Source organism: Malania oleifera, chromosome 1 (genome assembly GCF_029873635.1).
Source record: "Malania oleifera isolate guangnan ecotype guangnan chromosome 1, ASM2987363v1, whole genome shotgun sequence".
Classification (NCBI taxonomy): domain Eukaryota; kingdom Viridiplantae; phylum Streptophyta; class Magnoliopsida; order Santalales; family Ximeniaceae; genus Malania; species Malania oleifera.
Genome location: NC_080417.1, coordinates 68554776 through 68626864, shown reverse-complemented (window position 1 = coordinate 68626864; position 72089 = coordinate 68554776). Strand labels below are relative to the sequence as shown.

At 34.8% G+C, this 72089-nt stretch overlaps 1 protein-coding gene across 1 annotated transcript; it reads right to left on the bottom strand.

Moving 5' to 3' along the window:
* Nucleotides 1-20032: 20032 nt before the first annotated feature.
* On the bottom strand, nt 20033-65725 carry LOC131165521 (uncharacterized). The gene is made up of 8 exons (XM_058123415.1): nt 65583-65725; nt 65289-65425; nt 49949-49978; nt 39299-39397; nt 38466-38562; nt 21510-21819; nt 21296-21350; nt 20033-20335 (listed from the first exon to the last, which is right to left on the bottom strand). Exons 1-8 carry the CDS (start codon nt 65710-65712, stop codon nt 20261-20263), a joined length of 933 nt encoding a protein of 310 aa, XP_057979398.1. The 5' UTR covers nt 65713-65725; the 3' UTR covers nt 20033-20260.
* Between the last annotated feature and the right edge of the window lie 6364 nt (nt 65726-72089).

Below are 72089 nucleotides of genomic sequence, written 5' to 3'. Positions count from 1 at the left end.
GTTTCTAGCTGATTCTTTAGCTTTCCATTTTGTTCTTTCAAAGTTATGATTCTTTTGGTTACTCTTATGAACCTACTATGTAAAAAAAATAACTTAGCCTGCATTTCTCTATATAAGGCATGCTGTCACATGTGTCACTACATGATTCATCACTAGATTCTTCTTTTTGTGAGCTAGAGTAGGAATTTATCTCATCATCTTTTGCCATAAAGCAGAGGTTTGCCACATCTTGATCACTTGATTCATTTTATGATTCACTTGAACTTGTGTCATCCCACGTGGTAGCTTTCATTGCCTCCTTTTTCTTCTTCTTGGAGTCTTTCTTAAGCTATGGACAATCAGGTTTAATGTGTCCAACCTTCCTACAATTATAGCATGTAGGAGGTTCATTCTTAGTTTCCTTTTTGCTAGTTTCTCCTTTATGAATTTTGAGCCTCTGAGTTTTGTGGTAAATTTCTTGTTCTTTTTAAAGAACTTTCCAAGTCTTCTAGTGATTAAGGCTACATCATCGTCATCTAATTCATTGTCTTCTCCTTCACTAGAACTTTCTTTTGCAACCTTAAGGGCTATTGATTTTTTGTTTGTGTTACCTTCAAAATTTCTTTCATTGATTTCCATCTCGTATGTGAGGAGTGATCCTATTAGTTCATCTGGGGAGGTGTTTTTCAAATTTCTTGCTTCCGTTATTACAATGGCCTTAAGTTCCCAAATTGGCTGAAGTCCTCGAAGGATTTTTTGAATCATCTCATATGTGGTGTAGTTTTTCTCTAATGCATTTAAAGAGTTTATAATATGGGTGAACCTAGTGTATATACTAGTGATGGTTTCATCAGGGTTCATCCTAAATGCCTCATACTCACTGGTGAGCATGTCAATCCTACTATCCCTTACGACAACCGTTCCTTCATAGGTTACTTCAAGCTTATCCCAAATTTCTTTAATTGATTTACATCCCATAATCCTATTAAGCTCATTGACATCTAAAGCGCAATATAGTGCATTCATTGCACTAGAATTTGTTTGCAGCATCTTTAGATCATTATCAGTCATCTCTTTTTCTTCCTTTTAGTAGGGATGAGGTCACCATGTGTGACTACTTTCCAAACTTTCCAATCCATGGTTTGAAAATAGATTCTCATTCGCTATTTCTAGAAGGTGTAATTAACATAGCAAAAGATAGGTGGTCTAGAAGAGGATTGACCCTCATCAAAAGGAGATACACATAGGTGTGCTATAGGAGTCTTTATGTAGTTTCTAGATTAAGATTTACTACAACCTTGCTCTGGTACTAATTGGGAATCTAGGTATACTCCCGAGAAGGGTGTGAATTGGGATTTTAAAATTTCTTTGCTACTTTGTTTTACAAGTTCCTTTTGTTGAGTATTAACACCAACAAATTTATTTTCAGCAATCAATCAACCTTCAACAATCACTCAAATAAAATAATATTGATAACAATCAAGTATAGCCAACAATCAATCCAAGTTCAATTCTTTTATGATGTTCAAAATCAACTTGTAAATTATAAGTACCAATATAAGATAAAAAAAATCTCAAGACCTTTTATTTTCAAAATCAAATTTTATTCCTTGAGATATAATTTTAGAGATTTGATTTAATAAAGCCTGAAACTTTCCTTTAATTAGCTAAGCAAGATTAACTTCAGTAGTGAAATAAAAATCAAAATATTAACTTCGAACTTGTTAACCCAATCAATGATCACCAATATGTTCTTTGATTTTCGATATGAAACAAAATCAGTAATTTCAGCAACTTCCAAAATTCAACAAGCATTTAATGATCATACATATAGGTTATATACTTGCAGTAAATTAGAGAAAGGAGAAGAGCTAAGAACCAAATTTTTTACAAGGTTCGGCCAACACCCTACATCCTTACCCCAAGCAAAAACTGTGAGGATTTTCCTTTCCAACTTTCTTTACTAGGTAAAGTTACAACCTCTCTCCTTATAAGGTGGAGATCCCTCTCTAACAAGAATACCCCTTCTTGCTAGGCAACAATCCAAACAACCCTAAATCATCAAGAAAACAAGAAACAAGAACAACTTTGGTTCATACAAGAGAAACTGTTAGACCAAATAGTTAAAGGTCTTTCATTCCTACTATGTTTTGATGTTATCAACCCATTAGCTGCTCTCAAGGTCACTAATGTTTCTCTAAGATATGTTTCAGGTATACAGAATGGCATTTGAACCAACAAACAGTCAAAGCAACTCATGTCATGACCAGAAGCACAAGTCTCTCAAAGCATTCATGAACAATACAAATGTACAAAAGTCATCTGAAAAATGAGTGTGTAAAATAAGAGAGATATCATCTTGTAAATATCTTGTACATAAAGTGAAACTCAATACTAAGAGCAAGAAAGGGGAGTATCACACACACATAACAAAATACTAGTAAAGTCATTTTAAAGTATATAAAGAAACCCCCAAACGGACAAGAACCTTCTTAGAAACTTAAAAGGACAAAAATTTAAGAAGGAGGATCTCATTGACGAACACAGGGCTTCGTCGACGAGTTTAGTGAAAACTTTGTCGACGAACACAGGGTTCTTGTCGATGAAAAGATACCGAGGGGCATCTGAATTCAGATCCACAACTCATCGACGAACACAGGGCGTCGTCGACGAATTACATGAAGGACTCGTCGACGAACACAGGGTCTCGTCGACAAAAATATACCGAGAGGTACCTGAATTTAGAACTAGCAACTCGTCAATGAACACAGGGCTTCGTCGACGAAATTGCTGAAGAGCTCGTTGACGAACACAGGGCTTCGTCGACAAACGTCGGGTAGCAGCGAACATTAAATGCTGCGAACGACTATTTTTGAATTTTGTCTTACATTCATAAATGCCCAACGGCTCTCCAGCGTTGCTCTCGCCTATTTAATGTATAAATAAGAGTAAATGGCATTTACTTCATATCTAGAGAAAACATATTGAAAGAAGATCATTCATTTGTGTTGTTATCTCTAGGGTTTACTCACAAACTCACTTGCCCTCTTCTTGCTACTCTTAGTCTTGTATTCACTCTATTGACAGAGGATATTGAGTAAGGATTTTATTGGTTTAACTACCTCAAGGGAGTATTCAAGCTTACATTTAATCTTCATCTACCTTTTTGTAAACAAAGGCTCTTTGTGAGCTATTTTTGGGTTTCTCTAAGTGAGCACCTTGTTGATGCTCTTTGTGAGCTGGTGTATATTGGCTTTTCCGCCCGAAGGAGGATTTCAGTGGATTTTGGGAATCCTTGAGTTGGTCTCAAGGCGTGGACGTAGGCGGGGTGCCGAACCACGTAAATACCAATGCTTTAAGCTTTTCTTCTCTCTTATCTCATTTATATTGTTATTGTGATTTTCTACATTTCCTTTTACACGACAATTTTATGCACTTGCTCTTGGTAAGATTTTTGTGTTTGTAGAAAGTAAGCACATCACTGAAGAAAGTCTATTCACCCCCCCCCCCCCCTCTAGACATACTACCAGGCCAATAGAAACTTTTAGTTAGAGCAGATTTGTACAATTTAAGAACAATATGCTTCAGCAAAAAATCAATATAAAGAATGAACACAGCAAGAACACGACAAGCTTTTTAGAAAAACTTTTAGCAAGATGGCTTTGAACGTGTAGTATGAATTTGCTTGATTGCTGATTACTGGTTTTTTTTTTTTTTTAATTCTTGAAATCAACATGTATTTGTAGAGTTCAAAATATATATGTTTGGAGTCCAAGAAATCAATTTTGGAAACTTTCCCTCGTTGTTTAAGAATTTAATAGGTTTGTCGACTATGACCTGATGGTCACTCGCCTAAGCCTTTATAGTTCAGCAAATATTTTAAACACATTGCTGAGTCAGACGCCTGTTCCTAAGTGGTCGGTCGCATGTCTCGGTTCTGTTTGCCTAATTTTGTCAGCATAGAAAGGTCAGTTGCCTTATCAAAACACATTAGTCGCCTGAGCTTACAACTTTTCTAAATTTTCAAAAGCTTTGATTTCAACATTTTAATCTTTGATCTTGGAAAACTTAAATGAGACTTTTAAAAAGGTATTTTCCATGATTTTCAAAATCAGGTCTCTAAGTCAAATATAGATCCTAAGAGTTTCAAACAATTATATTGAAATCGTGAAGTACTTACATGAGACTTCTTATAAACTATAGATTTCTAATCACTAAGTCTTATTGCATTTTGCTTCCATTCTTTGTGTCTATCTTGACTTCTCTCTTCAATAGACTTTAGCTTCAATAGATATTCTATATTTAAGTCCAGGCTTTTAATAAACTTGATCTTGATCTCTATGAAAGCATTTAAGCCCTGAAACTTTACTTAACTAAATATGTTAAGTACCCTTGATTTGTTATCATAAAAATAAGATTCAAAGCCTTGTTAGGCCAACACAAAGTACTTTGATCATATTGTAAACCATTAGGCTAACTAATATTATTCATTGTAGAATAGTAGAATTCAAATCTGATTTAAAAAATAATAAACTCAACTTGAACTTGAGTATTTTTATTTGAATATAATTTAACTAGTCTAAATTCAATGTCGAAACTATTTTATTGTTTTTATAATATGTTTATCATTCCTACATAACTATACAAACCTACCCTAGATAACTAATTTATAATATTTGGATTTAAAACAACATAATCAACCTGTTGTAATGGGAAATATTATTTGAAAGAAAGTTCATACTTATTACAAGTCCATAGGATAACAAGATCATGCATGTCTTTCAATAGAAATAGTTAACTAATACTGTATAGAGTGAAAACATGCCTTTGTAATCCATTGGCCATGTTATGTTAACATCTATCTTAGAGATAATATTTCTACAATATATTAGGGTGTTTCAAATAAATATAATTATAGTTTAGCCACAGGGAACAGAAATTAAAGTGTTGCAAGGCATCACGTGAAATGCACATGCACTAGACTAGTGTGTGCGTGTGCGTGTGTCTGTGTCTGTGTGTGTGTGTACATAAATATACTTCCACATGCATGCTCGCATACACCTACATGCATTCATAATGCATAAAGACATATATACTCGCTCATCACATGCATACAATCTCGCACAAGTATACACATATTCATACATTAAATCGTGCATGCAACGACTGTAACGACCTGAAAATTCACACTAATTAATTCAATTTTTTTTCTATATAATCGTATTACTCTGATACCCTTGATAACATCTACTATAACATCTCACTCCCAAAGTGGGCACCGAGGAATACCTATTCATAAGATAACACACCTATGCAGCGGAAAACATAAAATCATAATACCTTAAATACAATACTAGAATTTCAATATTTTTCCCCCAAAATATACATACACATCACTCCAGAAATATCCACCATACCTTTTAAGATCTACCCAAAAATACATCTCCTTGAAACACTTACCCTACAGACATGACAGTACAAACTTCCCCTCTATCTCTGGTCCTAATCTGCTCGTCTAGCTGGGTCACCTGAAATATGTTAAATTACGAGGATGAGACAATTCTCAGTAAGAAAAAATAGGCTATTACAACTGAAACTGAAATAGCATGTAAAATAATATATAGTATAACTCACACCTATGTGGCTTAAAATACAACTGTTTCTGAACATTCTATTTAATCATACTTTTAGTAATTATAAATATATCTGCTGTTTTTCTGTAAATCTATATATATAGATAACTGTGAAAACTTCCCTAGATGGTTGTATGTCATGATTTAACCCCTCATGACAAGGTTGTGTGACCCGTAGGCGGGACTTAACACTAGTTGGCCTATCAAGATAAGTCAACTAAAAACTTTGTCGTCAGATCGGCCACCTCAACCCAGACTACTGGTGTGATGACCCAAAAATATATATACGATTAAAGCACAATAATAATAAAATAATAAAAATGGTCATTAAGTCAATATCAATATAGAAGTGTTATTCTGTAGGATTCTTGATTCCATGTTTGATGCCTAAGAAAGACCTTGTCTTAGCGAGTGCTCGGAGACCATTGCGGCTCAGTCGCTCCCTGGAGGTCAACCTGGTCAAAATGGAATTTCATAAGATAAATAGGATAGACACTGTTTGTACACGTAAATAAGTACATTAAATAATGTTTTGATTGACATAAATTGTAGAAATATATAATAAAATAATAATAATTTAAGTATACTATGCGGGGCCCACAAAACTGTGTGGGGCCCACATGAGTCCCGAAACCGTGTGGAGGTTTACACAAGTCTTGAAGCTATGTAGGACTCATAAAATCGTATGAAGATTATTGGAGTTACGTAAGATCCATTTGGGTCTCGAAGTTGTGTGGGGCCCACATGAGTTTTCAAAATTTAAATTTAATTCTTTTTTTTTAAATAAATAATAAAATAAATAAATACTAAAATAGTTTAAAAGTAATAATAATGATTAAGAAAAATAATAAAAGAATAAAATAATTAATTAATTAATTGATTAATTAATTAGGTAAGTAATTAATTAAAAATTTATTTAATGGGAATGGTAACAAGCACTCCCACATGGCCTCCATCCCCATCCCATACTCAACTCATACCTTGCACACCTCTTGCCCATTCTTTAATTTTAAAAAAATTATAATTTCACCCATCTCCCCATACTTTTATAAATTCAATTTCTTCCCCAAAATTTTCCTATAAATAGGAAGCTCTCAACCTTCATTTTTCACAACAATTTTCCAAGGAAGAGAAGGATTAGTGAGTAAAAGAATTTGTAGTGGAGAGAGAATTTTTGAATAAGTTCTCAATCACCCACTCTTTCCGATCTCATTTCTTAAAGATAGTTACAGTGTTCGTAAGGAAGAAGGTAAGTAAATTTTGATTATGTTAGTTTTTTTAATTTAAAATTCATACCCGAGTTTATTTTATAAGTAAATTTCAATTATGTTAATTAGTTCCACAAAATTTTCATGAGTTTATTTTTATGCATATTTAATTATACCAGTTCTATCTTTAATATACTTGCATCTATTTTTGGGTTAAGACATGCTCTAATCCCCTCGGGTAAATTTTCAGCATTTCTTTCTATTCAAAAATAAAATTATATATATTTTTAACAAAAAAATTGTGTGGCATGAGTTTATTTCTACATTGCATTTTTAATAAAAATATGAGTAAAGATGAGATTTTCACGATATTATTTTAAATTGCATAAACTATAATAAGATGATTTTAAAACCCCTTATGGCAACGAAAGTTCAAAGTTACAGATGCTCGGTACCGCAGCTTAAAATTTAAACGGATCAGAGTGCACCCACACTGTTTACAGAGTAGTTATTTATGTTAGTGGATTTCTCCTGAGTGCACATCTGGTTTCGGATCAGGACTTAATAAGGAAATTCTTACTTAAAGTTTACATACGTTGATTTAGTTTGGTCGGCCAGCCAGCTAAGTCCAGTCTTCGAACCACACAACCCAGTCATGGGGGTAAACATGACTTACGGCAAACAAGCCTAAGGGTAGTTTTTACAATATATGTTTATACATATTTAATTACGTGTATAAGGTTACTGATGATTTGAAGGAAAAGTGTAAGTTTACATGAAAATGATCATTATGATGCTTAAATGACGATATAAGGAAAACGTATAAGGAAAAGTATTTGTATGTTTATCATTAAATGTTTATATAGTTTTAAAGTTAAAAGTTTAATTTAATAATTATAGTATATGATTATAAAATTTTACTGTTGTAATTAATGACAAAAGTTTTATGTATAAATTTTTAAATTATATTTATTCTAGAAGCAGTTTTGAAGTTATAGTATTAAATATTATTTGACAAAGTTTTTAAAAAGCTCATTTTGGCCACACACTAATAATAATCTTATTTACTTACTGAGCGTCGTCTCACTCCAAACATATTTTTATTTCAGATAACTCTGAAGGGCATGTTGGAAATCAGGCTTAGCAAGCATGCGGGTGGGGATTAGAAAAATAAAGATTGATTAGAAATATTAGTATGATTTCAGATATTTATGTTTATGTAATTTTCTTCTTTTGAAATAAATGATTGTAATATGGATAATTAGCGCTCTGGTTTAATAATAATTGAGTTTATTTGCTTCTACTATAAATCAATAGCAAAAAGTTAATATCTCAGACCCCTCGAGGTTGGAATGTTACAACTGGAGAGCCTGCAATCCATCCCAAGGCACGATCGACTACTCATAAAATCAACACACTATTTGAGATATGTGGTTGCATTCTAATCTGAATAGTTACGGTACCGTACTCTATAATTTGAATTGTCCCATTAGGGTCTGATAATATATAATACTATTCAATATATCTTACTGTTTTACCATGATTCTGTTTCAACTGCAATAACCATAACACTGTAAAAGCTGATCTGAAAAACTGTAATATCTTATCTAAGTAAACTGTAATATCTGAACGTTATGGTTCTATAATCTGTATATCATGGTGTTCTGAAAAATGCTATAAAATATTTTTTTGTATATATATTGCAAATCATAATTCTGTAAATTCTGTATAACGTATCTATATACATATAAACTGTAAATCATGATACTATGCAAACTGTGCAAATTCTGTACTGAACTGTTATTTACTTATGTCACACAATTAAATAAGTAAAACCCATGTACTATAATTTGTAAAACTATATAATATTTATTATGGAAAAATCCCTATTCTACTACTATATTTCACTGGTAAAAATCTCTAATTTAGCTAGCATAACATATTTCCCTTACCTCACTGACTGGGAAGCCTAACTACAACTTTATCCTCACGCCCCCGGTGTACCAAACTCAAAATCCTGGAATATAAATATATATTTCCAAATTCAATCAATCCAAACTCAAAATAATAACTATATTCGCCTCTTCCCTAGGCTCACATATTTCTTTTATCCATAAACTTCTAAACTACTAAGTAATTATCAATATTACCTGAGTTCCTGAGAAAACACCTGCTGGAATCCTCAACCCATGTCTGTGATGTTTGGAAACCAACACCCTAGTTTAATGAACTCCAACTTCAGTATATTTTCATCTAACACAAGATTTGGGTTCGGAAAAGCCTGATAACTATAAAAAAAACCTAAAATAACCTACTTACCCTGATTTTGGAATGGTACCTGAACTTCTCAAACCAAAATTCTGCTCTGGCTAAGTTGTAGAGAATATCCCCAACATCATTGTCGTAACTTTTGATTGTCAAACCGGGGAAAAATGGGGCCGAAATCTTAGATAGAAGTGAGGAAAATCGAATTTCTAGAGAGAGAAATAGGAAAATGAGGTCTTTCTCACCAAAATATGATTTTTTGTGTATTTATAGATGGCTGGCCATGTGGCTTCGTCGACGAGACACGTGGACTCGTCGATGAACCGAAGAACGGAGTTTGTCGACAAGGATGATGAGTTCGTCGACAAACCAAAGGGTCTAAATGTCCCCCTCTCAGTATCTCTTCGTTGACAAGGCACTGAAGCTCATCCACAAACCGTATATGAACGCTCATCGACGAATCCTGCTTTTATTCCTTTTTAATTTTCCTTTCTCTCTATTATTTAATTGTTATTATTTTCCAGGTCTCTACATTCTCCCCTCCTTATAAAATTTCATCCTCAAAATTTGCTATCTAAGCTATACACCATCCTTTATGGAAAATTTGCTACTTATTTTATTAATTACCCTCACTTATGGTAGAGGAATATCGTGGTTACATTTATGGCTCTCAGAGATTACAAGTATACAAAAAAAATAAAATTTTCCCAAAACCAAAAATACTACCTATTATATAATCTAAAATACAACTTATACATTCATTATCCTGCTCTGCATATAATAAAACGAAACTATATTTACTTTACTTGAATTATTATTGTTCCTTTTCCTATCTAATGTTGATCGCCACTGAACAGATGTGGGTGTTTCTGTTGTATCTCCTCCCCTATCTCCCACGAGGCTTCTTCCACTATATGATTTCTTACAGTACTTTTACTAGTGGCATTTTCTTGGTGCGCAACTCTTGTTCTTTTCTATTTAGAATCTGCATTGGTATTTCCTCTTATGCTAAAGTATCTTTGAATTCTACCTCTTTATAGCTGATCACGTGAAAAGGATTTAGGACATATTTCTTTAGCATAGAGACATGAAATATGTCATGAATACTGGATAGAGCTGGTGGTAAAGCTAGTCTATAGGCGACTAAACCCACTCTCTCAAGTATCTCGAATGGATCAATAAACCTAGGGCTCAACTTACCCTTCTTCCTAAACCTCATAGTTCCTCTCAGTGGTGCCACTCCCAAAATACCTGATCTCCCATATCAAACTCCAACTTCCGACGACAAGTATCTGCATAGCTTTTCTGACGACTCTGAGCTGCACTGTTCTATCTTTAATAAGTCAAACTTCATCATACGCCTAATGCACCAATTCTGGTCCTATTTTCGCCTCTCACCCATTTCATCAATTCTGGTCCTATTTTCGCCTCTCACCCATTTCATCCTAGTATAATGGAGAACGACACCTCCTACCATACAATGCCTCGTAAGGTGCCATCCCAATGCTGGCTGGTAACTGTTATTATACGCGAATTCAATCAGCGGCATATACTGAGCCCAACTACCTCCGAAATCCACCCCACATGATCGTAGAATATCCTCAACTATCTAGATTGTCCTCTCTATCTGCCCATCTGTCTGAGGATGAAAAGTTGTGCTGAATGATAACTGATACCCCAAAGCTTCTTGCAAACTCCTCCAAAACCGTGACGTGAAACGTGAGTCTTAGCTTGAAACTATAGATACTGGCACACCATAGGGTCGAACTAAACCATAGATATTGGCACACCATGGGGTCAAACTATCTCCTGAATATATAACTCTACTAGTCTATTCATAGAGCAATTGACTTTAATCGGAAGAAAATGAGCGGTCTTCGTCAATCGATCAACGACCACCCAAAAGCATTTTGTCCATGCAACACCCGTGTTAACCCTATAATGAAATCCATGGATATATGATCCCACTTTCACTCAGGGATGTGGAGTAGTTGCAACTGTCCCGCCGGTCTCTGGTGCTTAGCCTTTATCTGCTGGCACATCAAACACTACTCCATGAACTCAACTATTTCCCTCTTTATGCCGCTCCACTAGAAGGATTTCCGAAGGTCCCGATACATTTTAGTGTCTTTAGGATGCACTATGTAAAGGGATCTGTGTGCCTCCTCTAGGATAGCCCTCCTAATCTTAACATTTGTAGGTACACACATCTTGGTACGGAACCTCAGAGCTTCATCATCTGAAATATTGAACTCCTCCCCTTATCCGTCCTGCACTTTATCTAACAGCTATACCAATTCGGCGTCATTCCTCTGACCAACTTTGATCCTTTCCTACAAGGTAGGCTATAACACTAGGTTAGCAATAAATTCATGGTGATCATCCTCTACTAGCTCCACACCGAGCCTTTCTAGATCCATTTGAATTGGATGTTGAATCTCCTCTGCTGTTAATTCTGCTTCCACTGATTTCCAGCTCAGAGCATCAGCCACCATGTTTGCTTGGTGTTAATGCTTTAGGCATATTGGACCAAAAAGTCACAATGAAAATTCATTAAGATGATAAGCCTATGTTTGCCTCTTTTCTTATGAATCTAATACATGTGAGGGCACAAGTTCGAATGGTTTCCAATTTAAAAATGGATATGCATATGTCTACTTGAATTTTTTATATATTCATCTAGATTAAGATCTAGTGCAACCAACTTAGCCATTCAACTCATTTCAAAGGATATAAAGCTCTAAAGGATATGACTTAACGTTTTGAGAGCTACGCGTGTGAAGTAGATTAAATACTCTTAAGGATTATAATTTCTGTTAAGTTCGAAGAGTATTCAATATAAGTGGACATGATTCAAGATATTTTCATGCAAGGGGATATGTCCAACCGCTTAGGCAAAGAGTATTTATGAGTATTTGAATTTTCTGGACCAATGCTCTTCGTAGAATGGTAAGTAACCCATAAATATAACTACAATCTAAAGCAAGGATACAAGTAGATAGGTGAAACCTTACCGAATATGATCATGGTTTGGTAAGGATTTCTTATGAAGGGGATAGGTGAATCAAGATTAGAAGATTTAAATATTAACCTCAAGAAAATAATTTGATTTATCAATAAAATACAAATCCCCTAGTGGATGCCTCTAATTTTGATTGTGAGAGGGATGTCTTATTATTAGCACAAGATAGATGTGGAATTTATTATCATTGCTTATACCTAGAGTGATGACCAGGTTTTGACTAATGAAATTAGGGTAAAGTGATACAAGGCAAGACCAATTCCCAAAACTCAATTCTGTGCAATGGACAAAAGTATGCTTAAACTTGTGATTTTCATGTTAGCATGGGTTAAGCATTTTGAATTAAATACCATGTCCAATTGGAAGTGGATGCTAATGCTAGATTTATACATATTATCCCCAAATCACTCCCTAAGCCTACAGTCATCACAATCCCCTAAACCTAAGAACTAAGGGAAGATTAAAATATTAATATAATTTCTATTGGAATCTGATCTTTCTTAGATCCTACAAGATTTGCTTTTATAGTTACCACGCCTTCTCCTTATCTAAGCCTCTGGCACTTCTAGATGGACAAGTAGATTGAAAGTGCCATTTCATTTTTCGAAATAAGCAAATTTTATATGCTCATGAAAGATTATGCTTATTTATTCGTCTTTTACTCATTAAGGCATTTTTATGACTGTGGGACTTGAAGTATGAACCCTTTTCAAAGATTTATTTCTTTTAATTCCTAAGGGTTTGTCATCCTTTATTTCTTTCTTTAGGCAGATAATTTCCAATATCTTCTTAACCTTTTTCTTCTCTAAGGTGGCATGATATTTTTTTAGATCTTTTAATTGATTAGCCACTTTCTTATTTTTATTCTTCAAAATTATTTTCTGTTTAGACATTTGAACTAGAAGCTTATGCAGCTTAGATAAAGTACATTGTAGTTCTTTATTTGAAGGCATGCTTTCAACAGCAAATTCAATGCATGATTCATCACAAGAATTCTTATAATCAATATTACATGAATCATTGCATGCAGTAATATCATCAGAAACAACAGATGATTCATCATAAGTTATATCACAACATTTTTCATATGAATCATCATATGCATTATCAACAGAACTATCACGAAATTCAACAAATGATTCATCATTTGACATATCATAACATTCAACAACAGAATCATCTACAGAGGCTGAGATAGGTACACATACCTCTGTGTCTATTAATGAAATTGCCCTATTATTTACCCCTTCCTGAGTGGTGGTCTCATTCTCCTAGGACTCTTCATATCTCTTTTCCAGCTCAACCCAGATCTCCTGTGCACTACTACATGCCATAATCTCATGTAGAATATCAGTATCTAAAACACAGTACAGTAAGTCCATGGCATGTGAATTTGCATGCATTAAATTGATATTATTTTCTACGGGCATACAAATTCCCTTAACAATCACCTGCCAGGCCCTCCAGTCCATATATTTTATAAAAATGCTCATGCAAATTTTTCAGTAGGTGTAATCGTCACCACAAAATAATGGAGGACTGGAAGGTGATCGTCCCTCTCCGAATGGGGATAAACCAAATTGAGTCATTGCGATCTTTTTACAAAAGTTGTTAAACCTAGTGCAACAAGGCTCTGATACCAATTGTTAGCTTTGGTGTATTCCCAAAAGGGGGCTGAATTGGAATTTTAAAACTTATTCCTAGGTTAAACCAGATGTTAGCAGTATTTCACAAACTAGGGTCTTTTTATGCAATTCCAAATGCGAAGATAAATAAAATGTTCAAAAATTAAATCATGTGCAGCATTCACAGAATAACATACATGTGCAGGAATGTAAATTGCGCAAATGTAAACAGTACACGCACGATATGTTATCGGGGTTCGACCAATACTGCCTACGTCCCCGCCTTTAGCTCGTAAGCCCGAGAATTCCACTAAAGCTCACTTAACGGGTGGAGCGGCACCGTTTACAACCAAGTCAATTAGCAAGGCCGACCTCAACCTATAACTTACTAGCATAGTGCACCTAACTTTCCTAATCGGGTCTAAGTTAGTCCGGGACTATTCCACAAAGCTAGTCTCCCTCTTCAGGCCCCTGCCTAGAATACAATCAATATGAAATAAAATTTACGTACAAACAAATGCTTCTTACACAAGCTAATATGTACTACAATATGCACAGTATAATCAATGCACCTCAAGAATGTATGAACTATAATCTCAGTGTTCTACGTGTGCAATCAACACTTAGTATAGTCATTATCTCAAGTCAAGCACATAAGTGTTTATACAAGCTAATCTTTGAAACTAAGCAATGATAAACTCTCAATCTTAGTTTAGGGTTTCAAAGATTCAAACTAATAGAAATCTAAAAATATTTCCAAAATAATTTTCTCAATAACAATGCACAATGAGATATTCAAATTTGAGCTTATAAAATATTTTTGCAAACCAAAAATTATAAGCCCTAATGAGTCTTGCAATGACAATACAAAGACCCACTTAGCTATAAGATTTTTCCTACACAAAGATTTATCAAATAAAATCGAGGGAAAAATCAAACTAAACCCTCGATATGAAAATCAGAAGCAAAGCAAGTGAGGGTATCTTAGCAATTTAAAAACGATTAATAAAACACTCACAAAAGTAAGATTTCTCAAAAGAATGAAGGTATTTGAGTGTTATGGACTTAGTAGGAGAAAATAGGATTTGAAATTTTTTAGAGAATTTTGGCTTAATCCTATTTGTTAATCTTGCCTTAATTTTGCAAATAAAGAGATATATATAGGCATAGACAAAATTATGACCGTTGGGGACACCAAGGGTATTATTAAATTTGTTCTAAAAACCTTTAAGAAAATTAACCCTGTTAATTTAATTTTAACCTCAGTAAAAATTAATTTAACCCGAGAGATTCGGATGCCCAGTCTGAGATTCGAGTGCCCGAATAGACTCAGCTAAAAAATCAATTTTTAAAGGTTCAGGTACCTGAAATTAGGGTCGATTGGTTAAACCAAAGTCAGTAGCATTCTGTCTGAGATTTGGGTGCCCGGTCATATGTTCGGTAGCCCAAACTTGCCAATTCGGTCGCCCGAGGGTATTTTGAACGCGAAAATTCGGGCGCCTAGGTTGGTGAAAAGGTGTCAGGTCAGGGATTCAGTCGCCCGTGGACGATGCAGTCAAATATGTTCGGCCTCCCGAATCCAAGTCAACATGTTGACTTGTCCACAGTTCGGGAGCTCGAGGCATTTTGAACACCACAAGTTGGTCACTCGACCTCTCTCAAGATTTTCAATTAAGTGCAATTTTTGCTTCAATTAATTTACCTGATATTATAAGTGATATTGGGGATTGTTTGTGCATTTGTTTAGGGACCTAAGGTCTTTCTATCCTACTAGAAAAATCTAGCATCGGTCAACTGGTGTTCCCTAAGGTGTCTCTAAGGCCTTGAGCTTATAAGTTCCTACATGCATGCAATGTAGATTATTACAAACCTTTGCCCTATGTTACTAATACAGACCTGAATAAGGCAATAATATAAAGTACAATAAAGAGAAAGCTTTAGGGTCTTTGCTTTCTTCAAGTCTTCATGTGCCATCAACTGATTTCGCCAATATGAACCTACACACAAACTTGAAAAACATTAAATAACAAAAGTATTTGTCATTATCAAAACCGAGTATGACCCTATAAGGTCAACACACCTACAAATACTATCAGGATATTGTTCTTTCTAGAAAAACATCAAAAGCATTTACAAAAGGTGTTTTATAGGCTAAAGGAGAATAGAGTTATATGTGAAGCAGGAACACTTTTTTCTTGGACTAGTCAATTATGATGGCAATTTTATTAAGGGGTACTTGAGGACTACCTCATTAAACAAATTTCTAAAAAAAAGGCGGATAAAAATGGATGCAAGAGTGTCGAGAAGCCTTTGACAACTTAAAGCCAAAATGGAGGATCCACTATTTAATCTCCTAAATATCATGAAATTCTTCAAGGTACAAATAAATGCATCCTATTATATCCCCCATTGGAGTCTTGTTAAAGAAAGGATATCCTATTGTGTATGAGAGTTGTAAGCTCAATAAAGCTAAGAGAGAGTACAAAACTCAAAAGAAGGATAAGTTAACAGTGATTAATTATCTTTAACTATGATGCAATTACTTACTTTGATCAAAGTTTGTGGTGAAAATGAATAAATTAATTATTAGATTATTAGCCTTTTTTTACACTGCATAAATTATACTTCAAACAGGCCCATTTTTAAAAATTCCAAGCTAAATTTGATTTCTTATTTGAGCACAAGATATGACAATTAAACCAAGTTTGAATTACGCTATTGCAAGAGTGTCATAATGCCATGTAGGCAAGCAATCCAGGTGGGAACCAAACATTGCATTGTTGAAGCAAAAGTCTTATTGGTTGCACATGTTGGACAAGCTTGTTAAGAATACCTAGACTTGTATGACCTGCCAGCAAGAAAAGTCAAGCGAAAGAAGATTACATAGCTGCATCTTCAAGTACCAAGGAGAAATTGGAATAATGTCTCACTTAACATCAGACATGGGGTCTATATATGTGATTAAAAAGAGATTTTTGAAGTACTACTTGATGGACTAAATAGCATAATTTTTCTATAAGCATATGGTGAAGTATTTGGGTGTTTCCAAAGACATTATCAGTGATCAAGATGTAAGATTCGTAGGAACCTTCTAGTTATAACTTCATAAAATCCTTGGTTCACACCTTGACATTTCCTTAATTAATCGCTTGTGAATTGATGGTCAAATGAAGAGATTCAACGAGCTATTAGAGGTACTTTCACCACAAGAAGAATTGAAGGCACCTACTCAACATGGCTTTATATTGTTTCAATGCTCAGAAGAGCACAATCAACAATAGTCCTTTTGAGCTTATTAGAGGCCAATAGCTACTATTATCTCACACAGTGGATGAGTCATATAAAAGAAAGAATCTAAGAGCATAATCATCAACAAAGAATGGAGATAAAATGCAAAAATTGCCCAAGCCTACTTGGAGAAAGCTAACAGATGAAAAAAAAAACAAAACAAGTGGGGGTGGGGGTAAACTAAAGGAGTAGATATTGCACTTCAATTTGGGAGCCTTGGTGCTTGTTGAAGTCCATCCAAAATAGATCAAATCACTACAGGGTTAGGATAGGATATACTACTTTGCAAAATATAAAGAACTAATCATGTGTTGGCTAATGTCGAAAAAGCTTCATACAAAGTTGATCCTTCAACTAAGAAAAAAATGTACGGTTTCATGTCGGTCACCTAAAACTATTCAACATTGAAGATCCAATTAAAAACCTCGTGACTTGATCAACAATAAAGAGCCTTAGAAATGAAGAAATTAGTTCCTATATTGATAAAATTAAAGAGTACTTAATATTCAAGTCTATGAGACTGTCGATTGTGTAAGTGGTAGAGAATATCATAAGTCTAATTTGCTTAGGGCCTTATGTTGACCTACAACTACTTGTCTTGTGCACATTAGATAGGTTACAACCATGTAAATACTAGTGCAAATTTTATTCTTGAAGTGGAGTAATATTAAATAGATAAAGGGAGAATTGACTCATCGGCCATAGTCATGTTTGTTAGTGTTGAAGAATCACATTGAAAATTCTAAGGGTGACTTTTCATCAATCATTTTAAAACTCACTAGAATTGCAACGAGAATCGCAAAAACATTAACTTACTTGCCTTGGTTTAACTCGATTTACTTCATGCTCACTTTGTATTTGGCACTATTGAAATTGTTCATGTGTTGAATTCTTAATTGACTTTGACTAACTGAACTTGTATGGTAGAACTATTGTGAAACATCTCTTCAATGTGAAGTGTTTGCCCAATTGTCCATTGCATGTTATGAATTCATAAAATTTTTTAAACAATCATTTATTTAATAACATATCTTTTTTCTATAAGTTATTAAATTCTTATATTAAAATATAATTATTCTATTCTAAAATTGACAGTATTTTTTATGAATATTGAGTTATTAGAAGGTCCTCTATGGAACCAAATTAATACTAGTACAACTACATTAACTTAACCAGCCCCCAAAAAAGTACTCATCAAACTCAATTTAACAATCTCCACCCATTTATGATTTTTTTTTTTTTTTTTTTTTTTTGGAAACAACACAAGAAGAAGATAAAAATAATAAGCAACTGTCACATCTTTCTTTTTAAGTAGGATACCTATTTTTTCTTAGTGATAATGTGTTGATTTTTGGAATCTAATCCTTATTTTGATGCTGACAAAACATATGTATCTTACTTGTACACTGAGCTTATGAACAGGGTTAATTCTTTGCATGCATGGATGGTAAAGATACAGTTGATGTCATAAAGATACAATTGATGTCATAAGGAACTCAATGCTCACACTGTATAATGGCGTTTGGAGAAGCAAAAGGAATGAAGACCACTATTGTCAATTGTATTGGCATTTAATTTTATTGGTCTGTAATAATTTTATTTCAAATGGGTCTGTAATAATCATGGCATGTCATGCATATAGGTTTTGTAAGCCCAACATGACCATAGACTAACCATAGGGAATCGAATGTCATTAGGGCACCCATCAGTCAACCAACACTAGGTTTTTTAGGCTAAATTAAAATAGTCTTGACCTTAGAAAAGACCTTAGGTTCCTACACATTTGCACTAATAAGTCCCCATAATATCTTGACATTCAGGGGATCAAATTGAAATGGATTGAACATAATAGGTATAAAATGAGAGAGGTCGCCCAGGAGTTCAAAACACCTCGGGCGCCCGAACTACTGGAAAGTCAGCAGTTTGACCAGATTTCGAGCGACTGAACCTAAAATGACCCTATCGCCCTCGGGCGACTGAACTCTTAGAAGGTTACTTTTCACCAACTCGGGCTGCCAAATCTTTTAGTTCAAAACAGGCCTCGAGCGACCGAATCCTTCAGTTCGATTAACCGAACGTATTTTCAAGCACCCGAATCGCGCACTAAATCTTTCTGACTTTTTTTCAGCCAACCGAGTTTGAACTTGGGCACCCGAACCTTTTAAAATGTCTTTTAGAGCTGAGTCTATTTGGGCGACCAAACCATAGTTCAGCCACCCGAATCATCTTGGGTTACTTAATATTTTACCGAAGTTAAAAGGGTTAAACAGGGTTAATTTTTATAAATTGATTTTTAAAAAAATCTAATAATCTCCTACATATCTTAAATGGTCATAATTAGGCCTTGGTCTACATATATGAGCTCATTTGTGAGGATTAGACAGAGATTAGTAAAAATCCTTAACAAAAATTCTCTCTATTTCCAAAAGTTTATATTGCCCATTTTACTTCAAAACACTCTCAAATTTTCATTCCCTTTATATGTCTTAACTTTATGAGAGTTCTATATTAGGTTATTGATTAGTATAGGTTGCTCATACTCTCATTTGCTTGACTTGATTGTTTGATATTATTTTGGAGAGTTTAGCAAAGTTTATCCGATTTGAATATAGTAAATCTTGTATTAGGACAAACTCATAGGCTTGAGGATCTTTACATTGTCATTGCAAGATTCCTACAACTTGATTTTGTTGTACAAAATATTTTTTACAAACTACAATATTTTCAAACTATTTTTGTGCTCATTTCATTGAAGGAAATCTTTTGAGATAGTTTAATTATCTGATTAGCATCTTTGAAACTCTGAATTATTATTGAGATTTAATATTTACTGTTTTAACGAAATAGCTTGATTAGAACACTCTTGAGCATATTAGTGATAATATCTTGTTGAGTGTTACTTGCACAAAATCACATCACTGAGCTTACATTTTCTATATTGTTGTGCATTTGATTGATTGTACCAGAGCTAACATAATGTTCTGTAAATAAAATAAAAATGTCAAAAAAAAATTTCATTAGAATACCAACCTGTTCTTTTATTAGTAATAATGCTATGCAGGTAAAATTCGAATGACAAGCATGTTGACTACAAGTGACATATTTTGCACTAAGTTATGACAAAATATAAATACATTTACAAAATAAATTTAACTCTAAACCTATCCTCTTATTCTAGCATGACTCCAAAAAGGTAAACCTACTGGAAAGCTATTTGTACTTGGATAAAAACCCTAACGATCAAACAGTTGAGAGAGCATTGCAGAGTGATTTGTATGCATCAACGCAAAGTTTGAACTTCTCTTCAGCCATAGCCTGCATGAATGCGGAATGACATATAAGAACCTCAAAAGTGATAGCACAATCACAAACCTAGAATTATAACAAGGTCGAATAAAATGCTGAAATGATTTCCCATAAAAAATAAAGAGTACAAATATAGTCCAACAAAAACAGCCATACAATGATGTGGGCCCTTCTTCAACTCTTATAAGGCTATAGGTCCATCAAATTAATTGCTCAAATTCTGTTTAAAACATGATTTAACATTCTGTCCAGGTTGCTGAGAAAACAAAACAAGAACCCAAAAAAACCTCCATTCCAATTTTGGTCAAACAAAACAAGAACCCAAAAAAACCTCCATTCCAACTTTGAATTGACCAAAATTACATTTCAGACTTGGGACAATTTGACCTTGCTCCAAGTTAAATATATGCTTGGTAGATGACTTCTTCATGACCCGAGGCAAACCGGAAGTGATAACACCTCATGAAGGAGACTAGTCCAGAAGTCCTATGCCTCCTAATTTATTTTTTCATTTATTTGTTTTAAGCAAGTAGGCCTTCTTGATTTTAGGATAGTATTCTCTATTTATAAGGGTGTAAAAAAATTAGGATTGGTTTTGTTTTGGAATTGAATTATTGAACTTGAGCCTGGGGGATGAGTTTGTGTGGTGCATGTGCATCAATGGTCTAAAGAAAATATTTTCAATCAGATTTGGTCATTGACCGGCAGCCAGCATTAATCCTAACATTCTACAAGCAACATTCCACATTGACCAAATGAAAAAGGAGATTCTGCAATGGGTAAATAGTTGGCTGGAATCAGCTGACATGTTAGTCTGGATTCCTCATTTGACAGCAATCTGAAGGATGGGTTGTGGCTCAAAAGTTGCAGGATAATATGGTCAACAAAATTATAAGATTACTGTACTTTTCAATAGTAACCAAAGAAAATTAAGCAATTTTAATGGGTTTAAAAAATCTTCAAACTAACCTGTGAAGTCCCTTGATGCTTATCAGGATGCCACTTTAAAGCTGATAAGCGGAAACTGCAAACAGACAAAAATAATATAAAGGTCATCTGGCAAGTTGGCAGCATGTAGTCCATCAAAAGAAAAGGTTGAAAGAGGAAAATGATAGAAAAATTTTTGCTGCCTATATATATATAATGTACATCCACAGGTACGTTGAGGCATAGAAGCACTTACGCCTTTTTGATATCCTCAACTTTTAAAGGACCTTTAGGAGGCAGACCAAGTATACTTCTATCTGAAAATGAGCCCACAGTACATGGTTCATCATAAGACTCATTCTCACTCGAAGTCTCCCATTCTTTATGCCTGCTTTTTTTCGAGTATGATTCCTCCCTCCTCTCAAATCCAGTCGTTGAACTTTGGAAAAAAGGCTCCTCAGATGAATAGAAAGACCAAGTAAAGCGTCTACTCCCAAATGTTGATTGGAAGACGGTCTCAGAATGATCATCGAAGTCTTCAAAGATACTCTCCCTTCTTAACTGTCCTGAACTTGTAAGGAATTTATAAATATAGGCATGCAAGATAGCATTCATAAACTAAAATGCATGCACCTGCCATATGATACAATATGATATGACGTTTTTTATATTTTATTTTTTATACTAAAAAGCTTTGACAGAAATTTCCCAGTGCAAGATTGGTATAGCAAGAGCAGAAATTTACGTCTCAGCAAACCAAGAAAGCTTTTAACCGATATTTTCATAGTTTTACCAGGCCCACTAGAACTGTATGCATTCTTTAATAACAAGATAAATAAAGTTAATAATCAATATGGCATTAACAGAGAGCAGAAATTAAATTTCATCAAATCAAGAAAGCCCCGATTGATACACAGTTCTACAAGGCCTGCCTTAGAAATGCATATTCTTTATCATTGCACAATGAATTTTATGTTCCAGTTTTGAAATGTTACGGTGAAAAAACTTTACCAAACTTCATTGGCTTGAATCATCTTTCTCGCTCCCTCCCCCAGCCTCAAAAACAAAAATCAGTTGTTGGATCACAAACTTCAACTAATTTTCAGTCAAAAATAGAAAGATCATATAATTCTCTAATTCAAAATACAAACAACTACACCCAATCTAAGGAAAATTTTGATGACACTAGTTTTTTCAGAGATCCTTCAAAATTTATTTTACGACTTCTTTTATTTTTCCTCGTTATTTTCATTATAATCACTAGAAATGACATTATTCAGCCTAAGTTAGATTAAATTATTGTATAAAAGGATCACAAAAGCTTCTTTTTTGAAATAACACAAGCATTTGTACTCTTAGATATTGGACATCTCAATACGGTGGCCCAAAAAACCAATAATGAAAGAAACATTTTCTTTATGAAACAAGACTCACTTCTATATTGTGTTCAACAGCTTAGGGGAAAAAAATACTCTTCAATAATTTTAATTCCAAACTCCCAACTTGATAATGTAGTTGTGCCACTGCCAGCAAATGATGACAAAACTAGAGCAAAAGCTCAGTCAAAGCTAGAACTACAAGAAGATGCTTGAGATTTAAAAATAATTGATTGTCAATTAGGATTTTGGTGGATGATTGAGTCAACTTTTAAATGGGAGATTTTAAAATCTCTCATGTAAGGGTTGGCCACAATCATTAAAGCCCTGATTGTCAGTTAAGAAATTTTTAAACCTTCACCAATGATTGACTTCAATCACATTTAAACCCCGATTGTCAATTAAGAGGTTTTTCGAATTCATTAATAATTTATTGACTTCAATTATTCATTAAAACTTTACATCAGTAAGGAGATTCAACCCTTTTAGCATTGACCTCTCAAACTTCAATCATGGGATTGGGACCATGATCTCTATTAATTCAAAACTTAGTCAATGATCCCATACATCTCATCCAGCCCTTGATTAAAGGTCATCTTTGAATTTACTCATGGAAATCAAACAAAACCATTTTTTTTTTTTTCCCATCATTTCTCTTGTTTACTTTATCTTAGGCTATCAAAGGTCAAACTCCCTTTTTCAAACAAGAGCAGGTTAGGATTTTCAACCCTACTATTTGGGCTCTTGGATAGCGAGTTTCATTGAATGATTCAAAAGTGGAACTTACCTTCTTTTCTTATCTTTTCTTTTCTTTATTCACGGTTAGGACACACACAAACAAAAGTAAGTGTTCTTGAATGGATGTTAGTAGGGTGCTTGTTGGCCAATTCCCCTTAGAATGGTTAGTATACCACCTTCCCTACGCACAAATCTACTCTTGAACCCTTATTCTCTACATCGTAGACCTCATAAGGTTTTTTCCTTTGTTTTCCCCAAGTGTCCCCAGCGGAGTCGCCAAGCTATCGATATTGGATTCCGATCCATCAAATGTGCTAACGAATGGAAGTAGCATGGCAATCCTCCAAACAAGAAAGTTAAACAAGAAAGGATAGACTCTGAGAAAGTAAAAAGATTAAGAGGGCGGGGTCATCACCTTTATTTATTTATTTATTTATTAGGGAAAACAAAGGAAAAAAACCCTATGAAGTCGACGACACAGAGAATAAGGGTTCGGGAGCACATTTATGCGTACGAAAGGTAGTAGACGAACTGTTCTAAAGGGAATTAGCCAACTAGCACCCTACCAACGCGCATTCAAAGAACGGTTTCTACTATGTGTGTCCTAACCATGGTCTTAAGTTTCCACGAAATTGTCAAAATTTCTGTCAAAATTTCCGCTCTCCGTCACCCTCGAAATCAAAATGACAGTCGATTTACGCCTTGCATAATTTACATCAAAATCTCAACGAATAATCCAACATTTTTCGAAACCTCAAAATTTTAGCGAAACTTGTCACAATTTTAACTATACGATGAAATTTCGTCAAAATTCAAATGAGAAATTTAGGAGTGAAGTGAAATTTCTATCTTAATTTATTTTATTTATTTTATCGAATAAAAAGATTATTACAAGTGCTTTTGAAATTATATGAAAAAATAAACATAGAGTAACATTTTATTTTACCATTTATGTCTAAATTATCATTATTTGTATAATAAATAATATTTAAATGATTTATGTATTTCATTTGAATTAACTGAATATGCTTAATATACATTATCTCACAAATATGCTTGACACACATACTATTTTACAACTTTTCCACCTCATACAAAACATAGATGTATTTAATTTGTAATATATTAATCCTAAAACTTATATTATTATGTTTGTTAACCATTTCTAAAGTTTCACAAAGAATTCTATGCTTTACTACTAATATCTGTTATTTTTTCAAATTGAAATCGAAACTTCCGTCGAAATTTCTATACTTTTGGAGCTTCGAAATTTGAGTCAAAATCGAAATTTAAGACCTTGGTCCTAACTAAAAATAAGGAAAGGAAAAGAAAGAAGGTTCCCTTTCGAACCATTTAGTGAAGTATCACTGTCCAAGAGCCCAAACATTAGGGTAGAAAACCTTGATATGCTCTTGTTGGAAAAAAGGGGTTGGCCTCAGATAATCCTAAATTTGGAAAACATAAAGTAAAAGAGGAAAAGTTTTGATTAATTGCCATGAGTAAATTCAAAGATGGCCCTTTCATTTGAAGAATTAAGATTGGAGGGAGTCAACATAAAAATATCTTATTTCAATCAAAAGCAAGATGAGGTGCATGGGAGTATTGATTGAGTTTTGAATTAATGGAAATTGCAGTCTTAGTCTCATGATTGAAGTTAGAGAGTTCAATGCTGATAAGGTTGAAAATCTCTTGACTGACATTCGGTCTTAATGGAGGGTTTCAGTCAATCAATTATTAATGAATTTGAAAAGTCTTTTAATTGGCAATCAGGGTTTAAATGGGGTTGAAGTCAATTACTGATGAAGGTTTAAAAATCTCCTGATTGACAATCAAACCTTCAATGAGCTATTGAGTCAACTCTTTAATGGATTTTTGAGTCGACTCTTTAATGGGATTTGAAAATCATTAATTGTCATCAAGAGATTTTTGAACCTTCATTAATGATTGACTATCACATTTAAACCCTGATTGTCAATTGAGAGATTTTTCAAATTCATTAATAATTGATTGACTTCAACCTCCATTAAGACCAAATGTCAATCAAGAGATTTTCAACCCTCCATTAAAATTGGACGTTAGTTAGGAGATTTTCAACCCTCCATTAAAATTGGATGTTAGTTAGGAGATTTTCAACCCTCCATTAAGACTGAATGTCAGTTAGGAGATTTTCAACCCCGTTAGCATTGAACTCTTTAACTTCAAGCTGCCGACACCGGATTTTGGTCCTAGGGTGTGCCGACAAATGGGAGTTGTAGCATAGCGATACTTGTAAACAAGAAAGTTAAATAGGGGTGGATAAGACACTGAAAAAATGCAAAGATCAAAAATACAGAGTTGCCACATTTATTTATTGTTTAGGAAAAACAAAGGAAAAAAACCTATAAGGTTTATGATATAGAGAATAAAGGTTCAAGAATACATTTGTGCATAGGGAAGGTGGTAAACTAACCATTCTAAAGGAAATTAGCCAACCAGCACCCTATTGTGCATTTGTCCTAACTGTGAATAAAGAAAAGAAAATAAGGAAAGTTCCCTTTTTGGATCATTCAATGAAATTCATTGTCCAAGATTTCAAACAATGAAGTTGAAAACCCTGACATGCTCTTGTTTGAAAAGGGGAGTTTGACCTCAAATAACCTAAAATTTTAAAAACGTAAAGTAAAAAGAAGACAACAACAACAACAAAACTAAGCCTTAAATCCCATTAGGTGGGGTCGGTTATAAAGTAAAAAGAAGAAATGATGGAAAAAGGTTTTGTATGATTGTCATAAGTAAATTTGAAGATGACCCTTTCATTTGAAAATTAAGATTTGGGGAAAAGTCAAGATCAAAATATCTTTCTTCAATGAGGGGTTGGATGCGATGTATATATTGACTGAGATTTGAATTAATGGAGATTGTGGTCCCAATCCCATTATTGAAGTTAAGAAGTTCAATGCTAACAGGGTTGAAAACCTTTTGATTAATATCAGGTTTTAATGGAGGGTTGAAGTCAATCAATTATTAATGAATTTGAGAAACCTCTTAATTAGAAATCGAGGTTTAAATGTGATTGAAGTCGATCATTGATGAAGGTTTAAAAATTTCTGACTGATAATCAAGGTTTTAATGACTGAGGTCAACCCTTAAATGGGAGATTTGAAAATCTCCTGATTGTCAATCAAGGTTTTAATGATTTATTGAGTCAACTTTTAATGGGATTTGAAAATCATTAATTGTCAATCAGGATTTCAATGGTTGATCACGTCAACCTTTAAATGGGAGATTTGAAAATATCCTAATTTTCAATTAAGGTCTTAATGGTTGATTGAGTCAACTAATTAATGAGGGATTTGAAAATCATTGATTGTCAATTAGGATTTTAATGACTGGTTGGAGTCAACAATTTAATCGAAGATTTGAAAATCGTTGATTGCTAATTAGGATTTTAATGACGGGGTCAACCCTTTAATAAGAGATTTTAAAATCCTTTAATTGTCAATTAGGGTTTTAAGGACTAATTGGAGTTAACACTTCAATGGAAAATTTGAAAATCTCTTGATTGCTAATTAGGGTTTTAATGACCGAGCCTCTTTGATTGGGCAATCTATTATTATGAGAGAGATTTGATTTTTGAAAAAAAAAAAAAAAAAAAAGAAGTTTATCTTTGAGGAGAGAGGTTTGACAAAAACAAAGAAGATATTTGAAAACTTTCTAGATTCATTATCGGCCCAAAAAAGTAACAATTTGAATCTATGAAAGAAAGGATGTTTTGGAGAAGGAATTCCACATTTCCCCTTAGAATCTCAATCCTGTGGTGCAAGCGCTAGCTTCCATTCACCTATTTGGGCTTAAAGGAGAACACTTGTCCCCGCCTAGGGTTGAGAAGGAAGAGGTCACCATACGGTGAGATCTCCCTTATCATCATATCATTAGCCGAGTTGAAATATTTAGAAGCTGGAGGTGACTACCTCATAGTGACATTCTCCATCAAATGGACTCTACCAAATACTAATCAGGCAAGAAGAGAGCATTATTTAAAATTTCAAGTGCAAAATACAACAATTACATACCCAAGTAAAATTATATTGATTCTTTCTCACTAAAATAAAGCATTACACAGAAAGAGCATCCAAGAAGAGAGTATTCATGTCAAGATAGCATCAATCACGATACGAAACATAATGCCATAAGCTAGTAATTAGATCTTCAACCAACAAGACACCAAACCCCTATGTGATTTAGAACCCTAAACACAGTTCAATCATTTTAATGAACCAAATTCTTTTTCAAAGTTTCTTATTTTCTTTTAAAGGTCAGTCCCTTTTTCTCTTTACGTTTAAGGCATCCAATTGAGTCGAATAAATAAATAAAAAAAAAAGGATTAGCTAAACTAATTGGCAAGCTTATTGAACGAAACTGCCGGTGAAAACTTTGCATGGGGGTGTGCAAGGCGTGCTCCTCCTAATTAGCCATTTAGGTTTATCATGTACCATCTCAACATATTCACTCAATAGAAACTCCAATTCACACACAAACAGCATCCAAAAACCCAACCAACCCATCGATTGACCAAAACAAATTTTGAGATTTGAGATCAGCACTTGAACATGTCTACGGAAGCCAATAGGGGCTGATTCATCAGGTACGCAGAAAAATTAGTCCATAGGTCTAGGAAGCAACCTTCGACAAAGATCTTCATCTAAACATCCTCTGTTTCGAACAGGCCACCGCTTGCATTCAAGAGGCTAGCAACTTTGTCCAATGACCACAACCTCTGGCTCAGCTTTACCATATGAGCTCTCATAACAAAGTTCTCTGCCTCAATCTTTAGGTAAAGCTTGCGTGGTTACATGGGTGTTCATGAAGATTTGATTGTTTTCCTCTTGAGTTGACCCACTTCGGCCATCAGATCATCCATGCTTCTGTTTTCACATCCTTGAAGAGAGGTGCAATTCTTAGCTTCTTCTCTGATATTGATTTGCAAGCAAACAGTTCCCCATAAGACTTATTGGTGTATAGATACATAGTCCTAAACTCACCTCGCCCAAGCTCACAAATCCTATGCACAACGTGCTTCGCCATTGACCCAATCCCTAAACCCAAAACCATACCTGATTCCACGAACTCAATTACCTTGTGCACGACAATTTTCTTCAACTCATCTTGAGTTAGAATCACCGATGGGTGAGCGAATATGGATGATGACAGTGAAGATTGAGGGACCTTAACATTAGTTTCTGTTGACTTTTTGAGTCCTATCCCTGTTTTGATAATGACAAATCACAGCATCTCACTTGTGTGCTAAGTGTATGAACAGGTTTATAATTCTGTAAGCATAAGTGACAGATGTAAAATGGAAGCCTTGAAGTACCTAATCGAACATATCTTAGGGCGTATTCCATGGAGTTTTAGAGAGCAAAAGCTTGAAGACTTTACATTTTTCAGTTGTAATATTATTAGGTTTTAAATTGTGCATGCATGATCATTTGGTTTGACTTGAAGCTTTCTCAAAAGACCATGACCTTAGATTGACCTTAGGAACCCAAGAATTTCATAAAAACCTTTTATACTCAAAGTTAATCAATCACAAAAGGTTTCAAATGCTTTTAAAAACAAAACAAGGGCAAAACTTAAAAATATATAAAGGTTAGTCAACTGGCTGCAAAGCCCAATCGACCGGATAGTGCAAACTGGCCAAAATCTCATTTTTATCAAAGGGCCAGTCGACCGGATGGCTCATCCTAGTCGACCAGACTAAAGTCTTGGGCAAAATGTAAAGGGCCCAGTTGACCGGCCTTCATGCAAATGAAGATCCAGCAGACCGGATCATGTCAGGCCAACCGAACCGCGCGAAATGGAAAATCGCCTTAGGGCCGGTCGACCAGACCCTGGGCTAGTCGATTGGAACTCTCAGGTTGAGGCTATTTTGAGCCTCCTACGGTCATAAAAATTTGAATTAAATTATTATTTTAATCCCCAACGGCCATATAATGTCTATAATTTGTTTTTGCCTATAAATACCAAGCTAAAACACTTGGAAAATGTTACAAAAATTATTGGGAGCATACTTGCATATTCTTCAATTCCCAAACAATTTTGCATACTCATTTTGAGCATCAAATTCCTATTTCTCCTACTCCTTCATTTTGAAAACATTTTTGGGAGAAAATATTTTGAGTTTTATTGAAAGGCTTGAGCTTATATTCAACTCATATATTTCTTCATGGCCTTCTTTTTTTGTGATATTTTTCAAAGCATCAAATTCCTACTTCTTTGTCATTCATTTTGAAAATATTTTTTTTGGAGAAAATTTTTGAGTAATACAAGAGAGCTTAGAGCATATATTCAACTAATATATACTTGCTTGATAAGCTTCTCATTCTTGATATTTCAAAGGTCAATCATTTGAGAAAAGTCATTTTCCAATCTCTCATTTTTACTTGCAAAATAATTTTTGAGAGAAAAACCCTAACTCTACTGAGCTTCAAAATTTAAAATCATTTGAGAGTGCATATAGATTTTCATTTGTACAAATCAACTTATTGAAGAAGCAATTCGTTGTATGAAAAATTTATTTTCATTTATTTCCCTGCAGTTCGGGTAGTGAACTGTGCCAGGCGTTGGGTATCGCATGGAGAGGTAGCTCTGCCTAGAAGGAGTGGACCAAGCGTAGGATATCGCTTGGAGAGGGGGGGCTCCACCCTATTTGAAAGAGTGTGTAAAGTGGGGCTCCATCCTATTGAAGGAGTGTGTAAATGGTAGCTCCGCCTTATTTGAAGGAGCAGATAGTGGAATCCTCAAGCGAGTTGTCTTGAGGCGAGGACGTAGGCAAGCATAGCTGAACCTCGTTAAAAAATTGTTGTGTTTGCTCTCTCTCTCCCTGCACTCATTTTTTTTCCGCACGTGTATGATTGTTTACATTTATTGTGGCTACTATTTTGCATACACGCCTTTATATTTTGATTGGGATATGATTTGGTGAATCGGCAAATAATCAGCAAAAGTTTTAAAAAATCCAATTCACCCCCTCCCTCCCTCCCTCTCTTGGGATTACCCCATTCCTCTCAGTTTCCATGGCTACTTTATTAGACCCAATAATACGAAGGAATGGAATAGCCATAATGGATTGAAAAAATATGTATCTATGAATATATAATGCTATTCAAAATTTGAATAAAATCTATTCAAAATCCCGGTCACAAGAGCTTCAACGAAGCTTGCATTTCAAAACCAGGGATTCTAATGGAAAGAGAAGATAAAAATCAAGAACAATTACATAAGGTTAGAAGGGACTGACCCATCAACCTCATAGATTCTAAAAAAATTTGGATACAAATAGTGCAAAGCAATGAGCAATCAACCAAGAAACCAAGAAGATAGCTTGTCTAGGATTTTATGGTGGAGAGAGAGAGAGAGAGAGAGAAAGGCTCTGAGTAAGGGTGAAAGGTAGCTTGGATTGGATGTGTGGCCATACAGTACTCCCCCTCTCTCACTTCTATTGTCTCTTTCCCCTCTTTTCTCTCTTGCTCCTCTCTTTTTTGCCACTTGTGTTTCACCTATGCTATCTCTCTCCCCCTCTTCCTCATGTGTTTTTTGTGTCTACTCTCCCCTAGCTCCCTTTCCTATTTATAGGCGAAAAGAGCTAGGGTTCCTCTTAGAATTTGAAAATACCCAGAGTTTCCTTGGGAAGCAAGGATAATTACTTGCCCATTAGGGCTCTTGGGAGTGCTCTTGAGGCCCTGTGGGCCTAATAGGGGCCCAATTAACTTGAAAGAAGGCCCCTATGTCCTATATTGAAGCCTTGAGAGGCCGTGAATCGCAATTAAAGCTCCATATAGGGGATTAAACCTCTCTTCAGCCTATTAATTACTGTAAAAGACCCCTAGGTCAAAATTAGGCATCAACAACTGCTCCTCTTTGACTAATGTCTTCACATGAAGGCATTAGACAAAGAAAGATATGCCCCATTTCGACCGAAAAACAAAGCCAATGAGGTCACAAACCCACGAGGATGGCCACTCATACGGATTAGTAGCCTATTTCAAATGAATATAATAACATAGAAGAGGGTAGACCCAAAGAACTAAAAATGTGTGAAAAGGGGAGGAAGATTGGTGTGCAAAGTTTGTGAAATTGGGAGCCATTACATGTGCTAAGGCAAGACCCGCATGAAAAAGTTGGAAACTAAGAGCCATTACATGTGCTTGGGCAAGACCTAGTATAAAAATTTGGAGTCACAAACCATTACATGTGCTAGGGCAGTACCCAATGTGCAAAATGTGTGAGATAACAGAAGCCATTATATGTGCTAAGGTAAGACTCATGAGAAACAACTGGAAGCTAGGAGCCATTATATGTGCTGGGACAAGACCTTGTATAAAAATCTAGAAGTCGGGAGCCATTACATGTGCTAGGTCAAGGCTTGATATACAAAAAGTGTGTAAAAATGGGAGCCATTACATGCGCTAAGGCAAGACCCATGTAAAAAAACTGGAAGTGAGGGGTCATTACATGCGCTTAGACAAGACTTGATATAAAAATCTGGAAGTCAAGAGTCATTACATGTGCTAGGGCAAGACTTGATGTGCAAAAAGTGTGTGGAAATGGACAATTATAGAAAGAAATTATAAAATCACCCCAAAGTACTTAAAATACACAAAATAAACCTAAATTAACTAAACTTATAAAATAATCAGAGTTTTACCAAAGTAAAAAAAAAAAAAACTAGTTGCAATATAACATATAAAGTTCTCCATTGGTGATTCTCCATCCTCCTAGTAGCTAGAGGGAGGCCCATTCAAATTTGGTGCTCCACCTTTATCTCTATCAACTTATCTTGCGTCTCAAGAGACTCATTATCATTTGGAAGATAAAGGCATGTGTATCCAACATTTTATATCTAATTTGTGTCCGATGATTCATGGTTTCCTTCCTTCTATTTTGTTATCTATTTGCCATCCATTTGTTTTTTCAAGTCAATATCTGAAGCTTTTTTCTACCTCTAGGTGGGGTTCTACCATGGATGAAGGGATGCATGCTCAAGGGTTAAGGGCTACACTCAACTGTATGGATTGGATTGCTGGGGCATGTTCTCTTATATGTCCAAAATCATTTCTATTTGTTTGTTTAAAAAAAAAAAAAAAATTACTTTTTAGCCCCTACATTTCATTGGCCTTTACACTAGTTGGATGTCAAGTGTCATGGTGCTATTTTAGAAGTTTACATGAAGCAACCTCCTAGATTTGTTGTTAGGGGAAGTCTGGGTTGGTTTGTCAAGTTGTCTTTGTATGGCCTAAAAGGAAGTTTCCCAAAGTGTGGTTTGGTCGCTTGTCTTGGTGCTTGATTTTGGTGTTCAAATATGTGCAATGGATCATTCTATAGTCTACCATCAAATCACTACTGAAATAATATTTCTAATTGTTTGTAGAAGATATTATCGTCACAGAGATGATATTCGAGGCACATTCTTTTTGGGTGGGGGGTGGGGGGGGTGGAGTGGGGGTGTTGGGGGCCCCTCCCACTAACCTCCGAATTCATTTTAATATTATCATATTTTAGTTAATTTCATTAGCACTATACTATTCTTCCCTCAATTCTTTTAGATTATTTAGATAATTTATTGAGATTAGGAGCTACAATAAGAGAATTGTATCTTTTCTTCTAAAATCTCTCCAATCCATATTTCAACTTTTGTATGATCTAGTGATTAATGCATTTGATGTTCCCCTTGGTCCTAAGGAACAAATTATTTTCCACTAAGTAATGCAATAAGAATATTATTATAATATTCTCCAAAATATTTTTAAAAATATCCTTTTACTCTTTTTGATTGCATTAATAATAAAACACAAGTCCTTCACAAAACCTCCAAAATACTCATTTCCTTAACTTATCATTTCGTTAAGCTTTCATACTTTAATGGATTCTTTTAAAACACACTACAACAACGTAATAAATTGCAATAAGGAAAATAAAAATTTAGCACTAAATAAAATAATTGTTAATAAAATATTTATCCTTCTTTTAACTCCTCAAAGGTTGAGACAGAAATTGACCCAAAAATTAATAAAGATCGATTTCTATAATAATTTCGTTTCGTTATTTTATGTAATTTATCAATTTTGATAATAATTTTGTTTTGTATTTTTATGGAATTTATCTTTTAATGAATCTACTTTATTTTAATTTCTATGGTATATATACATGCAGTTTTGGGTGAATAGTTCATACATTCGTATCTTTTTTCTCATTAGGATAAATTAATGTTTTCTTTTATTAATTTTAGACATTGAATCAACAGTTTTATAGGGATAGAGTATCTCTGAAATATTAATAAAAACATATAGGTATAAAATCTAATGTATAAATATGGTTAAGATTATTTATTATATATAATCAAATATATATTCTAACAAAAAAAAAATCTCCAAAAGGCCCAACAAAAGCACTTGGGACTTCCTATTTGATGTGAGATGGACTATATCTCATTGCGTAGTTGAAATCTAGGCTTAAAAGAGTCCCTCCTCCCCTCCCTTCCCCCCCTCCCCCAAAAAAAACACCAAAGGGTACTCTACAAAATTCTAGGTCGCCACTACAGTTGATAGTCTGCCTTTGTTTGCTAGTCGCATTTTAGGTAGTCATGTTGTAAGGTTGTTTGTTGCCCAACTCTTATCTCTTTTTTTTAGAAGTATTTACTATGTTTTCATCATAAACTAATTTGATTCAGTTAGGAATGCTACGGGGCCATTTGGCATCATTGTCAAAAATTATGAGAACGAAAACCAGAAATAAAAACTAAAAATCAAAAACAAAAACTAAAAATCATAAACCTGCAACACGTTTGCTCAATATTTGTAAAGCTAAAACAAATTAAATACTAATTTAAAAAAATGTTCATTTTTATCTTTAAAACAAATAATAGTTTTAAAGACTGATTAAAATAATAAAAGTGAAAATAATACAAATTAGAAATAATATAATAAAAAAAAAATTATTAAAATTATTCTACTTAATTTTTATATTTTCAAAATTCGCTTTACAATTACAATATTATTGTACATGGCAATTGAAAAATATTTAAAATATTTTCAAATTAATTTTTATTATTTTTTATTTTTTAAAAATTTATGTATATTTTTCTTTTAATTATATTTAAATTCTTATGATCATTTTATTTTAATTAAAAAGTGTGTATAAAATGAATGATTTAATCCAAAAAAAATATTTCTCAATATTAAAATTTGCTAGCAATAGGCAGTCGAAACAACTGAAAATCATAAAATCTAGTTTTTAGTTTTTTTTTTTTTTTTCCGTAAGCAGCTAAAAATAAACAACAAAAATAGAAATTGACAACATAAACATACACATTTTTACAATCTATTTTTTCATTGGGCATAAATGGAAACAAGAAACAGCTACGATACCAAACAGGCCCTACAATTTTAACACTTCATCTTTCTATTATATGAAGGCTAACATATGGCTACTTGTGGTTTTCTTAGTCTTCAACACTTAACAAAATTTCTTTATAAACTTAATAGCTAAATATGTAGGTTTATATTGTTGAAATGTACGAAATGCAACATACAAATGCATTGTGTGTGTGTGAGATTAGCAGAAAATTACAATCCTCATTCCAATACAGCTAATTCTCCTATACCTCAATCCTTGCTCCAACCCATCTACCTTTATTTTCTCTTTCATTTCCCATTAATATTTCAATATTATGAGGTGTTTGACAGCTCTGTCAAACATGATGGAGAAATTTGCGTGTCAATATATTGATATTGGGCTTTTATGGGAGAGACATATAGTTGCAAGTTTGTTGCATGTTCCTGCCTATATTATATGCAATCTCTGTGTATGAGCATTGTGTATTTGCAAAATGAGTGTTAAGTCTATGTTTATGAAAATGCAAGTATTTTCCATATTGTGAGTCTGTTTAAATTTTAGACTATGTTTACATGAATATGAGCATTTTGAAAGATAAGCATGTTTATGTACCATATTCGGTAGTTATGATGGATGTTTTGAGAACACTATCACAATGGATCAAATGAGTGTGCGAAGGCTACTATTTATATTCCAACTGTACAGTGCCTGTATGGCCTGACTTAAAATTTGATTTCAATGGTCTCAATTTGCAGAAATTTTTACAGAAACTTCAATTTTGATTTCAATTCCAATGGAAATTTACAATGGAACTTTGGGGAACATTAAAATAGACGATCGTGCAGAATTTGGAATGCCAAAAAAAAAAAAATAGCAAACACATACATGACAAGTTTGTGTGTAGGGAATATATATTGCATATCACAAAGCAAGCAAGAATAAAGAACATTTATAATAATAATAATAATAATAATAAGGCCATAGTTAAATAGTGGGGTAAGTGTTGTTATTGGGAATCGGGAGGAGCAAAATAGTAAAACAAGGGTGAGAGGGCAATTTAATTACATACTAATAAAGCGGTATGCTTAGTTTAGGGGCTTCAAAAATCATTTTCCTTTTCCAATTTTTTTCATCAAAATTTGAGCTATAATGCTGAATTTCTCAAAACTTTCAAATTTTCCATTGAAATTTACAGAAATTTCAAATTTTCTGTCAGAATTTACCAAAATTTTTGAAATCTTCAGTCAAAATATACAATATATATATATATCCAAATTTCAGTTGAAATTTACTGAAAAATCAAAATTTCAGTTGAAATTTTGAAAAACCAAATTTAACAGTGAATTTTGACTCAATACCCTTGGAAACTCAAAATTTTGATGTTTCAACGAAAATTTAGTCCTTGCCCGTATGTTTGTGCATACGCAACATATTTGACAGTGAACAGTAAGTGTTGAAGTTGTGCAAAGCTGTCCTATGTGTTACTCCAAATGAGAGGAGGAATTATACCTAACCCAAATTCCAGAAACCCCACATACAAAAAGGAAGTACTAGTTCACTTACATCTCCCCTCTTTGTTGAAGATTGCCATTCACCATGCTTGCTCTTAAGTAAATGAAGCCATTGTTCTGATCTTTCAAAATTGCTCTTCATAAAAAATTAGCTCAAACTCTACAAAAACATATTTCTCTAAGACCCAAACTAGGATTTTGTGTCGAAGACTTCTCCACTGCCATGTCTCAAATTTAGCATCATCTTCCCCTTGTAACTTTAAACTTTAAACCCCTAATCCCCCACCAGACAGTCTAGAGAAATCCTCCAACTACAAATTCCTTGCATGTTTCACAAAAAACTTCACAAAAGCATGCACAGACCATTGAATTCACTGATAAGAAACTATTTCAACATGAGAAAGAAGCTCATTCAATTTGTCTGTGGCCTCAAACCAGGCTTGTTCATCGAGCTCCAATGAGTAACTGCACATAGCCAGATTTTAGGCTCTTCTTCGTTGTAATCTGTGTCTATCTCCTCCCTACTCGCCAGCTCCAATGAGTCAAATCATTCCAAATTTACCTTCATTCAGATCAGGTTATTCTTTGTCCACCATTGACAAAGGACTTGTCAGCATATTGTCTATATGAATGGCCATTCTCACCATAATTATAGCATTATATGTAGTTCTAGTTAATTTTCTTGGGTTCAATCAGCTAAGCTGAATTGCCCACCTCCCTGGTATCCAGCCATTCTTCATACAAGAATCTCACTCTCAACTTCCTTCGCATATGAAGCATGTTCATCAATGGATTCGAAGAGATGCTAGTTCAGTTTTATCTGGATCTCACCTCACAATGCACCAACATAATGAATTATTCACTGTTGCACATTCTCTTCAAACAGGCAGCTTTTGATAAGAGTATAAAACTCACACATACAGGTCTCCACATCCTTCCCATGCTGGAAGAGACCACATAATCTAGAATACAATTCCTGGCAATGATTAATTACTAACAGAATTTTCATAATCTGTTTCATTTTGTTCCGCTGCCACTAGTCCCTCTCAACAATTCCGCCGCAGGACTCAAAATATGACTCCATCATGTACTTGCATGCCCCTTAAGACGAGCAATAGCCAAATTCACCTCTATAAATAAAATACTAACTGAGTGAACCAGTCATACAGAACATCTTTCCATTCTTCATTGAAGTCGGGGCAAATTAATTTGATACCATCATAATCTGGCTTAGAAGTACAAAGAAAATATCTGGGACAATCATTCAAGTGAAATGAGCCGTAAAACAAGCAACTGAACAAGAAGCAGCACAGAATCCACAAACCACAATTCTATCATGTTTCAACACAGCATCCAAACAGGCAATGATAATGTTCAATGTGTTCCATTTTGCAATTCCCTGATGTTTGTTCTTGGGCCATATTTAATTTCTATAACTTCTGTTTCATGCTATGCTAGAACATTAGCATGTGATCTATCCAATCATTCAAGTTTGCAACATCCCTCTGGACATGTTCAAACATATCCTTCGTGGGTAACAAATGACTTTTCTTCAAGTGGTTAACCACAGGGTATTAGTTAGGTTTATTCGTATTCCGTGTTATAGGAAATTGATCAGGTTGATCAACAAATAATCCCTTTCTGCTTACCTTGGTAACAGTGGCAGTAAATAAAGGGAAGGCAGCTTGGAGCAGATGGCGATATTGACAATGAGAGTTGCAGCTGTGATTGCTAATCAGGGATGACAGGCCAATGACATCAGAGACGGATTATGACCAGAGTTGGGCAAGAAAAATCAAAAAATAAAATCAAACTGCAGACTGAATCAAAATTCAGTTTCAGTTTGTATTATGCATATAATGTGTTGGGTATAAATACATATTATGAAGGTGATTGGATGTATAAAACAATATTATTTTTTTATATGTTGGTAAACTGTGTTTTTACTTTTGCAAAATATATTTTATATCTTTTTGGCATGAAATACATAATTTTTAAGTTGATTGGAACAGTTTGGTTAACCGTTGGAGAAGCCCAAAAATTGTTTAACCATTTAAAATGGTTTGGTTTCAGTTAATGGGCTAAGGGAATTATTCAATTAACTAAACTATGCCCATCGCCAACTATGACAATGATCATCTTGGGCACAGGAAAAGACACTAGACATTTGAAGCAAAATGGAAACGGAAGAAGTATCAAGGTTTATAAACTCACGTCTATTGTAGTGGGCTCTTTTTGCATGGCGAGAAGACCTTGACCGACCTTTCTTACTGGAACGATTTGAAAGATCTGCCTGTCCTGGTTCTTCATTCTACATGGACCGCAACAATGCAAAACGGCATGATTAACAGTAACAAAACACTGTGATCACAATTATGACCCAAAAGATGATTTTTTTTTTTTTAATTTATTTGCATAATCAATGGCTCCAATATGTGATGGAAAGTGGTATACTGATGATTTAACACTGGATCAAAAATTGTTGGTAGAGAACATGATAATAACAATTATTCATGAATCACTCATAATGTGCAATAAAAATCCATACATTTCACAAGAAAAATCCATAAAAAATCAATGGAAATACCTGAGTCAAGAGGCAGATTAATATCAATCACTGGACAACAGCATGAATTCAATTCTGAGAGGCTCAGGATTAGGCCATCCAGGGGAGAAGGGAGGGGTTATAGAAAGAAGAATTGCAGTATTACACTAGCTCATAAGCTGGTACATATTTAACTTGCAGAATTTTTCCAAAAAATAAATAAATAAATAAATAATCCATGCCACAACATATATTATCATTCTTTAAAATGCAATGAAATTATCTTCCTGAAAAGAAGCATGATGTATGGATGTTGAGTGAAATCTAAAATCTTATAAGCTTGTTACAACACAGTTTGAGCATGCTAACAGCATTGTCTGCCAACATGACGTACATGTGACAACATCAATCAACAAGACTATTACAGCACAAAAAACATATCAAGACATTCTAAATAAGGTCATGCACGAATTTCTATCAAATTGAAATGCAGAAGTTTTACCTGAAATGAAATTTTAGAGGACCCACAGTGAAAGAGAAGATCTTTTAGAGCTTTCTTTGCATCAGCACGCTTCTGACGTGTTGCATATCTGATATAATTCTGAAATCAACATTTGCAGGATCAGATGACAAAAAGAAAGAAATTAAATAAACTTTTTTTTCACCCCTCTGATTAGTTTGAGGGAAATTTTTTCTTGAAAATGACATGGCCACAAAATTGGCGGAAAGCTCACAAACTATGAAGATTGTAATATTAATATTAATTAAGAATATGACATAGGCCACTACCTTCACTTTTAAATGGCTTCAAAGAGATCTTTTATTAGCATGCATTAAAGACTCCACCAAATTGCCTAGTTTTGATGTGACACTTATTTTTGGCTTCAATAAGTGAAACAAAAAGACTGGATATAGGAACCCAACAAAAATTCTTTTTAATTTCCTTTGGGAAAGTATTTTGTCAAACTAAAGTTCAAATGTTGCATTTGGGACTCAGATGCAACTTTTTTTCTCAATTCCCAAATTGCATCAGGATCCATGGTAAAAGTTTTAAAATTTTAAAAAATATATTTAAAAAAAAAAAAATCTATCTAGGACATGTAGCCAAGTGATAGGAACCCCAAAGAAAGAGCTACTACCACTAGAGCAGCAGTATCAATAGTAATAGATCCTTGCCTGCTCTTCAAGCACATCAAACAAAGAGTTGCATATCAGTTCTTATGGAAAAACAAGAAATATTTTACTTCAGAGTTCAGAAAGGCACCTTTTTTCGATAAAAATAGGGTCTCAGAATTAAGCTGCAAATCAGAGGTCAATGAACCAAAATGTCCACTAAGCCTCAAACTTTGCCCCTTTTGGTTTTCCTAAGATGGTGGAAGCTAGTTGATGCAGGGGCTGCATCAAGGTTCTGCAGCCATGGAAAAATCAGAAGAGGAAGGAAGAAAGGGGAAGGGAGAAGAGAGATACCAAGGGAAAAACTCACATTCAACTTCAATTCAAATTCATCAACTGCCTACAACATGGCTTTCAGACATGGTTTATAAGAAAGCATCTTAACATGAATTACACATAAACCCCTAAAAGTACGTTACATTACAAATATACCCCTACTTTATTCAAATATTACAAACAAACCCCAAATAAACATAATCCTATACTAATTAATACTAAATATACATAATAAACTACTAACTAAACTCAACAATTCTTTGACCCAACTCTTCTTAATTATTCTCTAGCAAGGATCTTCCCAAGGTCTTGCTGTCCTAAATCAACTCCCCCCAAGTAAGAAAAAATTCAGCCTCAAATTTTGAAATGTTGGAGGATCAAAAGGGAGAAGCAATTTGAAGTACAAAATTATATTTCTGCAGCTGTAGATCCCTAGATCTAAGCTGGACGAGCTTGGGGAAAGGAAGTGCTGAAATGTGGAAAAGAAAACTGAATATTCCACTAACAAATGAAAAAGATTACATTCCCTTTAAATAGATGATAATTTTCATCTAATTACTAGGGATGTTTACAACCTACTGAAAATAGAATATCTTATTTAAAATGGACAACAGTAAAATAAGAAAGACTATCTACAAAATCGGGTAACATGCTACCCAAATCCCCTAGGATTATGGAACCAAAATTAGCTAACAAATCAACTAATTTGTTAGCTGTAAATCTCCTAAAGATCAGCCTCTATAAAGGCTGACAGCTATCTAATAATTCTACATTCCCCCTCAAGTTGGGCTGTAAATATTGATTAGACCCCGCTCGGAACTCAAATCATCAAAATTCTTTCTTGGTAGAGCCTTCGTAAGGATATTGGCTGTTTGGAGACATGTAGGCACATACAACATCTTGATTATTCCTTCCTCTATCTTTTATTTTATGAAATGTCGATCAATCTCCACGTGTTTTGTTCTATCATGACGCACTGGGTTCTTTGCAATGCTGATGGCCTACTGATTGTCACAGAACATCTTCATGGGTTCTTCACCTAAAATCTTTAATTCCCTTAGAAGCCTTTTTAGTCATATTCCTTCACAGATGTCGTGTGCCATTGCCCTGAATTCAGCTTCTGCACTGCTTCTTGACACAACTAATTGCTTCTTACTTTGCCATGTAACTAGGTTTCCCCACACATATGTGCAGTACCCAGAAGTTGACCTTTAATCATGCATTGATGCTGCCCAGTCTGCATCATTGAATACTTCAATATCTCTTCTTTGATTCTTCTCAAAAAATAATCCTTTACTTGGTGTTAGCTTCAGATACCGTATGATTCTATAAACTGCCTCATATGCTCTTCATTAGGATTTTTCATGAATTGACTTACCATACTAACAGAGAAGCCAATATCAAGTCGGGTCTGAGACAAATATATAAGTTTTCCAACTAGTCTTTGATATCTGCCTTTATCCACTAGTGCACTGTCTTCCTTGGCTCCTAGTTTGGTTGTTGAATCCATAGGAGTATCTTCTGACTTGCATCCAAGCATCCTAGTCTCTTTCAAAAGATCTAGAACATATTTCATTTAGGAGACAAAGATTCCCTTCCTTGACCATGCCACTTCCATGCGTAGGAAGTATTTGAGATTCCCAAGGTCCTTGATTTCGAATTCTTTAGCTAGAAGAGTTTTGAGACTACTCATTTCCTCCTCATAATCTCTCGTTAGAATGATTTCGTCCACATATACAATGAGGATAGAAATTTTTCCTTCAGGAGAGTATTTAACAAATAGTCTGTGATCTGATTGACATTGAGAATAGCCATACCTCCTAACTACCTTTGTGAGTCTCTTGAACCAGGCTCTTGGGGATTGCTTGAGCCCATATAAAGATCTTCTAAGTTTGCAGACTTTGTTGTGTGTAGCTTGTGTCTTGAATCTAGGAGGAATTTCCATGTAGACTTCTTCAGCTAGGTCTCCATTGAGGAAGGCATTCTTGACATCTAGTTGGTAAAGAGGCCAGTCTAAATTTGCTGCCAAAGATAAAAGGACCCGCACTGTATTTAACTTGGCTACAGGGGCAAATGTCTCTTCGTAGCCGATTCCATATGATTGAGTGAATCCCTTTGCTACCAGCCGAGCTTTGAATCGGTTAACACTTCCATCTTCATTCTATTTCACAGTGAATATCCATTTGCAACCTTCTGGACATTTTCTAGTTGGTAATTCTGTGATCTCTCATGTTCCATTATTTTCTAGTGCACTAATTTCTTCCCAAACAACAAACTTCCATTCAGGTGAATCGAGAGCCTCTTTTATGTTATTAGGAACCTAGATTTTGTCGAGGTTGTCAACAAAAGATCTAAAATTCGATGACAGTCTCACACCTTTTCTCACAGCAATAGGACAATCACTATCATCATTAGTTAACTCATTATGGGAAGTCTCGGGATTAGAGTTACCTGGTGGATTTTTACTTGATCTAGGGCTTGGATCAAACTCTTGGATTTGCTCAAGGGATGCTTGTTGTTCTATCTCCTTTTGGTTCCTTCTCCTCCGTGAATAGATAATCAACTCATCATTTTTTGTTGATTGAATAGTGTCCAAATGCTAATGTTTCATGGGAGATTCTAAGAAGGAATGTGAAGGAGAAATGGAGTCAGTAGTTGGAATAGATTCAGAAATTTGTGATAGTTGAGAAGGGCCAGAATCAAAAGAAGGGTGAGATAACTCCTCAATATCCCAAAGCTGGAATTCCTGTGTAATCTCCCAATGAATTTCAGATTTGGGGTAATATGGTTGTTGCTAAAAAAAGGTGACATCCATGGAGTGATAATATTTTTTAGTAGCTGGTGAATAGCATTTATAACCCTTTTGGTTGGAGAGTACTCCAGAAAAATGCACTTAAGGACTCTAGGATCAAGTTTACCCCGGTGTTGACTATGAACATGAACAAAAGCTGAGCACCCGAATACTTTGAAGGGTATAGTGGAGATGAGTCGAGTATTGGGAAAGGACTGAAGTAGAGTTTGACAGGGAGTTTGGAATTTGAGAACACGAGAGGGCATCCTTTTTATGAGGTGCTTCACCCCAAAAGTGTTTCGGTACATGTGTAGAGAACATGAGGGAGTGAGCAACATCTAGTAGGTGCCAATTTTTTCTTTCGGCAATTCCATTTTGTTGAGGAGTGTCAACACATGAACTTTTGTGTATTATACCTTGACTCGAGATAATCACCAAGAATGGAGTTGAAATATTCTTTGGCATTATCATTTTTCACAATCTGTATTTTTTCTTGGAATTGTGTTTGGATCATGGAGTTAAAATTTTTGAAAATCTGACCTGCCTCTGAATTTTCTTTCATGAGAAATATCCAAGTCTAGTGTGATCATCTATAAAAGATATAAACCAGCGAGATCCATTAATAATATTCTTGATCCTAGATGGCCCCCACACATCACTATCAATCATTGAAAAGGGTTGGGATGCTTTGTAGGGTCGGTTGGGATAAGAGTTGCGAACATGTTTTGAAAATTGACACATCTCACACTGAAAATCATTTGGATTTTTATTTTTGAAGAATGAAGGAAAGAGTTTCTTGAGATATAAGAAATTTGGATGTCCTAACCAATAGTGCCACAACATAATTGCACTATCATTATTAGAACGAAGGACAGAAAAATAACTTGGACTTCTAGACACTAAACAATCGGGTGTTCCTTGAGGAGGATCATTAACCTCAAGAAGATAAAGCCCTAAACACATCTTAGCACTGCCAATTGTCTTCCCCAAATCCAAGACCTGAAATTCACACATATTTGGGAAAAATTTAGTAACACAATTGAGATCCCAAGTGAGTTTACTAATAGACAGTAAATTGCAATCCAAATTTGGTTTGAGTGTTAGGTTCTCTGAAATTTTAACAGAACCTGTACCAGCCACCTTTGAGAGTGAATCATCTGCTATCTTAACTGTTAAATTTTCATAACAAGGACTATAAGTAGAAAAAAAATTTCCATCTCCGATCATATGGTTTGATGCTCCTAAGTCTATAATCCACGAACCTAGCTTCTCCTTTTTAACATTAAGGGCACTTAAAAAATTACCTGTGTGCGCCAAAGAACCGGTACCAACCACAGTAGTAGGGGCTGCTGAAGATTGGCTGAACATTTTCTGCAATAATTCTAGTTGCTCCTTGCTGAAGAGACTGGGACAGTTATTCCCATTAAATTTGTGTCCTGTAATGGGCATGAGGTTGCTATCTGAACTGCTGCTATTACCTGAGACCATGGCTTCCTGATTGGTGGTGACATCTGAAACTAAAGAGGTGGAGTAGCGTCTCCCGGTAGCCATACCGTATTTGGTCATATGGGAAGATTAGGGTTCAGAGGATGCCCTGATACCAAGCTGAAATGTGGAAAAGAAAACTGAATATTCCACTAACATATGAAAAAGATTGCATTCCCTTTAAATAGATGATAATTCTCATCTAATTACTAGGGATATTTACAACCTACTAAAAATAGAATATCCTATTTAAAATGGAAAGCAGTAAAATAGGAAAAACTATCTACAAAATTGAGTAACATGCTACCCAAATCCCCTAGGATTGTGGGACCAAAAATAGCTAACAAATCAACTAATTTGTTAGCTGCAAATCTCCTAAAGAACAGCCTCTAATAAAGGCAGACAGCTATCTAATAATTCTACAGGAAGATTTGCAGCAGAAGGCAGAAAAATTGGGAAGAAATGAGGTATTTTACAGCATATGATATTTATTGACCTTGAGAAAGCATATGATAGGATACCTTGTGAAGTTCCATGGTGGGTTTTGGAAAAAAAAAAGGTGTATGTAGTAGGTATACCGATGTCATTAAGGATATGTACGATGGAGTAATGACTAGTGTAAGGACTATAGATGGAGAAACTAGAGAGTTTCCAATCACCATAGGTGTACATCAATGATTTTCTTTGAGTCCTTATCTTTTTCTTTAGTGATGGACCAATTGACTAAGAGTATACAAAAGGAGGTTCCATGGTATATGTTGTTTGCAGACGATATTGTATTAATTGATGAAACTAAGGACGAAATAGAGGCTGAGTTAGAATTATGGAGAGAAGCTTTGTAATCTAGAGGCTTTAAAATAAGTAGTGTTGGCTTTTTGAGTCCGATCTCTGTTTTGATGCTGACAAACACAAGTGTTTCTTATGTGTGTGTTTTAGTGCGTGAACAGGTATTATTCAGGTCACACATAAGATCAAGAAAACATGGAAGCCAAGGGAGGTCTTAAAGCTCAAATCTAGCGTATTCCATGGAGTCAAAGAGCAAAGAAGGAAGAAGAAGACATATTTCAAGTGTATATGCATTTATTTTTCTATATGATCTGTAATATATTCCATATGCATGCATGATATGTTTGAATGCTCAGTAATGTCATAGATAGACCGTAGGTTAATCAAATGACCTTAGGATGACTTCAGTCGACCGACGCCAAGTTTTTTAAGGTAAATTAATATGCCTAGACCTTAAATAGACCCTAGGTCCCTACACTTAATTTTTAACTGAAACAAGACTTAGGCTTTAGTTTGTGAGGTTTCGGGCAACTGAACCCAAGCAAGTCAAATTGCCTCGGTCGACCGAATGGTTGACTGGTTAACAAGTTTGACTTGGTTCGGGCGACCGAACCAATTGAACTGAGTGTCCCCGGCCGACCAAACCTTTATGCAGTCACTTTTCTCCTTCCCTGAGACCCTGAACTTCACGTTCAAATCACCCTCGCACGACCGAACATGTGAGTTCAGTAAACTGAACTCAGGACTAGGTGACCGAACCTCGGACTTTTGGAAAATCGCCTTAACTTCAGACAACCGAACTTACCCTCAGGCACCTGAACTCAAAACTTACCTTTTCTCTTTGTGAGTGTTCGGGCGACCGAACCTATGGCTCGAGCAACCAAAACTCTCGGGTTGCAAATTTTTTACCAGGGTAATTAAGGTTAAAACTTAATTAAAAAATTTCCAAAATTTCCAATAGGTCCCCAACGGTCATAATTTTTAGGAAACCTATAAATAACCCTTCATTTGTCATAATTAGCAACTTTGATTAGCAATGTTTTCTCTCAAATCTTTTTGTTAATCAAAGTTCCCCTAACTACATTTTCATTTCAAAAATCATTTTGGGGCAAATATTTTTACTCTCCAATAACTCTCTTTTATTTATTTCTTGAAAATCATTTTTACAAGAGAGTGTTTATTTGGGCATTTTTGTTTTCATTCAAAGCTCTATACTCTCATTTACTCTTCACTTTGAAAATCATCTTAATAGTAAGCTTTAAGATTTCTCCACATATTTCCATGGTAAATATGTTGTTGGAGAAACATAGTTTTGCATTCATGCTTTCATTGAAAAATCTTTATAGTGCAAAAATCATTTTGATAAACACACTCGTTCTCTACTGGGCATTATTTCATATCTTTAGAGAATGCATATTTTATGAACTTTATTGTATACATTTTTTCTTGTATGTTTTAGAAGCATTTTCATGTACAAAAATGTTTTTCATGTACTCGTTGGGTTCAGCTCGTTAATTGAACTAAGGAGTTTCAGCCCCGTAAATGAGACTGGTTCGGTTCAGCCCGGAAATTGAACTGGAGAGTCTCAGCCCCGTAAGTCAGACTAGTTCAGCTCAACCTAATAATTGAACTGGGGTTTTCCTCACCCCATAAGGAGAAAATGTAAATGGTTTCTGCTCCACCCGTAAGTGAGCAGGTATAATGGAATCCTTGGGGGGTATGCCCAAGGCAGGGGCGTAGGCTGGTTTGGTCGAACCTCGATAACAAATCTTCTCTCTCTCTCTCTATCTTATTTAAATTCCTGCACTTAAATTTCAGCATGTGTATGAATGTTTGTTTAATGTCATAATTATTTGCATACACGCATTTGATTTAAATAAGATATACTGCGCACGTGTATACTTTCACTGTTAAAATTATTTTACATGCACACGTGTGCATTGAATGGGATATGATATGTGGTGAATCAGTGAAATGCTTAATTCAGCCAAAAGTTTTTAAAACCTAATTCACCCCCCCCCCCCCTCTCTCTTGGGATCACACCAAAGTCAACAAGTAGAAATAAGACAGAATATATGAAATGTAATTTTAGTAATGAAAGGAGGAATATTGGAGACAAAGTTAAACTTGATGATGAAGAAATAAATAGTACTTGTAGATTTCGATACCTTGGATCTATTATGCAAGCTGAAGGAGAAATTGAAGATGATATAATGCATAAAGTTATAATAGGTTGGGTAAAATAGAGAAGTGCTTCAAGTGTGCTCTGAGATCATAGATCACCCTTAAAATTGAAAGGGAAGTTTTATAGGACAGCTATAAGAACAGCTATACTATATGGATCAGAATGTTGGGCGACGAAGAAACATAATATCCAAAAAGTAAAAGTTGCCGACATGAGAATGCTTAGATGGATGAGTAGTATAACATTAAAAGATAAATTAAGGAATGAACATATTTGTGGTAAGTTAGGTGTAACTCTTATAGAAGATAAGATTAGGGAGGGACGACTCAGATGGTATGGACACTTGCAACGTAGGTCACATAGTGCACCTGTGAGGAAAAGTGACTTAGTTACTATGGGGAGCAGTAGAAGGGGTAGGGGTAGACTTAAAATAACTTAGGAAGAGATAGTGAGTAAGGATTTAATATCTTTGAATCTATCAAAAGAAATGGTCCATGATTGCATAAATTGACGGAAAAGAATTCATATAGCTGACCCCACCTAGTGAGACTACGGCTTGGTTTTTTTTTTGCTGTTGTAACGAGGCATAACGGCCCATAATGGAAGCATAACACTCGTTACAACCCATTATGGAAGCGTAACAGCCATTACGGCCATGAATTTTCCCCACACTGCTATAGCAGTCCAAAATGATACCGGCGCTTAGATTTTCTGTTACATAACAGCCGTTGTTTAAAACCATGGCTGATAGACTAAGAGTCAAGAGGTTCTCTAATATTGCAGTGGTTGGACTGTGGAGCCCTAGCACCACTATGCAAGCCTTACAGGCCACAGCTGGACCTCCTAGCCTCAAGAATCATCCCCCCCCCCCCCCCAAACAAAAGCCATCACTAATCCACCACTTCAAAAATATTTTTTCGAACTTTTTTATGAGTCATGCATGTTGCCCACCATCATTCAAGCCCTTGGGTTGTTTTTTGGTTGTTGGACCAATTTTTTATTGAATATGAATGTAGTTGATGATAATATAATTGCATTTTATAATATGTGCAATTGATAATTGACTATGTACAATGCTTATTTCATTTTAAATTAAAATTACTTCAATATTTGTCATCTAAAAGGTAAAAAATGCCTAAAATATATAATTTGTATAGAAAACATGCCTAAATATATATTTTTTATATTAATTAATGTAAACCTGCTGTATTATATCATCAATTTTTCAAAATTGTTGCATTGCCGTGTTGGTATCATGTCGTATCTGTGTCTCATGCCAACATCCGTGCTTCTGCATCAGCAGTCTGTACTTTCTGCTTTACTCCATAGAAATCCTTACCCCTTTGCTCACATACCTCATTCACAGAAATCTGCCCTTCCTGATCCCTGCGGGCAGTCCCACAATCAGCAGCCTCCAACCAGAAATCTGGAAACTCAACAGCAGCAATGCATTCCTTTTCCCTTTCCATTGAGCCATTTGACAGACCCTTGAGGGATCCCTCATCACAATTCAATTTCATCTGCATATTTACTAGATTTTCCATTCTGTTAGCATATTGAGTTGAGTTAATGTTTGGATGATTTGTTACCTCAGAAAAAGATAGTGGAGCATCTTTTGTTGCTTGAAGGAGACGATACAGGACAAGTCACACTCTCAATTTTAGTTCCTGCATTTCTAAAGCACGCTGTGCACTGCATAGTATGGATGTTATTGAGGCTACAAGTGATTACCTCATAATTGGCACTTCTCTTCGCTACTTATATCAGTAAGGGGTATTTGTTTGATGCAGGTGCAGCTTGTCAACATTGTACCATATTTGTTTTTTTTTTTTTGCCTTTTCCATATCAGTTTTCTTAGTTTTCCTTCACTTTCCATTTAATTTTCTTTCATTTCGCCTTACTTTTACTTTTGCTCATTGTCCCTGCATCACTCACCCTTCCGCATTACTGACCTATCTACCCCCATCTCACCTCATTCCACCACTTAATAACATTGCTCAACCCATCATTCCTTTCATCCTTGAAACCAACCCATACCAACTCCTTCAAAGTTCAAACTCATGAAAGATATCGAAACATCAATGAAACTCCTCCATCTATTCAGCTAATCCCATGCAAACCTCCTCAAGTGAAAATGGAGTAGCCCTTCATATTCAGGCTCAAGCCCACTTCCAAAAACTTATCCCTCACCCCATATTAGAGAGCATGGAATTCGGGCCTTGAATTTGTGTGGACTTGGATAAAATGCAATACAAAATTATAATATATTTCATCAAAATCCAACAAAGCCAAATCCAAGGCCTAAAATCCATGTTCCCCAACACAATCTCAAAGCATTCCTAACCACCGCCAAATAACGAGATCTAGATATTTGCCCTCTATTCATCTTTAGCAGGAGATATAAACCTAACATACCATCTCAATAGAAATCCAGAAATTGATACAAACTTACATACCTTAGAAGGCTGTTGATCTCTTCTTACATCCTGCAAATAGATAAATAAATAAATCAGTCAATCAATCCAATCATCAAACATACATAACTAGTTAAGTGAGAAATAATGGGAAGACAATAATTTGTAACTGACATGACCTTAAGGAAAATGAAACAGTATCTACTAATTTACATCTTTTAAAAGTAGAAGTTAAAAATATAAAATATATCATAAGAAAAATTATATGAAGATGACCTAAAACATTTTTCTCGTCCAAGGACACAATAAAGTAATTTTAGACAGCAAATAAAGCCTTGGACATACAACTTAATCTTAATTAAAACCCAGAGATCAGAGTGTGTGCTTGGAGTAACTGCTCCCTGGCATCCCTTTTTATGCCTGAAGAAATTTTCTAATAGAGAGAAAAGAGAAACTATAATCAAAAGAAGAACAAGAATTCCTCGTAAGGAAAAAAAAATGGAAAAGAGAAAAGCCTAACCCAACTAAGTCAAAACCGTTTTCAACCTCTTTCCATTGTAATTGTTTGAACACTTCAAATGAGCTAACTCACATTGACCTTTTGTCACCTTACTCATATACCACCACCAGCCAAACTTCATTCCTTCAGAATCAGACAATAGCCCCATCTTATCCATCAAAGGAAGAGAACTGCAAGATGAAGGTTTCAATAAATGACAGAAGAAAGACTTGGAAGAAAGAGAACCCATCGAATCCCCTAGGCAAGCCTTCATATTGCACCTAATTTGGGGATTAAAATAATCTGTAAACAGTCAGTAATGTAATAAGCTCATCAATCTCTCTTTCAATGAAATTCCTAAAGAAGTGGAAGTCCCACGAAAGAGCATCCTTCCAAAGAAAAAACAAAGAAGCAATCAAGGCATTGTGAACTAAAGACAGTCAAAAATGTTAAGAAGAGGAACCTGCACTGCACGAGAGAGAGAGAGAGAGAGAGAAACTGAACAGGAATTCTGGATTCAAATCAACAGCTGCTTCATACATTACATAAACCACTATTATACACCCAACATTACAACTAACAAGTAATTACAAAACAACCCAACGAAAACATATACTGAAAAATAAATCAGAAGTACCTAAAATACATAAACCCAAATTAACTAAACTTCTAAAATATCTAAATTTACTAATTTAAAATAAAATCCTTAATTTCTACATCTTCAAACAAAATATAGTCAACTAGAATAATTTGCAACAAATCCTCCATCACTCCTCCTCAAATGGCCTCTCCAACCAAGACATTTATGCATCCAAAATAAGACTCAACTTCAACCCCTCAATAATTGGCCTTCCTAATTCTTCCTTAGTGAACAAATAATTATAATCACTGGTCTCTTCTGCTACTATCCTAACATCAGTCACAATTTCCTTAGTCCCCTTAACTTCATCTCCCTTGTATAATTACACATCATTTGCCTTCACTACCTTATGAAAAATCTTTGAATTGCAGTTCCCCTCCCCTTTCTCATTTAAACTTGTTTTTTTCCGCCAACTCCTAACATCCTTTTAAAGAAGAGTCACTGTGTCATTCTTCAGCCTCACTTGCCAAAGATAAGTCTCCTCTCCAAACCCCACCCCCCCTCTCCCCCCACTCTATCCACACATTCAGCTCACTCAAAATACTCACTTTTTTTTTACTCCAACATCTCCAAACACTTCTACATTTCATTTTTTAACACTTTTTTTATTTAAAAAAAAAATGTACTAGAAATAGAAATTACAACCTAGACAAAGATAGAGAAGCCCTCCAAAAATTAAAAAATCAAAATAAAAAGCAGAAGAAAATAAAAATAAAATAAAAAATTAACAAGAATTAACCCTCTTTAATCCCTTCTTTGCCTAACTTTTACCACCATTGAGTTGAACTTTGTTTCATTGAGGATCAAACAGCCATACACCCATCTTATCCATTACTTGCCAGCTTCTAAATCCTCCCAAGAAATCTCCTTGACAGTGGTAGCCAGAATTCCATCCTTATACTGTTGCTTCTTATCTATTTCACCATCCACAAAAATAGAAATCCCCTCTGATCCTTGCATCAGAGATGGAGCCACGTATGATAACTCCCCAAGTAACTCAGAAGAGTCAAAACCATATTCATAATGTTCCCAAATCTCATCCAAAAGCAAACCCCCCATCACAATCACACTCATTAAGGACTTTATATCATTATCCAACAGATTCCTCCATTTCTTCTTTTCCTTAGCTTCACTAACCTTCTCACTAGTTGCACACTTCTGAAAATTTGGATCTTCCACAATACATAAATTTCCTTCTGTCTATCTCCTAAAAAGCTTTGGCACTATCCCACCGGAATACTCTAATTTCTCTTCAAATCTTCTCCTCATTTCCACACTCATTTGAACCGCCTTCCAACGAGCATAAACCTTTTTGCCAATAAACTAACCCGACATGGTTCCCATACCAAAAGATTCTGCCCTCAAACCATCATTTTCCCTTGATCTTGTCCACACCAAGCTTCTAAATCCTTCATAATAGCCCCCTTTTCAACAGCCATCACTGGAGACTCACTGGTTGTCCCCTCTGCATAAGTTTCCTCTCACACTAAAGGTGCAGCAACATCAACGAAACTACCAGATCTAATTGATTAGAGTCTTGATTTTTACCTACTCTTGTCCTTCAAGCCTAGCTGAATCAAAATCTCTTCCCAGTGAAGCAGAGTTAGCCATCTGCCCTTACTCCAGCTGTGAAACAGAAGACAGGAATTGGGCCTGCTTCAGAGAAGGAACTGAGGGCCTGATTGATATAAGGACAAACTTGCCAAGCAGGATGTAAAATGGACCTGCTACGGTACCTTGATACAGGTTAAAGTTTTAGGCCTGGGCCTGAATTGGAGGCCTATTTAACTTTATCTTATCTTGGGCACAAAGCGCCTGGTTAACTCCCAACTGGGCTCACACTAGAGCTCAATCGAGACCTAAACCTGAAGAAACTAGATTAGCCAACAAATGGACAAAATCTAACGCAATAGTGAGAGACCCAGGCCCAGACCAGCTCATCTTAAACCCCTGGATTGCCTCCTGCAGATATAGGGCAGAAGCCAACCTCTTCACCTTGTTGTTCCAATTGTCCCACATCATTTTCAGTTGTCTTCTGCTGCAGATTCTCACCATAATTTGTACAAAGATGCTCTTTCTCTGGCAACTCAACTTCCTTCCAAGGCTGAGATGCTCACCGCCTAGCAACAGATGCTCCATTCAGCTATTTTCATTACCTGAATCCACCATTAACATACAAGCTCTCTTGCAAAACACCTCCAACCTTCACAAGCACCATCTAATATGAAAATGGAGAATTTCTTCTGATTCCACCCCACCCTAATTCCAAGTACCTACTCTTCCTCTCAGCCCAACCACCAACCAATAATCCACCTTCCCATATCTCATTTTACAAGAAAAACTCCCCATCCATCCAAACACTGTAGACAAACCATCAAGGAAGCACTGCACCGCCAAAGAAACCGTAACCCATCAATCGCAAAGAGGGTTCCTTTCGAACAACAAAAGGAAACCACTCTCCCCTACTCTCCCTATACGCAAATCGAAGGATTTCCCCTCAATCTGGATAGTCCAATGAGAGCCACCTTCTCTCATGGCAAGCAGAAGTCGTGATCAAGCACAAACCAGACAAAGCGAAGGGCTACGTAAAAAGAAAGAGAGGGGTAAGAGGGGGAGCACGTCCATTATTTCATCCAATTTAGCTTCTTCATACACCTAAAGCCTATCCAACCAACAACCTCCCAACTACTCCAAGTCTCCTTAACCAAATTACAAAAACCATGGAGATCCATCCAGATGTTCTCAAACCAAAAAGGAGTAAGGCCCATCTAACCTTTCTAGATTCCAGCCAAACAAGAAAGTGATCTAAAACAGGCATACCTAGTAACTTTTGAGTGAGATCACAAAATGCATCCTCCCACTTTTTAGAAAAAAAAGGCAACTATCTAATCTACTAGCTACTAACATTTCCCCCTACTGACCAAGTAAATGAAGCATTCTGGAATGGGATATCTCTCAAGAAATGCTCTCTAATGAAGCCATCAAAAAACTACAATCTAGACAAAACCCCCCACCACCTATTTTTAAGACGAGAGTCTCACTACATTAAAGCTACCCACCGAACACCCATCTAGGATAACACAACCAACATACAGTCCCCAACTCCCAAAACAAGGATCTAAAGGTAGGTTTAGAAGGACCAAACCAAAGTAAACCACACTTGTCCCCTTCCCTCCCCCTCCAACATCACTGACAGAGAAAAAACAAAAAACAAAAAACAAAAAGTGTACACCAAATTAGCCACATATGTGTCTCAAATAAGCAAAATACCTCCACAATTCCCTCAAGAGGATAAAATAGCCAAATCTTTACCTCTACCTGGCAGAATCTCGCTAATAATGTCCCCACCTACACATCATAACTTTGTCTCCTGTAATAGTAAAACATCATGAGAGTATCTAGACACCACTCCCGAAACAAATCCCCTTCTTATAATCTCCTAACCCTCTAACTTCCAACTTACTAACCTCATATTTTAACAATCCAAACTCCCTTCTTTACAATCTCCCTACCCTGTAGCACTCCAACTCATAAACCTCATACTTTATCAATTTTAACCCCATACCCATACCAAACTATCTCAACACACCCCCCCCCCCCCCCCAAAAAAATAAAAAATAAAAAACAAAAACACTTGAAGATTTGACATTTAAGTCTGGCAAAACAGCTAATCTAACCTCCTTCCCTAAAGGACTCACCACTTTAAACCCCGTCTTCTCCATAAGGCCTTGCAAATCTCAATTGTCTCTCTTACCCCTTAAAAAACAAAAAGTAAAATCCTCTCCCCCTTTAGCTTCCTCCCTTTGGCACATAAAAAATATTCAATAGATTAGGTCCACAGTCACAAGAATGGGAAGAAAGCTTTTCAAAGGCTTACATCCCCTTGAGCTATCTTAGCATAGATCACTTGAGATTTACCCAAACTCTTCTCAAAGCTACCCTTAGTACCAATATAAGCTAAATTTGAGTTAAATGAAACAATGGCCAAAGAGACTTCAACTACAGGGTTTTGAAGACATGCAACTTCCTTCAAATGGCAAGCTCCAACTTATGCATTCTCAAAGATTCCCCCAGAGTCAACTATCCCTCAACCCCCACCCCCATCAAAAAAAGGAAAAAAATCACATTCCTCTTATCTTTAAAAGATTCCTTATTATCATATTCATCTTCTTGTAACCATGGGTTAAATTTGTTGATCCGGACTCACTCATACTGTCAAACTCATCATCCCCTCCTCACCAACATGCGGGACAATGGAGAATCACAACCATCATCCCCCAACCTGACCTATTTCCCCTTTACATTCATATCATCTTTCTATTTCCTCGAATTCTCTCGTCTTATCTTCTCTGATTTTTATATTATCCTGAGCTGAAAATTCAAAGCCTTCAACATTCCCTGAAATTCCTCTATGCCCTGTGGCACAAACCTATTATCATCAAAACATCAGGGAGATGAATCAGTTTACTCTTCCCTTTCGTTCCCATATCAACTTTCAATAACTATTGACCCCCGATGAATCAGTTTACTCTCCCCTTTCATTCCCATATCAACTTTCAATAACTATTGAACCCCTTGTACCTTATGGGTTGCAACTCTCAACTATCACATACCACCCCTTCTTCCAACCCACTGTAACGTAGCTTATACAAACCCCCCCTCCAATTTCTTTTTCGGGATAAGAGTCTTCAACATTAGGCTTCATTTTGGCAGCTCAAACATAATTTCAATTTGCCTCCAGCCCAATCCCTCATTTTAGAATTCTTCAAATGCAGGTCTGGCTTTAAAAGCTCTCACGCTCAGGCTGCAAGCCCAAAACCCTTATTAACCTTTTCAAGCTGTGAGTCTGTGGCTGATTCCACACAAGGTCTTAAATTTCGATTTCGACTCAAATTTCGAAGCTCCAAAAGTACGGAAATTTCGATGGAAATTTCGATTTCGATTTCAATTTTAAAAAATAACGGAAATTAGTAGTAAAGCATGTAATTCTTTGTGAAACTTTATAAATGGTTAACAAACATAATAATATAAGTTTTAGGACTAATATATTACAAATTAAATACATCTATGTTTTGTATGAGGTGGAAAAGTTGTAAAATAGTATGTGTATCAAACATATTTGTAAGATAATATACATTAAACATATTCAATTTGTACAAATGAAATTCATAAATCATTTAAATATTATTTATTATACAGATAATGATGATTTAGTCATGAATGTTTAAATAAAATGTTACTGTAAGTTTATTTTTTCATATAATTTCAAAAGCACTTGTAATAATCTTTCGTTTTGATAAAATAAATAAAATAAATTAAGATAAAAATTTCACTTCACTCATAAATTTCTCATTTGAATTCTAACAAAATTTCATCATATAGTTAAAATTTTGACAAGTTTCGCTAAAATTTTAAGATTTCAATAAATTTCAGAGAATTCGTTGAGATTTCGATGGAAATTATGCAAGACAGAAATCGACTGCCATTTCGATTTCGAGGGTGACAGAAATCGAAAATTTCGACAAAATTTCGACAATTTTGTGGAAATTTAAGACCATGTTTCCACCAACTCTGACAGGCTAAAGTTGACATGCCCCACTTAAATTATTAAACAGCCCTACCCACCATAATTTCTCCCAACATTATCTCTGACCTTCAGCAAATCCCAGGAGAACTTAAAATTCAAATTCCTAAGAGATTCTTCCCCAGCAAATCTCTCCTTCAAACTGTAGTCTCCAGCAGCATTCTCTTCCACCAGCTGCAGATTCTGGCCAAACTATCTGGCAATGTTCCATCCCCTCTCCAATTAATTCCCAGTTTTGAGAATAGCCACATATGAAAGCTTGTTTTCTGATCTCTGAAACACAGACACCTCCATTTGAACTTTCCATAGTATGGAAAGAACCATGGTCCCTGCATTTGAACACCACCACTACCACCCCCCTGGCAGGTGCCAATTGACCCCTCCTTGGCCCTTCGAGATTTCATCCAATTTTATGAAAAGCTTCCACCACCCAGACGCTTCTTCCCCATTGAGAATTCTCAGGGAAAACCTTCTCCCTGATACAAAAAATTTCTCAATTGACATCAATTTCCCTATATTACTTTCAAGAACACCACTAATATGATTCCATTTTGAAATCTCAAATTCTTAATTCCATAGATAAACAATTTTTTCTAACCAGAATTGCTGAAATTGATCTTACCCAAATAAGCTCACTCACCCTACTCGACAAGATAACTTTGACCATTTCATAGAAGCACTAAATCCCAAATAAATTCAGAAAAGATTAATTTGAGATAAACAAAATTTGCTGAAAATCAATAGATTTCCCAGTTTGATTATCATGCGTCAAGTCCCCTTGTTAGCTCTCTTCTCCTTTTTACTGTAAATTTGACTAATGTATTCTCAATATAGGGATTAGTATGACACATGTGACAGCCTGGCAGGTATTTCTATAATTTCTAATTTGAAATTAGTATTCCAGTAGCTAGACAAGAATATGATTTACTTGATTTGTAATTAGTTGAATCACTTTCCAAATTTAGAAAGCCTTAAAGTTAAAGGGAAAAATGATATTCAAAAATAAGATATATTAGTATAGGGGAGAAATACAAAAGGTAGGACAAGTTATCCTCTTAAAAATATCGGAAGAAGTGCAAAATGTCCTCCAGAATAATAAAAGCAAAAATTACATCAAAGCAGCCATCCAATCACACTATAAGTATCCAAAGAAATATCCCCAAAAGAACCACAAGAAAGAGCTCAAAGTGAGACCAAGTACACTACTCAATCCCAAAGAAAATTAGGATTGAACTTATCCCTAAAAATAGTCCCGTTCCTCTCAGTCCACAACAACCAGAGAATGGCAAACCAAGCTCACCCAACAACCAATTACAATGGGGAAAGAGGTGGATATTATCCTCCCAGGAACATTTACATGTCACATATGTCTGAACTAAAGACTTATAATGTCCCCTCACATCATTAGAATTCTATTTAAAACCAAAACACAAGTCAAGACATCAACTTATGAAGGAACCTTTGCTAGCTGAACAATTCTACCCAAGGGAAAAACAAAAAGAAGCAGTGGCCTAACACGTGCATGAAGAATGATTTAAAAAGAGAAAAAAAGATCATCAAAATCCCATTTCCAAATCCTCGCATCTAACCTGGAATGAGTAGCAAAGGGAGCAAAAATCTCCACTCGTTGTGCAAGCTCTTCCACTTCCCAATAATTAAAGCTTCTAAATAAATTTTTTTAAGATAACAAAAGAAATTTATTGCGAGGGAGAAGATGAAAACAGGAATAGGACAAGAAGTTCAAAAGGAAAAACAGAAAACACAAAGAAACTAGAAAAATATAAATTAACAGCTTACTTGTTATGAAAGCTCCTCTTTAACCTCCCTGTAACCCATCCAACGCCCCCCCTCCAAAAAATATTTATATATATACACAGAAAAAAAAAATCATAAAAGGAGAACTTCATATTGTTCAAGCCATCTGTCGATTCTTCTTTCTAGCTAAGGTTTTCTCTGGATTACAAGATTTCAATTCTAATCCGGCTATGCAACCAACTTCAAACCCATCTTGTCAGATATATTGTTATCATCAACACCAAATCTCCCCTTCATAACTTGAGGAGTAGGTAACAACCATCACATAAATCAAGATTATTCCGCATTCCCTAGGCCATCAGAACAATTTTTTTCCTGGCTTCTGCCACTGCTTTTCCAACTTCAACTGACCACCTTCATTAAAAATTTAGGTCCAATCCAGGTCACTTTTTTTATGTCTCAAGGCAGGAGAGATGCCATCAAAGGATAATCCATATTGCGACCACACTGTAAATGCAACTAATCAGCCCTTCACCAGAGACATAAACATTACCAAACTCACTCTTCTCAGACCCATTGCTCCAATATTAACCCTCAAGACCTTCACCCTGTTACCTTCCTTCTCTCCAGAAGAACCACACTCTACCAACTGAATCTCCACAACTGAGAAACTCTCATCACCATTCCTTGGACAGCTTCTTTCATACATGAATCAGTGCTATCATCTTCCCTTCCAACAAGAAAAAAATAACGCTATTAAATCCCTAATCGAGTAATATTTCTCCAAGCCGTTTACTTCACAGAACTGCCAGCCTTGAAATCAGCCAGCACCCAGCTTATCACCATTTACCAGCTTCTCCACTTCCTTTACTCCTGATGTTGTGACTCCCAAATACAAAAAAACCAGGGGTGTTCAACAACCTGGCCAACCCAACCAACCCAAACCGAACCAACCTAAAAATTTGATTTCAAATGGTTTACGAGTCAGTTGGTGATTTCTATTTTGCATAACCCAATCATATGGGTCGGTTTGCAGGTTTAGCGTCTAATCCACCCGACCCAACCCGACCTGCCTCTTTTTGTATATATGCCTACAATTACTCAAGACTTACGAAAGATGCTTAAGATGGACTATGAGATGAGGCACATGTGTTTTGGAATGTTTTAATTTTCACGTTTTCAATTTTATTTCTGTTGTAGTAATGCTTATGGATATGATGTTTTATTCATTTTGGTTGTTAATGTTATGCGTGTTATAAAATTGACATATTTTTTCATTTTTGATTTTTGTTGTTAATGGTATGCATGTTAGAAAATAGACACAATATTTTTTTATTAGTTTTGGAGCCTTATTTATATTGCATTATTAATGTAAAATTGAAAAGTACTTAGTGTGTTGCTCATACTATCATATTGACACTACCGTTTTTTTTTTTTCATAAGGAGTCTATTAATTTAATATATTTAATTTGAATGAAACTAGTTTAAGGAGTGTTTTCAATGTAACATATGTTATTATACAACAACAACAAAACCAAGCCTTAATTCCCACTAGGTGGGGTCAGCTATATGAATCCTTTTCCACCAATTTATGTGATCATAGACCATTTCTTTTGACAGATTCAGGGATATTAAATCCCTACACACTATCTCCTTCCCAAGTTATTTTAGGTCTACCCCTACCCCTTCTACTGTCCCCCACAGTAACTAACTCACTCTTCCTCACTGGTGCACTATGTGGCCTACATTGCAAGTGTCCATACAATCTGAGTCGTCTCTCCCTCATCTTATCTTCTATAGAAGTTACACCTAACTTACTGCGAATATATTCATTCCTTAATTTATCTTTCAATGTTATACCACTCATCCATCAAAGCATTCTCATCTCAACAACTTTTACTTTTTGGATATTATGTTTCTTCATCACCCAACATTCTGATCTATATAGCATAGTTGGTCTTATAGCTGTCCTATAAAACTTCCCTTTTAATTTTAAGGATATCCTGTGATCACAGAGCACACTTGAAGCACTTCTCCATTTTACCCAACCTACTTTAACTTCATGCATTACATCTTCAATTTCTCCTTCAGCTTGCATAATAGATCCAAGGTATCGAAATCTACAAATGCTATTTATTTCTTCATCATCAAGTTTAACTATGTCTCCAATATTCCTCCTATCATTACTAAAATTACATTTCATATATTATGTCTTATTTCTGCTTATCCTAAAGCCTCTAGATTCCAAAGCTTCTCTCCATAATTCTAACTCAACCTCTACTCCGTCCCTAGTTTCATCAATTAATACAATATCATCTGCAAACAAAATACACCATGGAACCAAGGTCTTAAATTTCAATTTTGACTCAAATTTCGAAGCTCCAAAAGTACGGAAATTTCAACGAAAATTTCGATTTCGATGTCAATTTCGATTTCGATTTGAAAAAATAATGGAAACTAGTAGTAAAGCATGAAATTATTTGTGAAACTTTAGAAATGGTTAACAAACATAATAATATAAGTTTTAAGAGTAATATATTACAAATTAAATGCATCTATGTTTTGTATGAAGTGGAAAAGTCGTAAAATAGTATGTGTATCAATCGTGCTTGTAAGATAATGTACATTAAACATATTCAGTTAATGCAAATGAAATTCATAAATCATTTAAAAATTATTTATTATACAAATATTGATAATTTAAACATGAATGGTTAAATAAAATATTACTATAAGTTTATTTTTTTATATAATTTCAAAAGCACTTTTGATAACCTTTTGTTTCAATAAAATAAATTAAAAGAGAAATTTCACTTCACACTTGAATCTCTCATTTGAATTTTGACAAATTTCATTGCATAGTTAAAATTTCAACAAATTTCGCTAAAATTTTGAGGTTTCGATAAATTTTAGATGATTCGTTGAGATTTCGAGGGAAATTATGCAAGACGGAAATCGACTGCCATTTCGATTTCGAGGGTGATGGAAATCGGAAATTTCGATGGAAATTTCGACAATTTCGTGGAAATTTAAGACCATGCATGGAACCTCCTTTTGAACACTCTTAGTCAGTTGGTCCATCACTAAAGCAAAAAGATAAGGACCCAAAGCAGATCCTTGATGTACACCTATGGTGATTGGAAATTCTCTAGTTGCTCCATCTATAGTCCTTATACAAGTCATTACTCCATCATACATATCCTTAATGAGATCAATATACCTACTACATACACCTTTTTTCTAAAACCCACCATAGAACTACCCTAGGTATCCTATCATATGTTTTCTCAAGGTCAATAAATATCATATGCAAGTCCCTCTCCTTTTTCCTAAACTTTTCCATTAATCTTCTTAAAAGATATATAGCTTCTGTGGTAGATCTCCCGGGCATAAAACGAAATTGATTTTTTGAGACCTTCGTTTCTAACCTTAATCTTTGCTCAACTACCCTTTCCCATAGTTTCATCGTATGACTCATAAGTCTTTTTACGATAGTTATTACAAATTTGAATATCTCCTTTATTTTTGTATATAGGTATTAAAGTACTTTTCCTCCATTCATCTGGCATTTTCTTATTTTTTATAATTGTATTAAATAAATTAGTAAACCATATAATTCTGCTATCACCTAAGCATTTCCAAACTTTAATTGGGATGTTATCTGGTCCCATTGCTTTCTCATTTTTCATCCTTTTAGGTGCAAACTTAACTTCGTTAACTCTAATTTTGTGAACAAATCTCATATTTTTAGTCTTTTCCATTTGACAATTCTAAATTTAAGTTTAAACCACCAACCCGCTATATATTCAAGCCAACCAAAACCGCATCCTCAACAGTTCAACTTAGAATTGACTTCTTGCCAAACTTCCCTTACCACCACCTGCTAATGATTACTCTCAACTACCTGCCAGCTTCAAACTTACCCAACTGATGTGTCCTCCGGCTGCATGATGATCCTGCTGCTGCCTGACATGCTACCTGACAGTAGAACTACTTTCTTGTTCACAAGATATCCTTCTATTTAAATCATTAGTCTGGCTCAACGGCGGATCGAGAGTAGGGGCAATAGCCACCCCCTCGTGCAAACAAAAGTTCCAAAAATTACTTAAATATTATTATGAGTCAAAAATTTTCCAACCAACATTACAGTCCATCCCCACCTCCAATTTGTCTTACTTTCTACTAGATTATAGGGGAAGTACAATTAAAGATTCACAAAAATGTGTACAAAATATTTTTCACTTTTTTCTATTTACATTGATTACTTTTTTTATAAGAAAAAGAATTATATTAACAGTTCAGAAAGTAGAGCAAAGGGAGAACAAGATATCCTCCCAGGAATAGATTGAAATACAGCCCACTCAAGTTCTCAAAAACATAATTTGCTTCAACTTCAGCTCCTTCGACACCTGTATGCTTTAACGATCTCCTCCATAATGTGCTATTATGAGATTCGGAGAGGCCACAAATATGGCCCAAACAAACACTTTGATTTAATAATGATTAATTGATAGTACTGAAAATCAACAACTTTTTTAAAATAATAATTTTACAAATTTTTTTAAATTTTCATGGAAAGACTAGGCATAAAAAATTGGATTTATAGTTTAGCCACATGATATTTTGGTAACATGTTTGTTCTATCTAATTTATCATTTGACGAATCCCTTTTATTCTATTTTAGTTTACTGTATACACACTTGTTTTCCTACAGAGTGCATAGTTCACCTTTTCAATTTACCTCCATTTTTTAACTTCTTTTTTCTCATTCTTGTTGATAGAAAAAGAAAATATATCATTAAAGATAAGAGAATGCACAGAAAGGAGTATAATAAATATTTCTAGGAAGAAAAAAAAGATTACAAGCAAAATAACACAGCCTTCCACTCACTATAAATCAGAAAAACACACCCCTTCCAAGCACCCTGCTACAAAAGCCCATAACAAGACCACATACTGAATCTTATCCCATAGCAAAGGCAAAGATACGTGCTTTTTCTCCAACCATATGCTCCAAACAGCAAAGATCCCAAACCTCCACAAAGCCAAACCATCTCCACTCCTATCCAAAGCTGTAAAGGAAATAACCGACAAATCCTCTTAACAAATGTGGGCAAACCCAACCCTCCAAAAAGATACCAGAAGAACTTATTCACACCCTCTTAGTTGCCTAATAGCACAGTTGGTCTTATAGTTGTCCTATAAAACTTACCTTTTAATTTTAAGGGTATTCTACTATCAAACAACACACCCAAAGAACTTCTCCAATTTACCCTCTATTTTAACTCTATGCATTACAGCTTCTTCAATTTCTCCATAAGCTTCTAAAGTAGAGCCAAGGTATGTGCTATTAATTACTTGACCGTCAAATTTAATCTTTTCTCCAATATTCTTCCTACTGACTAAAATTACATTTTATATATTCTCTCTTATTTCTACTTATCTTAAAACAAATAGATTCTAAAACTTCTCTCCATGGTTCTAACTTAAATTTTACTCCACTTTTAGTTTCATCAATCAAGACAAGATCATCTACACCACGGAACATTTAAGTTCTTCCATCATTCATGCAAAAAAGGGGAGGTCTCATAGCAAATACATGATGCACACCTACTACAATTAGAAAGTCTATAGACTATCCATCTATAGTACTTGGACTATCATTACTCTATCGTACATATCCTCAATGACATCAATATACCTACGCAAACTCCCCCTTTTTTTACAAAACTAATGGAACTTCCCTAGGTTTCTTATCATAGGCTTTAGCAAGTCCCTCTTCTTTTTCCTAAACATTTCCATTAAAAGATATATAGCTTATGTAGTTTATCTCCCAAGCATAAAACCATAATGATTTTTTGAAACCCTCATTTCTACACTTACTCTTTGCTTAATCACCCATTCCCAAAGTTTCATTATATGACTCGTATGCTTAATTCCACGATAATTATTACAATTTGGAATGTTTCTTTTATCTTTTTTATATATGTATTAAAGTACTTTTCCTACATTCCGCTTTTTCTTTGTTCTTATAAATTTGTTAAATAAATTAGTTAACCAAGTAATTCCATTGGACCATCATCACCTCAATTGGGATGTCATCTAGTGTATAGATTCTCTACTTTTCATTACTTTTAATGCAAACTTAACTTCACTCACTCTAATTTTGTGCATAAATCTCAAGGTTTTAGCTTTTTCCTCATTTGCCAATTCTAAATTAAAGCTTGGTTTACATTAATTGCTTATTGAAATAACTTTTTTATCTTTCTTGTAAATCTTATTCTTTAAGGAAGACACTATCATCCCCATTTTTATGCATTTTATATTACCTAGGTCCTTCCTCTTTCTTTCTCTAATTTCTAGCTCTAACAAGTTTAAATATGTATCTTTCCCCTTCATTTGTATCTAGTCTGGTATATAAATTATTATATGCTCTCTATTTAGCTTCAATCCCACACATACCAACATTAGTAAATGCAATTAAGTCCTATTATATATTAATACTAACATGCTTTTGAGAGCATTTATTTCTGGTATTGAATCTGCATTTGGATGAAATTCAATTTTCCATGCAAAATTAAATCAGGGTCTGAATTCCAAGTTTCCAAACACAAGGTTAAAAAAAAAAATCATATCCTTCCACGCCATATTTTATTTTTAGTTCTCTTGGATTGAGGTAATAGTTGAGGTAATAGGCTAATAGCCAATATTGAACGTGTACTTTACCTGAACTAAACTCGCAACATTTACCATTTAATTTTTTAGGGATTAAAATTAAGCAAGTAGCTTAAATAATTCGTCCAATATTGTCAAAAGGTGTACTGAAAATTACAGAAAATATTCACACAAAAAAAAAAAAAGCAAAATTAGCTTTGAACAGAGGAAGAAATTGAATGGAGCTCACCGAGTTCCATTTTTTCTTCCATTTCTCACATGAAGTCGGTGTGGAATGGAAAGGAGCGAATTGGGTTGACGAGGAATGGGTAGCAAACGCATTTCTGAAAATCAAGACGTTTCGCCACTTGGGTAATACTTGCATATCTATGAATCTAGAAGGAGAACGGAGATTAGAGAGGAGTGTCCTTCCGCCCTTTTTTTCAATACATAAAGCACTCTTGCAGCGAGAAAAGCACGGGGTTTGTGCGGCAGAGAGACGGGCTCTCTCTCTCTCTCTGTCTCTCGCTGTTTACGTGTTTACCTCGCAAGAACTTCGACTGTACGCAGGTGTTTAGCACACCTCTGTATGTGCGGCACAGAGATCGGGCCTCTAACGTCTCCGACCTATCCGCCAGTCTCCCTCGGTCCAGGCCGCAGGGCTGCGCAAACATCGTTATAACCCGATAGACCAGACCGAAAGAAACCAATTAGGTTCAAACAAGTCGGTTCCATACCGGTCTGATTCGATTCAATTCGGTTCAGAAAAATAATCAAATGTAGTTCGGTTTGGTCAACGGTCCGTTTGGTATATGATTTTTATTTTATACTCTTTATTCTATTTTTAGAATAAAAAATAAATTACAAAAGTACGTTAATTTACGTTGTTAATTTTTTTGTTTTTATTATAATTTTTAATTTTTAATTAAAATATTAAAATTAATTTTTATAATTTTTAATTATTTTGATAATATGATATCAGAATATTTTAATATATTTGCATTAAATTATTTATTATATACACACTTTTTCATTAGAATTAAAATAGGATGATTAAATGAATTTAAAATCTAATTAAAATAAAAATGTCCATAAGTTTTCAAAAAATAAATAATAAATAATAAAACTATCCCTGGAGGATTGGTTGGAATGAAGGAATTTAAAGAGTTTTTGTGCGGTGCTATTTTAGATGATTACTCATATTTTGGGTCATTCTACACTTAGTACAATAAGAGGAAAAAAGATCGTATTGTAAGGAAGTTAGATAAAGTTTTAAAATAATGTTTCAAAATATGTCGTTTGAATATCAAAAGTCTGGTTTTTCAATTCAACTCTAGTGAATTTTAAGTTGGAAAACTCATTTAGCCCCAGAAAATTCTCATTCAAAATTTTGAACTACAGATTTAAATATAAGTTGTTTATGCCAATAATTATAAAATTTTTAGAATGTTGTGGTAATTGGATCTCCTATGTCTATTCTCTATAAAAATTTACATTTTCTAAAAGTTAATAGGAAGATAGTCGCAATAAAAAAGAAGCTACAATTTCTAAATACTAATAGGAAGGTAGTTGCAATCAAATAAAAACTTCATAGAGCTTAGGCTAATTTACAAATATCCAAGATTCTCCCCAGAAATGGTGAATATTAAAATGAAGGAAAATATGCAGACACTTAACATTATGTTGATAAAAAACCAAGGCTTGAAGGATTTAACTCTAAATTTTATAAAAGCTATGGAAAATTGTTGGGAAGGATAATACCAATGTTATCCTCTCTTTCTTTTAGGGGGTGTTTGGTTTACAAAATGTTAGTACTAGTAATGTTGTATTCTAGTAATATTAAAACATATATATTTGTGTGTGTGTGCGCGCACACGTGTTGATTTATAGATGTTCATTTGGCAAGTGATTTGAAAAAAAAAAAGGGAATAAAGTTGGGCTTGTTTTAAAATAATACAGGAATAAATTAACGTGGATAATCAGAAAGTAATGAAAACAAGCAAAAAATAAAATAAAATAAAATAAATAGTGAAACCAGATTTACGTGGTTCGGTTTATACCTACTCCACGGTCAGATGATATCAGTAATCCACTATGTTAAGAGGAATTACAACATGCATCTGAGTTTGTACAAATTTCCCACTATTTTATCTTATAAAATATCTCACTATTTTCTCTTCTTTCTTTCTTTTCTCAGTTTTTGCGTGTTTTTCTTCCTACATTCTGCTCTCTACTCACTTCTATTTTTATCTTGTGCATGCATTCTTCTCTGCGTCTGCACTATCTCATTTCTTCTTCACAGCTCATCTTTATATAGCCGAGGAGCAATCAGTGATGGTTTGGATTTATTATCATAAAGGAGGTATGTGTATGATAATGGATGAGAGAGAAGAGGAATGAGGGAGACGGGATAAGAGAGATGAGGGAGATAGCTGGCGAACTAATAAGAGGGAGCAAGTGAGAGGTGATTGTCAACCATGTGATTGACAGTCACCATACTTTATTTTATAACACTCCCCCTTGGCTGTCAATCATACATTCACTCCTGCTAAAATCTTTAAAATGTCTCATTCCAGTAAGATGTACCAGTCTCTTGAATGTTGTAGTTGGCAAAGTCTTGGTGAATAAATTTGTTGGATTATCACTTGATCGGATCGGTTGTACATCTATATCATCATTCTTTTGGAGTTCATGTGTATAGAATAATTTCAGAGAGATATGTTTTGTTCTGTCACCCTTTATGTATCCTCCTCTCAGTTGAGCTATATATGTGCGTTGTCTTCATACAAAATTGTTGGAATATCCTTGATTAATTGAAGACCACAATTTTCTTGAATATGATAAATCATTTATCTGAGTCACATGCATTTTCTACTAGTTTCATGAATAGTTAGTATTTCAGAATGATTAGAGGATGTTGTTGTAATCGTCTGCTTCACTAATTTCCAAAATATAGTAGTTTTTCCATAAAGAAATACATACCTTGTTTGAGATTTAGTATTGTAAGGATCAGATAGATATCCAGCATCTACATATCCTACTAGTTGAGATTTGGAATTAAACAAGCAAAATAGACCCAAATCAGATGTACCTCTCAAATAACGTAGAATGTATTTAATTCCATTCCAATGTCGCCGAGTAGGAGCATAGCTATATCTTGCTAGTAGATTCACAGAAAATGCAATGTCATGTCTTGTACATTTTTTCTAGATACATCAAAGAATCGATAGCACTTAAATATGATACTTCATGACCAAATAATTCCTCCCCCTTATCACGAGGTCGAAATGGATCTTTTTTAACATCAAGTGATCGCACCATCATTGGAGATCCCAGAGGATGAACTTTATCCACATAGAATTACTTCAATACCTTTTTAGTATATTTAGATTGATGAACAAAAATTCCGCCATTTAAATGTTCAATTTGTAGGCCAAGACAATATTTTTCTTTTCTAAATCTTTTATCTCAAATTCTGCCATTAAATAATTAGCAGCTTTAGTGAGCTCTTCAGGAGTCCCAACTAAATTCAAATCATCAACATAAACAACAATTATAGCAAATCCGGATTCTGATCTTTTAATAAAAACGCGTGGACAAATTGGATTGTCTATGAATCCTTCTTTCACTAGGTACTCACTTAATCAATTGTACCACATGCGCCCAAATTGCTTTAATCCATATAAGGAACATTGGAGTTTTACTGAATATAAATTACTAGGTTTTGCTTCAGGCAACTCAAATTCTTTAGGGATTTTCATATAAATTTCACTATCTAACGATCCATATAGGTATGTTGTTACTACGTCCATAAGACGCATGCTCAGTCGTTCAACGACTGCTAGCCCAATTAGCAATATAAAAGTGATTCCATCCATTACAAGAGAATATGTCTCCTCACAATCAATTCCAGGTTTCTACAGAAGCCTTGTGCCACATGACTTGCTTTATATAGAGTAATTCCATTATTTTCATTTTGCTTGTGCACAAATACCCATTTGTATCCAATGGGTTAGACATTTTCTGGTGTTTGGACTACAAGTCCAAAAACTTCTCTTTTTAAAAGAGAGTTTATTTCTGATGTGATAACCTCTTTTCATTTTGTCCAATCACTTCTCTATTGACATTCATCCACAGATTTTCGTTCAGGATCCTCATTACTTCTGGTAATGTTAGTAGTTACTGCATATACAAATGTATTATTGACAACAACTTTATTTCTATCCCACATTTCTCCTGTGTAATGTATTCAAATCTCATTATTAGTTTCAGGTACCTGTCCCTTTTCAAGGGATGTCTCTTCAGGAGTTTTCTCTTCAAGAGGTCCCTTTTTAGGAGGAGATTTCTCTTCAGAAGATTCTATAATAGGGATTTCATTTTCAGGAGAAATGAGTTTGTGAATATCGATTGGATTACTTACCTCTGTAACCTTTTCTTGAGCGTTTACAGATTTCAATTTTCTCATTCTGGGAGTTTTATCTTTTGCACCAACAGACCTTCCATGCTTAACTTGTGGCTTAAATTTATTACCTGGCTGTTGTCCTTCAGGGACATCAATACGTGCTGGAATATTTGCAGCAGGTATATGAGATTTTAGTATTGCCTTGGTATCTTCAAAAGAATCAGGTAACTGATTTGCAATCCCTTGCAATTGTATAATCTTTTGAACTTCAAGTTCACATTGATTTGTACGAGAATCTAAATGAGATAAACTCATGTCATTCCATGTGATTCCATATTGTGTTTCAGCCACTAATTTTGCTCCCCCTAATGTAGGGAATACTGCTTCATCAAAATGATAATCTTGAAATCACACTTTAAAAAAATCACCCGTTAAAGGTTCAAGATATCTAATAATAGAAGGAGAATCAAAACCAACATAGATACCAAGTTTACGTTGAGGACCCATTTTGTTGGCTTTTTGAGTCCAATCTCTATTTTGATGCTGATGAAACACCAGTATCTTATGTGTGTATTTAGTATGTGAATAGGCTTAAATTCCAGCACACATAAGGAAAGGAAAAATGGAAGCCAAAATAGATCTTAAAGCTCACATCAACTGGCGTTTTCCACAGAAGACAGAAAAGTAAAGATGAAGGGGAAGACCTATGTTTTTAATTTGTAATGTATTTTATTTTATATTTGGTCTATAATAATGCATGACATGCATGATGTGTATGATAAGCTCAACATGACCGTAGATTGACCATAGGGAACCAAATAACCGAGGGCACCCTTCGGTTGATCGAAGGTCGATCGACGCCGGATTTTTAGGGTTAGCTTAAAGATCATAAACTGAGTTTAGGTTCAAATATTGTATGAAAAAGTTTCCCATAATCTCAAAATTAATTATCATGCGAGTAGGGATAACTTCATAAGAAGAATAGGACCAAAATGCACAAATTTGGCATGTTCGGTCGATTGAACCCCAACACTCTATACACTTTGGTCGACCAAACCTTCCCAGGGTCAATGGTTTGACCCTTTGGTCAACCGACCTCAAAATAAGCAGCAATGACTTGGTCGACCAAACTGACACGTGGGAAATCCCAATGCCCTGGTCAACCAAACTCCCTGTTGTAAAATGGCCCGGTTGACCGAACGTTCAACTTCGATAAACCAAACCTTGGTCCGATCGACCGAACCTCGGAGTTCAAAATTGCCTAAAAAATGGTCGACCAAAACCTCAGTTCAAAAATGTCCTGGTCAACCGAACTTAGTACTCTAGTTGACCAAACCTTGAATCTAGTCGACCGAACCTCTCGGATTGGCGAAATTTTTACCGCAGTTAAACAGGGTTAATTTTTGTTAAACTTGTTTAATCTTTTTCAAAAATACCTAGTGTATCCCCAATGGTCATAAATTTCCCAAAATCTATATACCCCTTCATAACTCAAAATTAGCAAGATGATTAGTTAGAAAATCCTCTCAAATTTTCATATCACATTTTCATCTTCCTAAGCTTATTTTTCATCCTCTCTTTGTTATTTATTAGAAAAATCATTTTCAAGAGAGTGTTCTTTATCTTGGGCATTTTATTTTTTACAAATCATATTGCTTATACTCTCATATCCCATTATGTTTTAAAATCATTATCTTGAGAGTAAATCCTAAGTTTTGTCCATATATTTTCATTGATAAATATCTTTGGAGAAAAACTTGTTTATTGCTTGTGAATCTTGTATACATATTGCAAGACTTCAAAGGCTTATATATTCTTCATTGCAAAATTATTTTTGAGCAAGAATCCTTGTTCCCCTAAGCTTTATTTGAAAAACTAGTTTTTGGGGAAACTCTTAACATATTGAAAATAGTACCTTGAGCATGTTCTTATTTTGATATCTCTGCTTGGAAGGTTTCTTACTCTTGTTACTAAGAAAATCATTTTTCACACTCAGTCTTTATTGAGAAATATTTTTAAGTGAAAAATACACATTCTCACATTGAGCTTTAATTCATATCATACATGAGTGTATTTCTGAGCTTATTGTTGTACACACCTGCTTGTATTAGAAGCATATTTGTTTGTATGCAAAAATTTATTTGATTATCTACTGTATTCCCGATGGGTGGTCGGAAAAGGGAGACTAGCACTGTGAATAGTCCCGGATTGGTTTTGACCCAGTTAGGAAAGGTAGGTGCACCATCCTGTCAAGGTGTTGTATTAGGTGTCGCTCCACCCGTTAAGTGAGCCTTAGTGAAATCCTCTTACTTGTTAGCTTGAGGCGAGGACATAGATAGTATTGTTCGAACCCCGATAACATATCTGGTGTTTGTTTTATTTTTCGTAATTTACGTTTTGCACCTGTATGTTTATGTGTATTGTTTGCATATTTGATTGGATTTGTGATTACATAGAAAGACCCTAGGTTTGTGTAATACTACTTATGGAATCTAGTTTAACCTAGGATAAAATTTTTAAATACCTAATTCACCCCTCTCTTGGGAATACACCAAATCCAACACATTTTAGTTCTTTGATGAGGGACAATAGGAACATATACTGTACAACCAAAAGTTCTTAAATAAGAAATATTAAGTTGTTGCCCAG

What these genes read in the sequence shown, in the direction of transcription:
- LOC131165521 (XM_058123415.1), bottom strand. Translation starts at nt 65,712, where the DNA reads ATGTTTGCGCAGCCCTGCGGCCTGGACCGAGGGAGACTGGCGGATAGG. An exon ending in GGAAGAAAAAATGGAACTCG is followed by an intron (nt 49,979 to 65,288) that starts GTGAGCTCCATT and finishes ATCTATTTGCAG; the next exon opens with GATGTAAGAAGAGATCAACA. An exon ending in GTTGAGGATATCAAAAAGGC is followed by an intron (nt 21,351 to 21,509) that starts GTAAGTGCTTCT and finishes GTCTGTTTGCAG; the next exon opens with TTTCCGCTTATCAGCTTTAA.